We start from the raw sequence: 72089 nt of genomic DNA, 5'->3' as shown, positions 1-72089 counted from the left end.
GCTTCATTTATATCAAAAGATACTTTATATATTTTTTTCTAGCAGAAACGAGATAGATACAAGATTTCTTTTCATTTCAGGAACAAAAAGGACAGTTTCAAGTAAAATATATCTATCTCCATAAAACAACTTTAGGTCTCCCACGCTTTAGCTTAGACTACCTCTCATGTTCCAACTCTGAGAGTTATCTCGTCATCTATAAGCTGCTTCCAAGAACTAGTTTCTTCAAAAAAGGAATAACAATGGTTAGTGGCCACTGAATCTAGTATCTAGGTAGAGTTATCAATCTCCACTAAACATGTTTCAATAACTAGTAAATCATATTTACCTTGTTTTGCTTTTCTAGCCTTCTTCTTTGCAAGGTAATTTGGGCAACTATGTTTTTAGTGCCCATCTTCGTTACAATGGAAACATTTTCCTTTATTTACAACTTTTTTCTTTCTCTTATTTGTTGTAGGAGTCTTACCTTTCGCTTTACCCTTCTTTTTCATTTGAATACTTTTATTTTTAGAAGTGGAAGGTCTAGTCTTATTGAAGGAAAACCATCGAAGTTTTTGTAGTGGAAATGAGGATCGTTCCCATTTTACTTTTCACAGAATTCATAAATTTTACATATCAGAAAAATACGCATTAAGAAACATTAAATTATAGCATACTTTTGAGGGAGAATTAGGGAAGAAGGTGACATTTACCCTTGAAGACAATCAATTCTTCAAGTATTCCCTCGACCAAGATCTTTTTCTCTTAGATCTCCAATTTGAAATCCCAAATGGGCACCACCACAAAATGAAACCTCCTGTATTCTCCTTAAGGATTGAGAATAAGCAGGATGCGTGGGCTTTACTATAGATTTTGGAAGAGGGAAAGAAGATGAGAGGGAAAGGAGAATGAGTTTTCCCAGAGAGAACTCTTCTTTGTCAAACTTGGAGGAAGAAGATGATGAATGAATTGTTCAAAACTGAACTACCCCTGTACATAAATTTAATTTAATTAAATTAAAATTAATATATATAATAACTACCTTATTATATATATATATTATATGTTATATCAAATATAACACATAACCTATAGTTTTATATTATCAAATATAATATAACCTATAGTTTTATTTTCTCTCAACTATACATGAAATTTAATATAAATCATATTTATAGTAAAATTTAATTATATGAATCTCACCCATATAATTAATATTTGAATCATATTCAAATATTTAATTCCTCTCAACTATTTAGGGTATTTAACATAAATCATATTTATATTAAAATTATTTTATGAATCTCATTCATATAATTAGCATTTGAATCATATTCAAATTTCTCTCAAAATACTTTATATTATAATGTATCTAATACATTATATTAATTGTATCACATATAATTAATTTAAATAACTATATCATATATAATTAATTTCCCTCAATTAATTTGAACAATTCAAATCAATCCAAAATTAAATCTCAATTAAATCCCTGTTGAGCTACAGAGGGGACCTTATGGACCTATAAATTGAAGCTCCAATGGTACTTGGATAATTAATTAAACTCTTTAATTAAATTACCCAACATTCATTAACTGCAGGTCATTCCACTAAAGACCTGTTGGGGTTAATGCCCTAAATCTCTTAGGATCCTATAATTTTTAAATATTATTGAACAAACTTTTTATGTATTTAATAAAATATTTGATATTTTATTCAATGTCTATAAAATATGTAATATTTTAGTTGCATAAACCACAAACCAATAAACTGACATCCAAGGTTATCTTTTTAACTTAAACATGTATGTAGAGACATACAGGTGGATCATGTTTAAGTGATAACCTAAATGGTCTGTAGTAGATGGATAAGGCTGGGTACCTTATCTTGGTGTCACTACGTGTATTACCCGCTTTGTACTTGTTACAATTGTTGTAAAGTGCTACAGATGATCTGATCTTGATCATTCATGTATTAGACATATGAGCGGGGATATTCTATATAAAGAAGTATAAGACCGAACCACGAAATGTTTAGTCTCATTATATAACGTCATTCATAATAGAGACCTATATTTCACCAGGATGACCATAGGTAACATGACCTGAATCTTGAGTGAGTTGTGAACTCCTGCTCATGAGGGCAGTCCTTTGATTTGTATGGGTGAGATGGCTAGATCGCCAACTCAACAAGCATACCATTTTTGGAATTCGTCTGATTGGGGAGCTAGGAACATAGCTACACAAGATGGAATTCACTCCTTCCCCGAAGTAGGGGTAAGTAGATAAATTGCTGCTTTAAGGGCTGATTCTGGGTCTTGAACAATGTTGCATTATACCCTTTCCTGACCCGAGAGGGGTTTAGTCATAGTAGGACTATGATCTATCGTTCATTAGAGGGATCGGTGGTACTTGAGGAGTTAGATGTAACGAAAAAACGGTAATTGGCCTAGCTCTACTTATGAGCAATTTGTGAAGGGTCATCGTACTGTTTGATTATATCCAATGGACACATAAATATATCTATAGTGCAAAGAGTGCAGTTGTCGGTCTTTATTGGAGTGCCCGACAGTTAACGAATGGTGAATAATGTAATTAAAGAGTTTAATTAATTACTCATGTACCATTGGAGCTTCAAATTATGGGTCCATGAGGTCCCCTTGGTAGCTCAATAGGATTTAGTTAAGAATCAATTTTTGGATTAATTTGAATTGTTCAAATTAATAAAAGGATTTAATTATATATGATATAATTAAATTGTTTCAATTATATGTGATATAATTGTCATAATGTATTTGATACATTATAGCTTAATGAGAGGAAATAAATATTTAAATGAGATTAAAATATATTTTCTATTAATGAGATTCATAGTTGTTAAATTTAATATAAATATGATTTATATTAAATGTCATTTAAAAGAGTAAAGAAACTATAGTTTATATTGTATGTGATACAATATTAAAACTATAGGTTATATGTTATATTTGATATAACATATAATTCAATATAAGTATAATATGATAAGTTAGTTATCATATTTATTTATATTATATTATTATTATTTGAATAATATGGAATGAAGTTACAACTCCCTTTCCCATCTTTTCTCTCCACCCACATTAATGGGTGGTGGTTATCTTTTATGGCAAGAGAAATAAAAGAAAAATAGTTTTTCCTCTTCCTCTACGTTTTATGAGTGTGTTGAATGATTGATTGAGAAAAAGATAGAAGTGGTCTGTGAGCTTACCTTGTGTGAAAAAGTTCTCAATCTTCTTCCTCCTCCACATTAACCTTTCCTTCTCAACCAAAATAGTCAGAGTTCACCACTCTTGGGTTCTCACCTGAGAATACCAAGGTTTCATTGTGGTTGTGTCCGATTTTGTTCGAGTACTATTTTGAAATAGGTATTCAAGTTGTTCGTGATTATTCGAGGGAAATTTGTGAAGAAAATGTCTTCAAAGGTGAAGTTTTCTTGAAACCTGTTCTTAAATAGTATGTTGTAATTTAGTTTTAAATGCATATCTATTTGTATGTTTACTGTAAATTTGTATTCAATAATTAATGAAATTTGGTAGATCCGCTTCCGCTCATGGTTCTCCTCATACAAGTTCTTTCAATTGGTATCAGAGCCAAGTTGTAAGTTTCTGATTCCAAATTCCATTATTATATTGAATCATTTACAGTAATGGTGGATTTTATAATTTGCATGCTGTTTATGTGATGAATGGTTTTGGATGAATTGTTGATAGATGTTTCAAGATAGAACTATTTGGTTTAAGGCTTTCTTTAAATTTTACAAAGTGGGTTTGTAAGGGCCCATTGCATTTTTTGGCATTATTATTGCAATCGAGTATGTATTTTTGAAGTTTTGAGTCGCGCGTGACATTCCGGACGCTTTTCAAAGAAGGGTTGCAGTGTGTTGTTTCGGTGGAGAAGACGAAACAGAGGTTCCAAATCGTGTAGCTACAGCTAAATGATCGGGTAGTTTTGTTATGTGATCATGTAGAATTTGCTAAACGATCGCATAGCTAATGCTACACGATCGTGTGGCATTTGCTATAAGATCCCATAGGCACTCGCTTGCTGAATGATTGCACGGTATTACGATACTCGACGCATGGTTACGTGCTACACGATTGCGTAGACTATCATGCTCATCACATAGTCATTAGCTACGCGATCGCATAGTCAATCATACTCGACACATAGCTGCGCGACACATGGTGCGTTTGCTACACGATCAGCTGCAAGGTGTTCTTTGAAAGGCGGTTTGGTTCGAGTGGTTCAAGACCTGGTTCACCTGTTCCGAACTGATTGACTCAAATTTTGTAACAGTTAGCCTTTTATTTTTTTTTTTTTAGAGAAGTCCTATCTCAGTCCATCAATTTTTAGATTGAATATACATATGATGTATGTTTTACATCATATGTCATATTGTATGTCATATAGTTTTAAAACCTACCATAGGTTATGCATTTATTTTCATGCATCATTTTATATTATAAGTGTTATAATATATGAACATGCATGATTTAAATTACTTAAAGGATGCTCATGCATCATATAGTATAAATGTTATAGTATATATATGCGTGCATTATAGCATATCCATGCATCATTTATATTATAAGTGTTATAATATAAGGTTGTGTAATGACCTGACCCCCAAGGACTTAAGTTAGGCCGTTACTAAATACATGCATGCATGGAACTTAAAACGACACTCGGTTATGACAAAATAAATGCTAATTAAATAAGGTAAGTTCAAAAGATTTTCATTAAATTCAAATACTAAAACAATAGTAGGGTACCCATAAATCATAAAGGATAATAAACAAGTCTAAAAAACGATTCTTAAAAGTAAGTTTTAAACATCAAAACTAAAAGTTAAGAGAAACATGAAAAGAACTCTAAATTTCATGATGTGGAAGCGTAAAAACTAGTCCCAGTGGCTCGATCACAAATTCCGCTTGTCCATCACCGGTGCATCTCTACCCTTTACCTGAAACAACAACATGAGAAAGAATGAGTATAAAATACTCAGTAAGTAACCCCACTACTAGGGTCAGGCTGGGCATTTATGTCCTCTAGATACCCACCTCTGGTGAAACATATAAACTGCTCTAGTCCTCATGAGACACATATGCACATGAAACAAGAATGAGATTGAGTCATTTCCTACTATAGTTAAGTATGCCCACTACCTCTGGTGAATCCCGAAGGAGACACAAACTGGTGAGTTCGGAAGGAGACACAAACTGGTGAATCTCGAAGGAAACACAAACGGGTGAATTTCAAAGGAAACACAAACGGGTGAATCCCAAAGGAAACACAAACGGGTGAATCCCAAAGGAAACACAAACGGGTGAGTCCCGAAGGAAATACAAACTGGTGAGTCTCGAAGGAAACACAAACTGGTGAGTCCCGAAGGAAACACAAACTGGTGAATCCCGAAGGAAACACAAACTGGTGAATCCCGAAGGAAACACAAAATCTAATAGGCATCTAACTAATCAGCAAGGCCATTTGCACAGTCTCAACATCATAATCATCACTGTACGAATCTATGACATATATATAAACCTCAACGTCATGGCTCTACAACATACACATATACCTCACATCATGGTTCTACAACATACATGTATACCTCAACATCATCAGATCAATTACAACCATGGAAGCACATACCATCTCATACTAGCATTCAAGTGTCTATGTGCATAAATAAATAATTCGGATCTCGTAGCAGAACATACTTTAATCATGTTATACTATCAATCTTTCATGCTATCATTCTGCCATAACCTTCATTTAACATGCTAGCATACATCTAATGCCTTGCCCGTGGGCAGTTCCAATAGTAAGATTACTTACCTTGATATTAGATCGAACCAAAAAGCAATTGAATCTTTGTGAAATTCTTGAATCCTTAATCAAGCCTAAACATAAACCAAGCTTTAAAATTAATAGTTAAGGCCAAATTCCAAAAACCCAAATATTACAAAATATTTCCAGATAACCTTACCTAAGGTGTGGTCCAATTCGAATTCACCTTCCAAACCTCCAATTTTAAGCCCAAATAATTAGCAAACCAAACTCTTCTTCATCTTGAATGAAATTCTTGAATCAACCCCCTAATCATAATTTGAAATTAGGCTTACATGATTAAAGCTTGAATCAAATACATACTTCACTACCAATGTCTCAAATAAATTATCCATATGTAGCTTCGTCAAAAAAATCACTTCCAAATGACTTTACCAAAATTTCTCAACAACCAAAATTAATCCACAAGAGGGTAATCAAAGCATAAAACTTACCAAAACTCGCTAAAAAAAACTCCAACTTCACTGAACAACACCTCAATACCTTCACAAACTTGAATCCAAAGTTGAAACACAATGGGTATCAACCAATTGATGCCAAAAGTAAATGAGTATTCAAGAATCAACCGAAAACAAACCCAAACGGCAGAAATTTACCCAAATCGATAGATCCAGTGACGGCAAAAGCGAACGACGCTTGAGCAGTGGTGGACGGAGGTCATGAAGAAGAAACTGACGCGGCGGCTTTGGGCGGCGTCGGACGGGCTCACGAACGTGAGGAAGAAAAGGGGGTGGGTTTTGACTTTTTATTAAAATAATAATAATAATAAAACAAAAAAGAAAATAAATATAATTACATTTAATTCCTTTCCGTTTTATACTATTAAATTCCTTTCCGTTTCAAAAGAAAATTAATTCCTGCCATTAATTTTCCAATTTGAATAATTTCACGCCAACAATTAAATTCCCGCACTTACACTTGAAGTCCAAAATTCCAAAAATGCCCTCCAACTAATAACAATTACTGAAATTCCAAATAATAAAGTTACTGAAATTACATTATTACTAAAAAAATGTGCGGGGTGTTACATTCTTCCCTCCTCAAAGAACTTTCGTTCTCGAAAATTCATTCTTGAAAAAAAAAATCTGGGGGTGTTACCGGTTGAATGGTTGTATGGAATGTGTGCTATAGCATGATTCATTACTTAGTTATATAGAAGTTATATATAAGTAATGAATGAATATTGCATGAAGCATGACATTACTTTAAGTTAATTTATAAATGTTATAATTAACTAATATATGTCTATCATACAATGATTGGTTTTTAATTGTTTCATTTATTTATATTTGTTATAACTAAATGAAATTAGAATTAAAATCAATAATAAAGAGTTGCATGCAAACCTTAAGCTATAATCATTTTTTAAAAATTGTTTTAAAATATGATTGAGATAGACCTAAGATCACATTTCTAATGAGATTAGAAATCTAAGTTTGATATTTTAAATTGATTTAATAGGATTAAACTGATTCTTAATAAAAGATTAAATATGTAACAAATGTATCTATAAGGGACCTTTTGTCTAAGGCGGGTTCTGAAGGAACTCTTATTTTAGAGTACCTACGAGCGGAAGTGGATCTTTTTAATTCATTGTGACAGAATTACCGCATATACATTCAAACATGCTTTCATAATGCTAAAGGGATTAAGAAATCATATCAGATGAAGATTTCTTCTTCACAGCGAGTCTGAAGCCCAACCGTCTACTTTGAACAGTCACCACTCGAACGGAAGAAAACGGAGAAGACAACACCACTCAGAGCCCTCAGTATTCTTGAGTGAGAATCCAAAGTGTGGGCTTTGTTCGAATTTGGTAGAGGAAAGGATGAAGGGTGACTGTACACAACGATCAAGCAAGTAGGAGATGTGGTTGTCTATCGCCTAAATAATATGTTTGATCGTTTAGGTAAAGTATACGATCATGTAGTAAAAGTAAGTGATCGTCTAAACGATCGTCCAAACGATCGTGTAGGAAAAATGGTGAACGATCATCCAAACGATCGCGTAGGAAAAACTAAGTGATCGTCTATACGTTCGTTTAGTAAATATCAGGAGCTAAATGATCGCTTAGAAAAAAAGGTAAACGATCGTTTATATAATAGCGCGCGACGGTGTAATCGGTATGCGATCATTAGCAATATCGTATATGTAAGCGATCATGCAGTCACTATCGTATAGGCACTGATTTTCTAAACGATGACACTATCTTTTTCACAATATCCGCACACACCGAGATCAACACGTCGTTTTCTATTTATAATGCACTCATTCGTTATTTAGAACGAAGAGGCGACTTCCCATTTCCTTTATAACCGTCCAATGAATGTGATCTTATCACATTCATAACTTATAAATTAATATCAAATATTAATTATAATATTTTTCCTCTACTAGATATAAATCATATTTATATCCAATTTCCTCCAAATTAATATATCTCATACATAAAGTTCATTATATCATATTTAATTAACTCGTTCAATTATATCATATATAATCGAACCCCCTCTTGTCAATTTGAACATTTCAAATTGACCCAAAAACTGACTCTCAACTTGTATCCAAGCTACCAAGGGGACCTTATGAACCTATGGCTCTAAGCTCCAACGGTACACCATCCGATAACTGCTAGGCATTCCACTAAAGACCGACAGTTGAACTCTTCTTGCCATAGATATATTTCTATGTCCATTGGATATAACCAATCATCAATATGATGAACCTTCACATATGCTCGTAATTACAGTAGGCCAATTTACCATTTTGCTCCTGTAATTACATCTTCCTCCTTAAGTATCACTGATCACTCTAATGAACAATACAACACAGTCCTACTATATGTGAACACATCTCGGGCCATGAAAAGGTGTGTGGCGCCACATCGTTCAAGCCCTAGAATTAGCCCTTAAGGAAGCTATCTATCTACTTACCCCTACCTCGGGGAAGGAGTAAATTCCATCTTGTGTAGTTGAGTTCCCAGCTCCCAAATCAGACAAATCCCAAAAATGATAGGTTTGAGTCGGCGTTCTGGCCACTCGCACCCATGCAAATCAAAGGATCACCCTCAATGGCAGGAGTTCCCAACTCACTCAGGATTGAGGTCATGTTACCTATGGTCATCTAGTGAAGTGAAGTCTCAGTGATGAACGGTGTTATATAACGAGACGTTAACACTTCGTGGTCGGGTCTTATACAAACTCTTTGTATAGGACGCCCCTGCTCACATGTCCCCTACATGAATGATCAGGATCAAATCATCTGTGACAAGTCACAACACTTGTGACCATTCCACAAAGCGAGCTACATCCGTAGCGTTACAAGGATAAGGTTTCTCTCCTATATCCATATACTGCAGACCATTTTGGTTATCACTCAAGACATGATCCACTTGTATGTCCCCACATACATGCTTAAGTTACATATAGATAACCAGGGACATTAAGTTTATTGGTTTGTGGTAAAATCTAAATGTGCAAAGTCAAGTAGTGAAGCAAATACCATTTATATTATACATCACAAGTGTTCGTACAAAGTTGTTTACAAACTACTGGACACGAGACTTTAGGGCACAAACCCGAACAGGTTCTAGCTAGGCTAGTGTACTTAAGTCAATGAAAACATCGGACCCCTACCTAGGAACCTACTTTGAAATGTGAATTAGATAGATTTGTTACATGCATGCGAGTTTGATACAAGTCTATCAAAGAGTTTAATGAGACTTGAATCAAAGTTGTTTAATCATCAAAGACAATAGATGTTTTTTAGAAAATTAAACAAACACTTAGATAAAATCAGTAGCCGGATTTTCCTAAGTTAACTAACCCTAGGTAGAACACTCAGTGGAAGAAAAATGGGATACATGAAACTTTAATCTTGCCTCTACATGTTTCTCCCTAAAAGTTCACACTGTGGGTTCTACTCTCGGCCTCGAGGCATCATAGGTGTCCCCCTACGAGTGGCATTTAGGTAAGTCAATATCAAGGTGAATGGAGAGAGTGTTTATAGTAAGTAGGAGCAGGACGTGTGACAGCACATCCCTCAATCTCTCTCATTAGGTTGAATAAAGTTTCATGCATTGCCTCGAGGCATCGAGGGTATCCCCTTAAAGGATGATTGTATTGCATGACACTTTATTTGATCTCCAGAAATGGATAGGGTTACTTTAGCCTCTTATTCCAATCAGCTTTTCCCTACGGTTGGCTCATTGGGACAAAACTTTAGAACCTAAAATGAGGGATTACACTTACACAGAATTGTTAATGATGTTAACAAATTTTCGACCAAATAATGGTGACTATTAGTTACAGTGACAAGGAGTTGTTTCTATCTAATGGTTGAGAATGTCTCATTTCAATGAAGGGACACTTGATCACCCTACGATGACTCTTGTCCTGCCTCACTGAAGCATCATTGCAAAATAGATGTCAAATGGTACATTAGACTATTTTGCTAAAAATTGATTGGTTTTCTTAAAAGTGGTTTAATGCAAGTAGACTGCAAAAGTTTATTCTTTTTTAGCAAATTTATAATGGCTACCGCTACTCTTAGTTTACTAGCCGCCAATAAATTAATGGGAGAAAACTACGTTAGCTGGAAAAACACAATCAATATTATTTTAATCATCGATGGCCTTCGCTTTGTCCTGATGGAGGAGTGTCCTCCCATTCCACCTCCCAATGCTACTTGAAATGTTCGGGAAGCGTATGAGCACTGAACAAGGGCAAATGAAAAAGCCTGAGCATATATCTTGGCAAGCCTTAATGAAGTCTTGGCTGAGAAGCATGTGCCCATGTTCACAGCTCGTGAGATCATGGAGTCCCTGAGGGGAATGTTCATACAACCGTCTACACAGCTCAGGCATAACGCTCTGAAGTACATCTTCAATGCCCGTATGCAAGAGGGAGCATCTGTTCGAGAACACGTTCTCAACATTATGATCCACTTCAACGTGGCGGAGATGAACGGCTCAAGCACCGATAAGGCCAGCCAGGTTAGCATTATACTAGAATCTTCACTTGAAAGTTTCCTATACCTCCATAGTAATGTTGTTCTGAACAGGATTGACTAGAACCTGACTACCCTACTCAACGAGCTACAGACCTTCCAATCCTTGTTGAAAAGCAAGGAGAAGAAGGGTGAAGCAAATGTTGGTTCATCTTCGAAAAAGTTCCACAAAGTTCGACCTCTAGAACTAAGTCTGTACCTTCTTCCTCAAGCACCAAAAAGTGGAAGAATAATAAGGGTGAAAAAGGGAAGGTTACTAACCTAGTAGTTGTTGCACCAAGGGGTAGACAACCTGTCAGGGTTGACAAAGAAAAATATTTCCATTGCAACCAAGATAGACATTGAAGGAGGAACTGCCACAGATATTTGGCAGAAAAGAAGAAGACCAAACAAGGTAACCATGTTTGTTCTTCATTTTAGGGAATTAGTTCCTGACGCCTAGCGGCAACTAGATGCTGGTAAGATGACGATGCGAGTTGGAATTGGACACGTCGTCTCAGCTGTGGCAGTGGTAGGTCTCCGGTTGACTTTACAGAACATATTTCTTGTATTAAAAGATGTATAGTTCCTGATTTAAAAAGGAACTTAATTTATGTAAAGTGCTTGTTAGAACAATATTATCAAATTAACTTTTCTTTTAATAAAGTGTTTATTACAAAGAATGGTGTTATGTTTGTTCTGCAAAACTGGAAAATAATTTGTATGTGCTAAGGCTAATAACCTCCATAACATAGAAATGTTTAAAATTTCTGTAACTCACATTAAAAGACTTAGAATTTCTCCTAAGGAAAATGCCCAACTTTGGCACCTAAGATTAAGACACATTAATCTTAATATGATTGAAAGGTTAGTGAAGAATGGACTTCTAAGCGAGTTAGAAGAAAATTCTTTAATTGTGTGTGAGTCATGCCTTGAAGGCAAGATGACTAAAAGACCTTTTACTGAAAAATGTCATAGGGCCAAAGAACCTCTAGAGCTAGTACATTCAAACATTTGTGGTCCAATGAATGTAAAAGCTTGAGGGGTTATGAATATTTCATCACTTTTACTGATGATTATTCAAGATATGGGTATGTTTATTTAATGCAACATAAGTCTGGATCTTTTGAAAAGTTCAAAGAATTCAAGGCCGAAATTGAAAATGTATTAAATATAACGATTAAAACATTTCAATCTGATCAAGGTGGAGAGTTTATGGATTTAACATTCCAGAACTATATGATAGATCATGAAATTGTATCCCAACTCTCAGCACCTGGTACATCTCAGCAAAATGGTGTATCAGAAAGGATAAATCGAACCCTATTGGACATGGTTCGGTTTATTATGAGTTACGATTCCTTACCTGACTCGTTTTGGGGTTATGTGATGACAAGCAGAAATGCATGTCATCTTAGGTCTTTTTCTTAGAATTATGAAGGTCGTTAAGCAGAATATGCGACAATCATGCTAGGAATTCACGAGAAAGTGAGCTTGCATTGATTAGCATGTTGAATCTCAGTTAACCCGTTATTTTGCGTTATTATACATTCAATGTTCTATTTTTGTAGCTAAAACAGGAAATGGACGCAAATGCAGAAACCGGACCACCGCATAGACAACCGCATATGGAGAAACTCTCCATCGTATAGGCAAACGCATCGATCAACACATGGATGATGCGGTAATCAGCCGTATGCGTCCATCGCATGGGAGTTGCACTCACCTAGCGATTTCGGTCATCATGTAGAGTTGCGATATTAAGCGAATGCGGTCATTAAATGATTACAGTTATGCGACAATGCATATTAATGGGATCAACGCAAGGTTGGTGGAATAAATGCATCAACGTACTTATCTCGAGAAAAACCAAAAGATGATGTTGATATTTCACCTACCACGCCATTAGTGGCAGAGGTTCAGAGAGGACTAGCACGCCGAATGTCAGACTCAGAGCAGTCCATTAATGTTGTCGGTGATTCAAGCTCTATAAATAGAAGCCGATGAGCAGAAATTCAAATTGTCCGGGGATTTTCCCCGTGATCCAGACAAAATGCGTGAGAAGATGTTTGGGAGTTCTTCACCTCCTTCATCCATTTCAAGTGACGAACGGAGCCTTCAACCGGAGCTAGATCTCGAAAGTGTCAGCTCCTCCGCCCATCCATCGCACCACCGGTAGCCTTGACGCACATCCACTAGAAGCAAGTCTTTACTTTCAGCCGGTCATTTCATTTCCTTTTCTTTTCTCATATTGTATTGTATGACAATTTGTGATTAAGGAATGAATACAATTTGTTTTCAATGCATTTCTCTATCTTCTTCGACTCCATCTCTATCTTCTTTACTTAGCATCTTTATTTTCATTGCAACACTTAGTGGGATTGCTTGGGTATTACATACTTAGTCATGTGGATTAGGGATATGAAGCATGTAGCAACCCACCGAGAGGTGTGCATTGTGTGAGTGTGTGAGTAACCTTATTTGCTTAATGTGAATCTGTAGCAACGCCTGTCTATAGGCTAATGCATTGCTTGTCTATGAGTAAAGTCAGCAACAACCAACTGCTCGGGAGGGTAAGTGGTTAGTCCATTAAGCAATGTATGCATTGTTCACTAGGGATAGGAACAATTCTAGGTCAGCAAAGTTCATGCGGTAACCTTGTCCTATGAGCGCATCATTCATTATTTAGGCATATTTGGGAGAGTAGTCTAAAACCCAAATCTAAGACTAGGGAGAGTGGATTGGAATGGATAGGCAAGAATGGGGATCTTAGAGATAAGTTTTGTTTGCTTTCACACAGCGTATGCACCCTACAGATTGGATATTGCATGCGTCCAGGAAGTAGGATAAGGGGTTATGCGGCAGCCACGCTCATGTGGCAGGAGCTAGTGAGCTGGTTATAGAGGTCTAGGCAAGCATAGGTCTCTCGGCAATATCGCAGATACACCGCATACGTCTTAGAGTTATGTTCACGTGTGTATAGCATGATTGCATGGCCTACATTGGCTAAGGTTGCCCTTGCGGTCACTCTTAAGGGTTTCAATAAAATCATCTCCGCATTTTATCTATTTTCCCATACATTTATTTCATGTCAAGTGTTGTCATGTCTCTACCTCTCATGCATATTCTTATTGCATTATCTGTTAGATAGGAGTAGAAGTAAGGTTAACTTAGCAACCTCCCTTCCATTCTTTTATTTAAACCACCGCATTTACATTACCGCATACATATAGCTACAAGTCCTTTTGTTCGACCTCGGATTACCCGAGAAACTTGCGTTCACGTTATACTTGGCATGAGCACAAGAAAACTTGTGGCAAGACGCATGGTCATCACATACATTCGTTAACGCATTATCATTCCAATGTATGACCATCGACGCATGACTATCAACGCATATCTTAAAAACATGCATCGCATACTGCATCCAAGGGATTTTAGTTGTTGAATAATTTGACTTCTAATTTCCCATCATCATTATGCAGTGGAGACTGCAACATATATCCTGAATTGCGTTCCCTCTAAGAGTGTTGCCAGAACACCTTTGGAGTTATGGAATGGTCGTAAAGCTAGTTTATGTCATTTCAAAATCTGGGGTTGCCCAGCAATGTGCTTGAGGCTAATCCTAAGAAATTCGAACCACGTTCAAGGTTATGCCTATTTGTAGGCTACCCCAAGGGAATGAGAGATGGTTATTTCTTTGATCCTAAATAAAACAAAGTATTTGTATCAATAAATGCTACTTTTCTTGAGGAATACCACATAAGGGAGCACAGTCCCAAAAGTAAGATTGTGTTGAATGAGATTTTCAAAGAAACTACTGAATCTTCAACAAGAGTTATTGAAGAACCTATTACCTCAACAAAAGTTGTTGAAGTAGGTTCATCTAGTAGGTCAAATCTACCTCAAGTGTTGAGAGAACCTCGACGTAATGGGAGGGTTGTGAATCCACCTATTCGCTATATTGGTTTAACTGAAATCCTAGCTATGGTAGCTAATGGCGAAGTTGAGGAACCATTGTCTTACAAGAAGGCAATGAAAGATGTTGACAGAGATGAATGGATCAAAGCCATGGATCTCGAAATGGAGTCTATGTACTTCAATTTCGTATGGGATCTTGTAGATCAACCCGATGGGGTGAAACCTATAGGTTGTAAATGGATCTATAAGAGGAAACTTGGTACTGATGGGAAGGTGCAAACCTTCAAGGCTAAACTGGTGGCAAAGGGTTATACCTAGGTTGAGGGAGTCGACTATGATGAGACTTTCTCGCCTATTGCCATGTTTAAGTCTATCCGGATCTTCCTATCCATTGCCTCATATTATGACTATGAGATTTGGCAAATGGATGTCAAAACTACTTTACTGAATGGCAATCTTGAGAAGACCATTTATATGGTACAACCTGAGGGATTCATAAACCAAGGTCAAGAGGAAAAGGTTTGCAAGCTTAATCGATCCATTTATGGACTAAAACAAGCATCTCGATCTTGGAACCTAAGGCTCGATACTGCGATCAAATCTTATGGCTTTGATTGAAACATTAATGAGCCTTGTGTATACAACAAGATCATCAACAGTTCAGTAGGTTTTCTACTGTTGTATATAGATGATATCCTACTCATTGGGAATGATGTAGATTTACTAACTACAGTTAAGAATTGGCTAGTGACCCAATTCCAAATGAAATATTTGGGAGAGGCTCAATTTATTCTGGGTATTCGGATCTTTCGAGATCGAAAGAACAAAATGCTAGCACTGTCTCAGGCATCATATATTGATAAGATGCTTGTCAAATATTCGATGTAGAACTCCAAGAGGGGTTTATTGCCTTTCAGGCATGGAGTTACATTGTCTAAGGAACAGTGTTCTAAGACACCTCAAGAAGTTGAGAAGATGAGACGGATCCTTTATGCATCTGTTATAGGTAGTTTGATGAATGTGATGTTATGTACTAGACTTGACATTTGTTATACAGTGGGATAGTCAGTAGATATCAATCTAACCCAGGATTAGATCAATGGACAACCATTAAAAACATCTTCAAACGAAGAACGAGGGACTACATACTTGTGTATGGTTCTAAGGATTTGATCCTTACGGGACACATAGACTCTGATTTTCGAACTGGTAGGGATTATAGGAAATCCACATCAGGATCAGTGTTCACTCTTAACGGAGGGGCAGTAGTATGGAAAACACCAAGCGGGGGGTGCATTGTTAACTCCACCATGGAGGCTGAGTATGTAGCGGCTTGTGAAGCTGCTAAAGAAGCCATTTGGCTCAGAAAATTCTTGATTGATCTGGAAGTTGTTCCAGACATGTCAAAGCCCATCACACTTTATTGTGATAATAGTGGTGTTATGACTAATTCCTAAGAGTTTAGGAGTCATAAGTGCGACAAGCATATAGAGTAGAAGTATCATCTCATCCGAGATATTGTGCATCGAGGGGACGTAATTGTCACGCAGGTAGTTTCGGAGCATAACATTGCTGATCCGTTTACAAAGGCCCTCACGACTACAGTGTTTAAAGGTCACCTATAGAGTACGGGTCTATGGGACATGCCACGTCTAGACTAGGCCAAGTGGGAGATATTGTACTGGCGTGTTATGCCCTAGTTTATTATTCGTGTACTTTGTATTTTTATTATATTGTACGCCCCACTAACTTTAGGTCAAGTGGGAGATTGTTGGGGTTAATGCCCTAAATCTCATAGGGTTATATAGTTTATAAACATTATTGAACAAACTCTTTATATATTTAATAAAATATTTGATATTTTTTTCATTGTTTATAAAATATGTGATATTTTAGTTGCATTAACCATAAACCAATAAACTAACATCCAAGATTATCTTTGTAACTTAAACATGTATGTGGAGATATACAGGTAGATCATGTTTAAGTGATAACCTAAATGGTCTTTAGTAAATGGATAAGGCTGGGTACCTTATCTTGGTGACACTACATGTATGGCTCGCTTGGTAGGTGTTACAATTGTTGTAAAGTGCTACAAATGATCTGATTCTGATCATTCATATATTAGACATGCGAACAGGGATATTCTATACAAAGAAGTTTGTATAAGATCGGACCATGAAATTTTAGTCTCATTATATAACGCCGTTCATAATAGAGACTTACATTTCATTAGGATGATCATAGGTAACATGACCTGAATCCTAAGTGAGTTGTGAACTTCTGCTTATGAGGGTGGTCCTTTGATTGGTATGGGTGAGAGTGGCCAGATCACCGACTCAACAAGCCTACCATTTTGGAGATTCGTCTGATTGGAGAGTTGGGAACATAACTATACACAAGATGGAATTCACTCCTTCCCGAAGCAAGGGTAAGTAGATAAATTGCTCCCTTAAAGGTTGATTCCAGGTCTCGAACAATGTTGCGCTACACCCTCTCCTAGCCCGAGAGGGATTTAGTCATAGTAGGACTATGATCTATTGTTCATTAGAGGGATTAGGGGTACTTAAGAAGTTAGATGTAACTATAGGGGCAAAACGGTAATTTGGCCCAACTGTACTTACGAGCAATTTATGAAGGTTATCGTACTTTTGATTGGTTATATCCAATGGACACATAAATATATCTATAGTGCGAAAAGTGTAGTTGTCGGTCTTTAATGGAGTGTCCGACAGTTAAAGGATGGTGAATAATGTAATTAAAAAGTTTAATTAATTATTCATGTACTATAGGAGCTTCAAACTACAGGTCCATGAGATCCCCTTGGTAGCTCAATAGGATTTAGTTGAGAATCAATTTTTGGATTAATTTGAATTGTTCAAATTAATAGAGGGATTTAATTATATATGATATAATTAAATTGTTTCAATTATATGTGATATAATTGTCATAATGTATTTGATACATTATAGCTTAATGGTAGGAAATAAATACTTGAATGAGATTTAAATATATTTTCTATGAATGAGATTCATTGTTGTTAAATTTAATATAAATATGATTTATATTAAAATGTCATTTAAAAGAGAAAAGAAACTATAGTTTATATTGTATGTAATACAATATTAAAATTATAGGTTATATGTTATATTTGATACAACATATTATTTAATATAAATATAATATGATAAGTTAGTTATCATATTTATTTATATTATATTATTATTATTTGAATAATATGGAAGGGAGTTACAACTCCCTTTCCCATCTTTTCTCTCCACCCATATTAGTGGATGGTGGTTATCTTTTATGGCAAGAGGAATAAAAGAAAAATAGTTTTTCCTCTTCCTCTATGTTTTTCCAATATGTTGAACGATTGATTGAGAAAAAGATAGAAGTGCTTTGTGAGTTTGCCTTGTGTGAAAAAGTTCTCAATCTTCTTCCTCCTCCACATTAACCTTTCCCTCTCAACCATAGTCAGAGCCCACTACTCCTAGGTTCCCACCCTGAGAATACCAAGGTTTCATTGTGGTTGTATCTGATTTTGATTCCAGTTCTATCTTGAAGAAGGTCTTCAAGTTGTTCGTGGCTGTTCGAGGGAAATTCGTGAAGAAAAGGTCTTCAAAGGTGAAGTTTTCTTGAAACCTTTTATTGAATAACATGCTGTAATTTAGTTGTAAATACATATTTATTTGTATGTTTACTGAAAAGTTTGTATTCAATAACTAATGGAATTTGGTCGATCTGCTTCCGCTCAAGGTTCCCCTCATACGAGTTCCTTCAATTGGTATCAACGTCAGGTTGTAGGTTTCTGATTCCAAATTCCATTCTTGTATTGAATCATTTACAGTAATGGTGGGTTTATAATCTGCATTCTGTTTATGTGATGAAAGGTTGTGGATGAATTTTTTATGGATGTTTCGGAATAGAACTCTCTGGTTTAAGGCTTTTTTAAAATGTTACAAAGTTGGTTTGTAAGGGTCCCTCTGTTTTTTGGCATTATTATTGCAATCGAGTCTGTATTTTTGAAGTTTTAAGTCACGCATGACATTCCGGAGGCTTCAAAGATAGGTTGCAGTGCGTTGTTTCGATGGAGAAGACGAAACAAAGGTTCCAGATTGTGTAGCTATAGCTAAACGATCGGGTAGTTTTTGTTATGCGAGTGTAGCATTTTCTAAACATCACATAGTTAATGCTACGCGATCGTGTAGAGTTTGTTTATCGCATAGTTAATGCTACGCAATCATGACTTTAATCCATTCATCCCTGTCAACATCTTCCATTGCTTGTTTATAAGACAATGGATCCTCAACTCCATCATCAGCTATGATGCCTTGGGCTTCTATTAAACCTATGTAACGTACAGGTGGGTTCATAACCCTTCCACTATATCGAGGAAAGTTCAACTCTTGAGATGGATGTGTATGACTAAACGAACATACATCAACAACTTTTGTGGATGTATTAGCCTCTTCGACAACCCTTGTTGAAGTCTCAGTATATTCATTAGAAATTTCACTTAAAACAGTATTTCTTCTTGGTTTATGATCTCTCATGTGGTCTTCTTCCAAAAGGGTATCGTTTGTCGACACAAACACTTTATTCTCACTTGGATCATAGAAGTATTCACCTCTCGTTTCCTTGGGGTAACCTACAAATAGGCATACTTTTGAACAAGGTTCCAACTTTTTGGGGTCTGCCATTAGCACATGGGTTGAACATCCCTAAATTCTAAAGTGGCATAAACTACCTTTATGACCTCTCCATAATTCAAAAGGTGTTTTAGAAACACTCTTTGAGAGAACGTTGTTCAAAATATAAATTGAAGTCTCTATTGCATATCCCTAAAACGAGTCGGAAAGTTGAGCATAACTCATCTAGACCGAACCATGTCCAACAGAATTTTGTTTTTCCTTTCCGATACACCATTCTGTTGAGGTATACCAGAGGTTGAGATTTTGGACGTAATTCCATGTTCTATCATATAGTTTTGGAATCTTAAATCTATATACTCTCCACCATGATCAGATCATAGTGTTTTTATCTTTTTATCTAACAAGTTTTCAACCTCAGTCTTGTACTCCTTGAACTTTCAAGTGCCTCAAACTTATGTTGCATTAGGTATAGATACCCATATCTAGAATCATCATCTATGAAAGAGAAGAAATATTCATGCCCTTCTCGTGCTCTTACATTAATTGGACCACAGAGGTGGTGATTTGAATGTATAAGCTTCAAGGTCTCTTTGACTCTATAACCTTTTCCAATAAAAGGTCATTTTGTCATTTTGCCTTCAAGGTATGACTCACATACATGTAAAGAGTTTTATTCTAAGCTATTTAGAAGTCCACTTTTTACCAATCTATCAATTCTATTGAGATTGATGTGACCTAACATTAGATTCCAAATATGAGCATTTTCTTTGAAAAACTCTCGGTCTTTTAATATTTGTTGTCTTTTTATTTTCAGACAAAGATAAGGAATACTTTTGTTCAATCAGACAAGAAACTGAAATTAAGTTCCTCTTGATTTGAGGTATTACATATACGTCACCCAATAACATATATCGTTTATTGTTAAAAAAAAATAACTTAAACCTGCCACAGCAATAGCTGAAACGGCCTCACTAGTACTGACTTTAAGAGTTATCTCTCCAACTACCAATTGTCTTCAGGAATTAAATCCTAGATAAGAAAAACATATGTGATTAGTAGCTCTTGAACCAATTGTCCAGGCAGAATCATCATTCTCTACTAAGCACGTCTCCAAGACAAATAAATCAGATTTATTTTCTTCAGAATTTTTCCTTTTCTGGAGAGTAATGGTATTAGTTCCACAATTCATATCATAAACGCCAAGTTTCATCTTAGAGAATGATCCTTGTTGATTAACTTCATTAGATTTAGCAACAATTGCTTTATATATTTGTCCTTGACATTCAATATGGACTAGACTTTATCTAAGGAGATGGCATTACTGGTTTCATTGTCATCAACCCCATTTTTCTTGAATTATGAGAATTTTCGCTCAAACAATTCTTGCATTGATTGCATGATTTGATGTGCAGTGGCTATACTCTAAAATCTTTTGGCTAATGCATCAGGTATGCTTGCCAAAATGTGAACCCTGGCCTTAGAATTAGCCTTTGTCCACATTTCGTATGCATCACGTGTTGGGATTTATATTCTAAAACTCGTGGTTTGTAAACAATAAATTTATTATGAAAATTCAATAAGTTGTTATTGAATATATGAATTGCTTATTTCATTTTAGAAATAAATCCAATAAACTAAAAGATCCACAACTATTATATGAGTACTTGAACTTTATGTAGAGACATAAAAGTGGATCAGGTTCGAATAAATAGTCAAAATGATCTATAGTATATGAATAAGGTTGGGGTAACACTATTGAATGCGACCCACTCTGTAGTTGTTATAAAGAGTTGTAAAGTACTACAAACGAGGTGATCCTAATTCGTACATGTGATGACATGAGGAGTGGAGGCATCCTGTGCAATGAGTTTGCACAAGATCGAACCACGAAATAAGTCACTCTTATTTTATAATGTTGTTTACTGTTTAAAACTGACTATTTCAAAACGATGACCTAGGTAACTTGACCTTAATCCTGAGCTAACTATAAACTCCTGTTTATTTGGGATTATCTTTAAATTTACATAGATGAAGGTCGGCTCAACAGCGCCGACTCAATAAGTGTCCCATTTCAGGGGTAAGACCGGGTAGATAGCTGGAGACATAAGGTGCAAGATGGAATTCATTTCTACCCGCTTTCAGGGATAGTAGAGAGGTTGTTCCCTTAAGTGCTGACTTCAGGTCTTGAACAAGGGACCCCACTCTCTCATTAGTCCGAGAAGAACTCGGTTTGATGATCGAATTACAAACTAATTGTTTATTAGAGGGTCAATGGGACTTAAGGAACAAGAATTAATCTCGGGGGTAAAACAACTTTTTGACCCAGTCGTTATTACGAACAACTTGTGAAGGGTTAACTTACTAATCATGGTTATATCGAGTGTGTACAATATATTTACAGTGAGGGAAGTGCAACTATGAGCTTTAGTAGAGTACCTAGTAGTTAACAAATGAGGGTTAATTTAGTGTAAAGAGTTTAGCCAATTAATCTCGGATCCTTGGAGCCCATGATTTGTAGGTCCACCAAGTCCTCCTACTAGCTCACAAACGGATTAGCCTTAGAGTAGTGTGATAAGTTGATTTGAAACGTTCAAATTAGAATTAAGGGAATTAGTAATTATATGTGATATAATTACACGTTTAATTTTGGAATTAAATGGAATTGGAGAATCGATTAATATTTAAATATGATTTAAATATTAAATTCATGAATAAAGATTCATGGTAATGGAATTGGTGACAAATTAATTTAATATTTGATATTAAATTAATAAGATTAATTAAATTATTTAATCAATTTATTGATTTTATTATGAAATTAATTTTGTAAAATTAATAAAATTTCATTTTTTAATTGACATGGTTTTTTTATTTTGGAAATCAAAATAAAAGAAGAAATTAGGAAAATTAGAAAAGTGAGATTTTCCTATTTTCTTCCTAGCAGCTCACAAACAATTCCATTCCTCTTTAGCTCAATAATTCAAGCATGAGTTGTGATTCATGCAAGGTTGTTAGTTACATGAAAGTCATGCAATATAAGGCTAGAATTTTGAGTGGAAAAAAGAGCGTGCAGTCATTGCTGAAGGCTGAGATTTCGTGTCTAAAGAAGTGTTCTTCACACTGTGTAAAACCAGTAACCTTATCTCCAATTCCCTTCGATTCAAGCTTGTTTTGAGTCCCACAACTCAATCTAAGGCTCCAAGAGAATAGTAGGGAAGACCTCGTGGTGGTTCACATCCAAAGAAAAAGGAGATTGCAACTGAATATCGTGAATCAAAGGTACTTCAAAGGTTAGTGTTGAAACTCTGTTTTTAATATATGAGCATGCTTAGTTTGAAGCCAAAATTAATGAATCGAATGCTTAATGATCATGTTTTGCTTCCACTGCTTGCTTCCTAAATCCAACATCACAAATATTTTGTGTTGCATCAGGGGTTGGAACTCGAGGATAATCCTCAGTCATGACAATGTTGAGGTCCTTAACCACAAAAAGAGTTTTAACTGAATCTTTCCACGCCGTATAATTAAAAACGATCAAATTAAAGGCAACTAACAGAAAATTACAATTTGACATTTTTGCTGAAAAAGAAATAAATTGATCTACATTAGATTTTAGCATAACTCTAAAATATCCAATCAAATTTAGCAAAAACTAAATGAACCCTATTTAACATTTAATTTTGCAATTATGCTTAAGTGATTTAGGACAAAAGTAACCGAAGGATAGTCAGTTGTCCATTTACTGAATTGAGACACTCTCAACTAATTATTACACCAGAATAACTCATATTCCCATAATAATCAGTCATCATTTATTTGGTCAAGAAATTATTGACGAGCTTAATAATTTATCGTAAGTGTGACTATTCATTTTTTACCATAGATTTCCGCCCTAATGAGCCAACCGAAGGGAACTGATTGGGGCAAAAACTAAAGCGTTCCTATCCATTTCTAGAGTTTGCCTTGATATTGACCTACTACACAAACCATCCGAAGGGAGACGCTCCTAGGGCGTCTCGAGGCCGTGCAAGAAGATCTCACGTTGCAAACCAATGAAGGAGACCATAGGACATGTTGACACATATCCCTCTCTCAGTTACTATAAATACTTTCTCCATTCACTTTGATACTGACCCATGCAAATACCATCCAAAGGAGAACGCTTCCAGGGCACCTCAAGGCCAAGCATGAGTCTTACGGTGTGAATATTAAATGAGAATGTGAGTGGAAAATTGACATATCATATACATCTTTTTCCTCCCACTGAGTATTTTAATAACCTAGGGTTTATTTTACTTAGAAAAAATACTGCTAATTATTTTTACTAATTGATTGTTTTAGTTTGCCCAAAAGTAACACTTACTTTGGATAGTTAAACAATTTTGATTAATGTTCATTAAACACTTTAACAAACCTTAATCAACAATTGCATGCTTAATTCACCTTTCCAGGTAAGGATGTTACGTTTCCGTCAATTTAAATACCCCAGCCTGACAGAACTAACCTTAGACAAAAGGTCTCTTATAGATATGTTTGCTACAAATTTAATCTTTTATCAAAACCAATTTAATCCTATTAAACTGAATAAAAAGATTAAACTAATTTCTAACCTCATTAGAAATCTGTGATCTTAAGTCTATGTGAATCATATTTTAAAACTATTCTAGAAAATGATTTTACCTAAGTTTGCATGCAATTTTGAATTATTGATGTTGTATTTCATTAATTATAACGATTATAAGATAAATTAAAACCATACGTTAATGACATATTTTATAAGATTATAACAATTATAAAATTATCTAAAGTAATGTCATGCATCATACAATTCCCATTTCATTACTATATATGCATAACACTTATATATTAAGGTAATGAAATAAATAACATACATTGCATCCATACATCCAAACTATATATTATAACTATTATAATATAATTGATGCATGACTATGTTATTAATGCATGCAGACATATAGTATAACACTTATATTATATGATCCATGAGCATGCTATAAAATTAAATAATGCAACTATATATTATAATATTTATAATATAAATGATGCATGAATAATACATAACCTATGGTGGGATTTTACTATATGACATACATCATGACATATATATCATAATTAAATTACACATCATATGCATAATTTAAATAGCAATTATGGACCGAGATTGGACTTCTAAATTATTATTTAAATTAATATAACATTTTATATTAATCTAATTAATAAAAAACTAACAATTACATTAGAAAAGGTCCAACCGGTTCTAAACAAGTGAACCGGGTCTTGAAACAGCACGAACCGGACCTCTAACAACCAAATCGCTCGAACCAAGCGAACCTAACCCAAATCAACTCCAAAAACGAACCGAACCATGTGTGAACTGACGCTAAAACGTGCTTCTTCTCCATCTCAGAGCGTCGCAACGCTATGGAGAAGAACTGTGTTTGCCACAGTGTAGCGTCACGATGCTACTGTACAGTCGCCTACTGTACAGATTCGATCTTCTTCAAATTTTGTCCAATTTGAGCCCCGCGCCAGGAACAACACAATCGACTCAAGACTTAAGAAATATAAACTCGATAGCATTTAACACCCAAAATATTGGGCCCTTACAAATCAAATTTGTAAAAACAAAGGTGTAAAAACTGAAATCCAGCCCTGAAAACATCCAAAATGGCAAACCATTCATACCACAAACATTCATCACATGAATACAAAGTGATACCCACATGATTTTGTAGTTAAGTTTTGGAATTTAAAAAAATGGGAATAGAAACGACCGCACTCTAATACCAATTGAAGGGAAACCAGTGAAGGTTTCGTAGCGGAAGTGGGGATTGTTCTCATTTTTTAGTTTCACATAATTGATAAAATTACATAATCTAAACAGAGATTTATGCATTAATAAACAAAAATTTATAGCATGCTTTTATATAGGAGAATCAGGGAAGAAGATGACACTTACCCTTGAAGCCAATCAATTTTTCACGTATTCCCTCGACCCGGACCTTCTTCTCTTAGATCTCCAATTTGAAATCCCAAATGGACACCACCACAAAATAGAATCTCCTGTATTTACCTTAGGGATTGAGAATAAGCAGGAGGCATGGGCTCTACTATAGATTTTGGAAGAGGGAAAGGAGATGAGAGGAGAAGGAGGATGAGTTTTCCCAGAGAGAACTCTTCTCTATCAAGCTTGGAGGAAGAAGATGAATAATGAATCTTTCAAAATTGAACTACCCTTGCATGTTTTTTGGTTGAAAGAATTAGGAGGTGGGAGTTGTAACTCCCTCTCTTAAATTAAATTAAATATAAATTTAATTTAATTAAAATTAATATATATAATAACTACCTTATATATGTGTGTGTGTGTGTTATATCAAATATAACACATAACCTATAATTTTATATTGTATCAAATACAATATAACCTATAGTTTTATTTTCTCTCAACTATGCTTAACATTTAATATAAATTACATTTATACTAAAATTTAATATATGAATCTCATCCATATAATTAATATTCAAATCATATTCAAATATTTAATTCCTCTCAACTATTTATAGTATTAACATAAATCATATTTATATTAAATTTAATTATATGAATCTCATTCATATAATTAGTATTTGAATCATATTCAAATTCCTCTCAAAATACTTTGTATTATAATGTATCCAATATATAATAATAATTATACCACATATAATAATTTAAATAATTATATCATATATAATTAATTTCCCTCAATTAATTTGAACAATTCAAATTAATCCACAATTAATTCTCAATTAAATCCCCATTAAACTACAGAGGGGGCCTTATGAACCTGTAGATTGAAGCTCCAATGGTACTTGGATAATTAATTAAACTTTTTATTTAAATTACCCAACATCCATTAATTGCCGGTCATTCCACTAAAGACCGACAACTGCACTCTTCGCACTACAAATATATTTTTATGTCCATTGGATATAACCAGTCAATAGTGTGATGACCCTTCAAAAATTGCTCGTAAGTATAGCTGGGCCGAGATTACCATTTTGCCCCTGTAGTTACATCTAATTCCTTAAGTACCACTGATTTCTCTAATGAACATTAAGTCATAGTTCAACTATGACCAAGTCTCTCTCGGACCAAGAGAGGGTGTGGCCACATTGTTTAAGTCTCGAAATCATTCCTTAAGAGAGCAATTTATCTACTTACCCCGACATCAGGGAATGAGTGAATTCCATCTTGTGTAGCTGTGTTCTCAGCTCCTCAATCGGACAAATCCAAAATAGTAGGCATATTGAGTTGGCAATCTAGCCACTCTCACTCATACAAATCAAAGGACCGCCTTTATGAATAGGAGTTCACAACTCACTCAGGATTCAGGTCATGTCACCTATGGTCATCTTGGTGAAATGTAAGTCTTTATCCCTTAAGTTCCGCTGATCCTCTAATGAACAATTGGTCTGTGATCTAACCACCAAACTGAGTCTCTCTCAGGCTAGCGAGAGGGTGTGCTCCCTTGTTCAAGATCCGGAGTCAGCATTTAAGGGAACAATCTTCTACTATCCCTAGAAGTAGGTAAAAGTGAATTCTCTCTTGCACCCTATGTTCCCAACTATCTATCCGGTTTTACCCCTGAAATGGGGGACTTATTGAACGCCAAACTTAGGTCACTCTCACCCATGCAGATCTAAGAATAATCCTTGTAGACAAGAGTTCATAATTAGCTCAGGATTTAGATCGAGTTACCTAGGTCATCATATTGAAATAGTCAGTCTTAACAATAAACGACGTTATAAAGTAAAAGTGACTATTTCGAGATCCAATTTTTGCAAACTCATTGCATAGGACACCCTCACTTACATGTCTCCACATGAACGGTTCAATATCACATCGTTTGTATCAAAATACAAAGTGAGTCGTATCCAATAGTGTTTCCAAGATAAGGTACCTAGTTTTATCCCTATACTATAGACCATTTTTTGGCTATTTGCTCGAACTTGATATATTTTTATGTCTCTACATAAAGTTCAAATATTCATGATATAGCCCAGGGTTCTTAGTTTATTGGATTCAATATTACAAATCACTAAATCAATAACAACTTTATTGAATATAGAAAATGTTATATTATTACAAACCACAAGTTTTAGGACATAAAATCCAACAAATTGATGTTAATTGTCGTTTTTTTCCGACTTTTTTCCGTTTTGTCGCATAGTTATAGACGGAAATTAGATTTCGTTGCTAATAACGCGACGATTCTAAAATAGTCGCTAATAATTCATCGCTAAAGACCTGATCTTTTATAATGACATTAAAAAATTGATTATATAAATAAATAGATTGTTATAAATTTAAAAATACAAATACTAGTTCTCCAAATACTAAATCATTATTTTTGCGAAAGTTTAATGAATAAAAATATTTTAAACCATCAATTAACCATTTGATTTCAATGTCATCACAGGAAGAGTTGCAAAATTCAACACTTTGACTCCGCACCTGCTCTCACTTAGCTAGAATATTATCTGTCGTGTCAACACTAACTCGTGTTTATAGAACATCTAAGTCACCAATTTGTTAATTTTTTTAAAAAAAAATAATTTAACTGAATTGACCAAAATCGACGTTTTTAATTACAAAAATTAAAATATAACAACGTAGGTAAACAAATAAATTTTACTAGAAATTAAAGTCACTTACTAAGGTGTTGTGAGGTAAGTAGTTCAAAAGCTCATATTTTTTGGGTGTAACGCATTGCTAATTTGGAGGCCGATTGCACGTCTACAATAGGATGCTAATAATAAGTTACCGTGCAATAATTGTGGGAAGATTAAGGCCCATCCTTAAGACTGATATATTGTTGGCGAATTATTCATGATATTTTTTTGACTAAGATTAATCTTGCTTTGAAAGGTACAATCTTCCAATGTTTTGTAGGAATAATGTGGAAACAACCTCACATCTTCTATGGAAGTGCCTATTAAGTAAGGATATATGGCCTACGTTTCTTTCAACTAATGTTAATATTTTTTGTGATGGTAGGTCTTATTGGAGCTATTATGATTATTAGTCTCCTAGATCTTTTGACTAAGTTTCTACAATGAAATTGGACAAGGTTGTGATCATTGCTTGACACATTTGTAAGGCTAGAAATAGATTGGTGTTTCAAATGCAGCCGACAGATGCAAAGACTATTAGTGATTCAATAGGAAAACACATTCTTGAGTTTCGACAAGAGAGGATGGGGTTACAATGGTAAAAGGTATCGTGTGGAGGCCCTCCCTTCATGTCAGCCTCTGATCAGGGTGGTATCCTCTCTTGTGGTATTCTTCTAGAAGTTGAATACTGATGTTGCTTTGGATTTTATCTCTAAGTTGGACGGTCTAGGATGAGTGTTTGGAGACCATCTGAGGTCGTCTACGTCTTGCTAGGTTGAAATTCATCCCTTAATGCAATAAGGTGATGACTATTTGTTTTGGGCTAGAGAATATTGTTTTTGTTTCATCTTTCGACTCCTTTGATTGAATCTAATAGTTTAGAAGTTGTTAATCTATTGAATGATACAACAATTGATATTTTTGAAGTCTCGTGTTTTGTTCATCGAGCTAAGCACGAGTGTTCTTGGGTTTAGTTAGATTGAAAGACTTTTTTAGACCCAACCCAATTGTTCGATTGTAAATTTCTTCAACCCAAATAACCCTTATTAAAAAATGAACTCAATCCAATCTAACTATGAAATATTTTGGTTGGGTTGGTTCGGGTTACTCAGGTAATTCATTTAAAATTTTATTCTAAGCAGAAGTAAACTGTAAATAAGTAAAAATCTGATTTAATTATTTTCATATACTGTGTTAGATTAACAATTCAGTTTCAATTTATATAGTGAAATCTTCTTTTCAAAGTGTTAAGAAACTATTTTTAAAAGTTATTGGAGAAAGTCTTATTAAAAAAATAATGAAAATTAAATTAAATTAAAATCAATATATGTATAAATAATTGTATTATGAGTAGCAAAAATATATATATGTTTCAAAGTTAATAATAAATTCAGATTGATTTGGATTATATTAAGTGAACTCATAGATCAATTCAAACCTTAAAATTTTCATTTATTTGAATCAAACTCAACTTAAATGAGTTGATAATTCAGCTCAAATCGTATAGATTAAATTGATTGATTGATTTTTTCAAATCATCAAATTTTTTAAACACTCGTAGACTTAACGTATTAGGTCGTGAGATGTAGTAAAAATGCGTTATTTACGTGTCGTTCTCCACAAATACATGTATATGGATTCTCTTTTTGTTTTTACGTGGATAGAAAGAAGAACGTAAGATTGCGAAATGTGGGGACACGTGGGCCTAAAAGTAGTAATTACGTGTCGGCAGCCAAGAGATTATGAATCCAAAGAACCACCCACCCACCCCTAGGAGGAACCTTCCTTGGCTTGCTCGTTACATAAATCTATCCCTTCAACTTTTATATTATTATTATTATTGTAAAAAAGAAATTGGTTTGATTACAGATTTGATTTTTTTTCCCTCTAAACGTGGTTAATTAAATACGTGGGGTGAGAGAATCAAACTTTTAACTTGATATTGATAGTATAAATAATCAATTGGATTATATTTATTTTGATTACAAATCTAATTTTTAGGGTTTAGGTATTCTATCTACATTATTAGTGTAAATAATTGAGAATGCTTTTATCCATTTAAATAATTTAAAGTTTGTGCTAGTTTATATAAGATTTGTACAATCTACCTTGAGATTAGATATTCGATTTCTTCACTCTATATTTTGGTAAAAAAAAAAAAAACTAAATAAAATCTTGTTTTACAAATCCAGATTACATCAATGTAATTTGGTAAATCTCGTAAATTATCTTTAATTAAATTATAAATTTAGTTCTTGAATCTAGATGTTTCATTATAAATTTAATGAAAGTTTTAAAGAGTTAAATATGCATATTTAATCCTTATGGTTTGAAAATTTTAGAATTTGGTCTATGTAGTTTATAATTAAAATTTAGACCCTATGGTTTGATAAAACCTACTAAATAGTCTTTACATTGATTATTTATGGCGATTTTATCAAATCATAAAATCTATTTATGAGAATTCATCAAACTTTTGAGATTAAATTCTAACCTTTAAAACTATTACGACTAATTTTGTAGTCAGCCTTTAAAGTTTTATTATACATAAAATTCAATCAATTAAAGAATCAAACTTGTTAGGAACCTAGATCACATGCTTATCAATCTGTAATGAAAATTAGTGTAATCATAATGAGATTCTGTTGATAGATCAATCGTAATGAATCACAATTGCAAACATAGTTGGATTGTTGTTGATCGTGTTTACTGATAATCATGAATATGTCACATTTACTATTATTGTTATCGTTATCGTTTAGGGTCAAACAGTAATGGTAATAATAAATCTAATAATAGATGTGACAAATTCATAATTCTCGTGTTGTAACAATGACAATAATCGTAATGATAACAAAAACGATATATGTGAATTTCCAAATGCAATTGGATTGAACATCCTTTGCTCGTCAATTAGTTTGCGTTTTTTTATTTCATATTTTGAAGTAGGCACTAGAAGTCTTTACCGATACAAAACACAAGTAAACAATACCAAACGCAATAAAATGAGACCCATTTTTTAGATTGCCATCAATTTTATTATGTTTACCCAAAGATAAACATGGACCTATATAATTCATTTGTTAAAAGCTGTTTTAGTGCATGTTTGATAGTGATTTTAAAATAATTAAAATCATCTTTGTCAAATTTAAAATCACTCTAGAACACACATTTAATCAATTAAAATCAATTCAATGTTTTATTTTATACCTTTAACCGCATTTTTTCTGTTGGAAAAAACATCTGACTTCTACCACAGGAATAAACAAACAAATTAAAGAGAAATAATTAAAAGAAAACAATAAAATCTGAGTACATAATAATTTACGTAGAAAACTCCATACTTAGAGAAAACAACAAAACAGGAAAAAAAATGTCTACTATGAGAAAATTGGTACAATTACACAAAATAATTCTCTCTCCAACCTCAATCACAATAGCATGCTCTCAAAAATTTTGACTATCCACACATTTTTCCCCACTCTCAAACTAGAAAGTAAAAATGAAAATTAATTAGAGTTGACACACTAAGCTTAAAGTTTTTATAACTGGGACCATCTAAAACCAAAGACATAAGGTTCTTTTATAGTGGTAAAAACCCATCACTTTCTTCAAAATTTATAGAATAAATTGCAATTCTATTATTTTACAAAAAAAAAAAAAAAAAAACCCTACATTTTCATACTACTAAATTTGATTTTGAATCATTCAAAGCACATTTGTACTCCTGTGATTGATGTTCTATGTTTGGAGATATTCATTTACCCCAATCGCACAGAGACTTGCCTCGAACGGGACAGAAAATCTCCGATTAAACAGAGAATGGGGAAGGCGGGAAGACTCTTCTCCTCAGTAGTTAAACGGGGATGGGACCTTACATAATTCCCTAGCTCCATCTCCGGCCCTATCCCGCACCATCCTACTTCAATATATATGTACTCTTTTTTTTAAAAGAAAAATCTTATACATACATGACACACAGAAGTTTATTGTGTGTACTTACACATACATACACACACATATATTATATACACATACCTTTCTATAAATAAAATTTCTATATATACGATAAGCTTATATATATATATTTGCAAAGTTTTATTTGTATATATTTATTTTTTAAAATTTAGAGAAATTATGAAAAATTGAACTTTTTAGGGTATATTTGGCCCAAGAAGTAGTTATTTGTGAACTCCACGCTTTGTTTGACTCGAGGAGTAGGTTGGTCACACTACTAAATACGTTCTTACACTATGAGTTCAAGAGTTCATAACTCCCTAGATTTCATAATTTCTTACTCCTCACCTCAAATAAGGAGTAGAGTTCAATACTCTTACTTTCCAATCCCAACTTCTCAAATCCATGGACCAAACACACTTTTATTTACATATTTTACCCATAAATATTAAATATTATTATTTTTAATAAGATATTTCCTAACGAAATAACCTAAAAATTTGGAATCTTTATTTAGTTGAGAATTGAGAATGAATTAAAATAAATGGTTAAAAAAGAAAAAAATTAAACAATTAAACAAAAGGAAGAAATTTTCCACAAAGAATCCGATCCTCGTAGGAAATCACATCTTAGGCCCACGGATAATTTCTCTTTACAATAAAAAGTTTAAAAAGTACGAAACGGATTTTTTTTTTGTTACGAAGTATAAATATTTTTTGAAAAATTTCTATTTATAATAATTTCTCATAAAAAAATATAAAGGAAAAGACGCGGTAAGGAGACTAGAATTTAGAAAGTGGAATGCAACTTTACTAACTACTATTAAAGATAAAACATAATCTTTCGAAAGAAAAAAATAATAATAATAATAGAGGAAAAGGATAAAAAAGAAGATTGGATGCCATTCCTTCTTTTATTCTTTTTTATTTTCTCTCTCCCATTAAAAAAATAAATTCAGATTCCTTCAATCAAATGTTTAAAAAAGGGATACAAAAGGAATGACATTCAAAAGAACTCGATCAAAGTGATTATAAAATTCTCAATAATAATAAAAGTGGAAATTAGGAATCTCCATAGATGAATGTTAGTCGACTGCATCTTCGACCCACGATTTATTTATTTTTTTTCTAATTCTTCAATCCAAATTATAAGAGAGATAATATATATATATTCTCTTTTCTTTGCGATGAATTTGTTGTTGATAAATTGCAGTTAAAGAGTTCAATTAAGTTTTTGAAAATAATTTAAATTATTCAAGGATTTAATTTTTATTTTAAATATTCACTAGGGTAATTATTATTTTTTTAATATAATAAATATGAGATATAAATTTTAAAATTTTCAATCCGAAGAGAAATCATATATGTCAATTACTCTTGAATTATATTTCTATTTATATGCCTTAAATTGAATTTAATAAACATCTTTGCTAAACTTTTTTTTTGGTATAATTTTTTATCAAAACTCAGTGAGTTGAGATTTACCCAACTCAATTAGTCTATGAATTTTTCCAAATTACCTAACTTTCAAAATGCCACGATTTAGTCTTTAATCGATAAATTTTAAAATTTGTTAATAGAGTGGGCATCTTAAACTCTTTTATTCTGCAAATCTATAATTATTTTATCTACTTGACTTAATTAGTTGTTCCATTATATCATGTCACGTCAAATCATTATTTGTTGAAACCTTTTATATATCAACAATTAGATGTAACCATTAAAAGTTAAAATAGTTTTTAGCACAAAACAAAGTCCTTAATTGCCTGAAAACTATTTATATATTAAAAATTATGTTAGTTTTCTTGCAATTTATTTACTAAAGTTTTTAACTTTCATATGAAACGTTTGAATTTATAGTTCAGTGCCACGAACAAAACAAATTGTGTCTATAGAGATTTTTTTAAATCAAATGATTATTAGATAAAATCTAAATACAGTTTAAACGATGACATAAGATATATTATTTTCATTTTCTTTTCTCTTAATAAATGGTAAGTTTAATTATACTTGTACCTTTACCTATATATATATAGATAATTATTTTAAATGACAAAACTATTTTTAATATATACAATTATAATAAAACATTACATTTATTAGTGATAATAGACATATATCAATATTAGTTATAGATGTCCATCAATGTTGATGATATTTTACATATTGTCATTGTCTATTCGTGATAGACACTGATAAGACATATATCAACATCAGTGACAAATGTCTATCAATATCTAATTATTGATGCACAATGACATTCATGAGCTGAGTTGGGGGAATTTTTGGACCAATCCAAAAATTCGGATTGGTTGAGTTGGCTACCCCAATAACCCGAAGAGGGTCTCCAACCCAACCCTTAAAATTTGGGTTGGGTTGGATTGGGTTATCGAATTATTTTTATTTTATCTTTTTATTATATTTTTTTATCAATTTAAAATACTTAAATTTGTGTATATCACATATCAATAACTAAAATTTCATAAAATTCAGATGTTAAATATCAAATTCAATATATCTATTACAAACATCATAAAAATATATATGAGATATAATATTTACAAATTATAATACATATATATCTTAATAATATTAGAAATTCGGGTTGAGTTGGTTCAACCCGAATTTTAAAAATTGTAACCCGAACCCAATTCAATCCAAAAAAATCATAAAAAATTTAACACAATCTAACTTGAAATTAAAACTAACCCGATCCAACATTTACAATTTGAGTTGAATAATCCGAATTGTTCGACTTGTCGAGACATTTCAACACCTCTACTATATATATATTATTGCACATCATTATCAATAACCACATCTCTTCGTTTTCTTCCCAATTTGAGATTCGAATATATATTCAAAGCAATATTCCGTTGCTTTCACCAATCATATTTAAAGATTCTTACAACCTTCCTTTTTATCTTCCCACAAATACCCATTTATTCTCAAGCTTTTCAACGTTATATATATTTATTAAAAGATATTTTGTATCCATGTTTGGATCTAATTTTTATTACTGAAATTTTAGTTGGATTGCATTTTAGTTCATGATCTTTAAGGGGAAAAAACTGACAATTCTGTATTTTTTTTTTACAAAAAAATATTGTCTACAATTAAATTACACGTTTGTATTTAATATATACTTCATTTAAATATCGTCGATTAAATCTAATTATTTTCATTGTCTAAGTTCTTATGCACCAAAGTTTGTCCGATCTAATAAGTTTTTGACATATTTTAGATTTTTTTTTCAATATCAACAATTATGTTAAAACATGAAATTGATTTTTATATCTAATGTCTATGTAGTTTTGTAAAATACGTAGAGTAGTACATAATTGTTGTCGAGGAACAACATCATGCAACCCCAATCTCAACTGTTAGATGAACCCCTTTTCCTTTCAATTGGTGGAAGCTGATTATCGATGCAACATGGAATTCTACCCATTAGTCCAGAGACATTGGATGGGTGCTTCGAGATCTTTCGATCAAGCTTAAATTCATTCAAAGAGGAAGTGAAGTCAACATTCTTTAGGCTATGATGATTTGCAAGGGTATGGATTGTATTTGTAATATATTGGGTGGAGTCTTAATGTCGATAAGTGGCCCATCTCTTTAATATTGTATAATGATTCTAACAAAATCGACATAAAATTTCCCTCCAAATAAGAATAAAGTTTCATGACGAACTTTTTTGCACGTAAAGCGTTGTTCGAGCAAATTTCGTCTCTCTTGTTTTCTTCTTACTCATAGTGGTTTACCTTAATTACTTGTTTCGAAGGGAGTTGTTTTGTAGTTAGTTGTTATTGTTGTTTTTTTTTTTTTAACTAAAAAAACAAACGTATCTCAACTAACATAAAGTTTGTTCTATTAACCTGGAGTCAAAAGTTTGATTATCCAATTCTACTCATTATCAATAAAAAAATGAAATAAATTAATGACGTATTGTATTTGAAAAAAAATAAAATTTTAAAATATACTAATTGACGCTGTTATCACAAACAAAATAGAAAATTTAGATGACCTAATTTTTAGAATGCTAAAAGTTCATCCACTAACCTTATAGTCTAAACTTTACCACTACTTATTTAACAAATGGTTGACATAGTCTTAAAATAAGTATATTAAGTTGCTAATGGAGACATGGACCAACATTAAAGAAGGTGTAAATTAATGGCAAAATCCAAATTATTATTTTATAAAATTTAAGTTGAATTAAAATAGATTATATTACAAAATTGATCTCTCACTTGAAAAAAAGTTAAATTTAGTCTCTATAATTTTAAAAGTTAGAATTCATCACTATAGTCTACAAAATATAACTAAAAGTTTGGATATTTTTTAAAGTTCACAAATCTAATTACACACAAATATAAAATTTAAAGCCTAAATATGTAATTTCACATTTTATTTTATAGAAATATAAGTTAGGTATGAGAAATATTCCAATTAAATATACTTTCATCAAGTTGCCAACTGAAGTATCCATCACCGTTAGAAAAAGGAATTTTGGGCGTTTAAGAATTCCAAATGGTGAAAAAAGCTAAATAGAATTTCCAAAAAATAAATAAATATCAAGTCAAAATTTAGAAATAATAAGCCACGAGGAGAAAGATTAACAATTAACTAATAAATTAATATTAAGAGGGACCAATCACTAGCTGGCAAATGGCGCTAACAACAAATCATTGCGGTCCAAATCAGAGTGCAGGTTAAAAACCAGTGGGCCTGCGCGTAGACAATAGAAACCCAATGTGTATAAATTGCTATCGGTGTGGGTCATGATGGGAAATTAGGTATCTTTACCTTGGTTGGCACGCAGCAAAGATCTCGTGTTTTTTTGGGAATCTGTCTGGTTTCTTCGTGGCGTTGAGAAGATTTGAAGGAAGAAGAAGAAGAAGAGCGTCGAGGGAAGCTCTGGATCCCAATCCTTCCCGTTCTTGGCGACGGAGGTTATGCTTCTTCATTTATCGGTAACGATTTGGTCCGATTTTCTTTATGTTCTTGTGAAACTATATCTAGGGTCATCTTTCCCAATAGTTCTTCGATGTATGATGTGATTTGATCGATGGATTAATTGATCGGATCCAGTGTTGGGGGGTATAGGGTTTATTTGTCTCCTGATTTATATGTGGCGTATGTGTTTGTGGTTGATTCGATGGCGGAGATATTGTGCGGTTTGCGGTTTCGTTTGGCCATTCATAGAAGAAATTATCGTTGGGTTGGAGTTTGTGGCGGGGTGATGTTTGTTTCGCTTACCTATTCGTGAATTTGAAGATTTGTCGATGGTCGCTTGGTGAATTGGTGAATTAGGGTTTGTTCTAATTCGAGGTCGGAAATCCTGTGAGATTTGTTTGCTCATTGATTGTGAAGGAACTTGTTGGTTAGGAGTTTTAGCACGTTTGCTTCGCGTCGACTAGTTGGTTGTAGTGGATTAGGGTTTTATCTGGATGAGCTCGAGATGCCTGTCTTCTTGTATTGGTTATTGATGAGGGTTTTCTTTGATACGTAATTAACCTGACCTTGCTGGGGTTGTTAGCAATTGCATAATTGTTCTTCTCCAATAAGTTTTGTCTCTTGGTTTGTTTGATCTATAATTTGTATATTGTGATCAAATTTGGGAACCTGGTACTTTCTGGATGTTCTTTAGGATCTCATAAATTGCAGCCATGTGTGAATTATGTCATTTATAACACACCACCTATTGTCTGCTCATTAGATTATTCTTGATATCGTCCATGGATATTATTCTAATGCTTTGGTGGTATTGTAAATTATCAGGTCTTTGAGGGCTTGGATATAAAGGGATTTTTATATTTTCTCGAGATATGGAGCTTGCTTCTATTTGGACAAATTCCTTCCAGCATCGAGTTTGTTCTTTCCAGGAAGTGCTTGATTGGCGTTTCCTTGTCCTTGGAGATTTTCTTTTGGTTTCCTTTGTCAATTGCACTTAGTGGTCAAGTTCTTCTAAATGATCAGCACAAGAGGCGTAATGAAATTACTTTATAAGATAGGTGTTGGATCGTTAGTGCAACTGTTCAAGTATGAACCATATTTCATGATTAATTTTGGTGGAAATTATTATTCAGTTTCATTTTAATGATAATGCTCTCTTTTTGCATTTATTATTCTGGATGCAGAGCGTTGTTGATGCAGCATCAGGATGATTTACTAGGGGAAACTTCTTCAGGGGTATGATGGAAGTTGCACTTTCTTTTTTGTCCCTTTTATTTTTCTTGTATTTAATTCTAACCTCAGTCCCCTTTTCTACAGAGCTGAGTTCTGTTAATGAAACATCAAAGCTTGTTTTCACAACTAACTAAAGTCAAGACTATCGCGTTGACCTCTGCTGGTCAAGCTTTTATTATTCTTTCTTTCTCTTTGTTCCTGACTGGTGATGTGTAGAGCGTCATGACCTTTCTTACTGGAGGATATATCTTCAATATCAGTGTTGAATTATGAGATAGCTACAAGTTAAGATTGTAGTCATCTGGTATTTCCAACTGCTTAGTTGGTTTGGACAGTTGTTCTCAAGGTTCAACATGTTCAGTGGTGTTTGTCATATATCATCGTGTTGTTTCTCTCTTGAAGTTGAAGCTGCGGATTTTGTAATGAATAAAGCTGCACAGCCTGCTCATCAGAAATTTTCTGGTTTTGTGCTTTCGCACTTCACCATGAAAAATTAGTGCTGGTTTTTGCTAGATCAGTGCAAGACAATTGTTTACTTCTTAGTCTCTATATAAATATAGATGCAAGTTATCATTTTGAAGTTTCTCTACTTCTTTTGAATAAGGGAGGTTGTCTTTGTGCTTCTACGAGGAAAATGGAGAGGTTGGTTGTTTCCCATAGCTTTATTATTTTTTTCTGCTCATTTTGCTGTGCAATTTACTAGATTGTGTATGTATTACTTTTTCTTATCAATTTTATTTCTATTTTTTAGGTACATGTTAATCAAGGAAGTTGGTGATGGAACTTTTGGAAGTGTCTGGCGAGCAATCAATAAACAGACTGGGGAAGTTGTAAGCCTGCTGATTTCTGTATTTGTATCTTGAGAAAAACTGTCCGAGAAATGATTGATTTCACTTTTTCAATCTTCTTTAAATCAACAGGTTGCAATTAAGAAAATGAAGAAAAAATATTACACATGGGAGGAGTGTGTCAATCTGAGAGAAGTGAAGGTGATGCAATTTTCTTTTCTTATTCTGATTGCCTTATTTTCTTTCCTTATTCTTAAGTTATTTCTTTTTTTGTTATCCAAATATGACAGTCATTGCGGAAGATGAATCATCCAAATATTGTGAAGCTCAAGGAAGTTATCAGGGAAAACAATATCTTGTACTTTGTATTTGAATACATGGTTAGTGACGTCATTTTGAAATTCATTACATATTTATCTACAAATTGATTTCTACTTGCCTTGATAAAAATTTGTTGTTCAGGAATGCAATCTTTATCAACTTATGAAGGATAAGGAAAAGCTCTTCTCAGAAGCTGAAGTGCGGAATTGGTGCTTTCAAGTTTTTCAAGGTCTTGCCTACATGCATCAGCGGGGATATTTTCACCGTGACCTCAAACCAGGTACCTCAATTGTTCTTGTGTCTAGTAGAAAGCACTGAATTGGGGACTCACATAAATTACCTGCTATTAGCATTTTTATGGCCTCCTAGAGCATGTCAAAGTTTTTGTCATGTGAGATGTATTTTCCCATGATAGACAGAGAGAATTAGAAGCTTTCTACATAGCTGGAAGGAATTTTTGAATAAGGTTTTATAGGTTGTATGTAAGATAGAAATGGTATTGTCAGGTGATCACTTTGGTGCGTGTCTGGTGCAGCCTTTCCTTTATTTATTTATTTATTTTTTGCATTCGTAGTTTCTTATTCGTTGTTTCATATTAGCACATGATTGTTGTAATTTTTTCTGTTTTGTGGCTGCAGTACATATTTCATAATGGCTTTTGTAGAAGTAGACCTGCACTCCCTTTTAAATTTTTTTAACAAACTTCTTTTTCCTCCAGAAAATTTATTAGTTGCTAAAGACTTGATAAAACTTGCTGATTTTGGGCTTGCTCGTGAAACTAGTGCAATGCCACCTTATACTGAGTATGTTTCAACACGGTGGTAAGTGATTCATCTCTTCCCTATTATAAATGCTGTTGCATTTTCTTGCCTTTGCCACTGATCGCAGTGATGCCGTATTGTAAATGTTAATCTTGTGTCTCAGGTATAGAGCTCCGGAGGTGCTGCTTCAGTCCTATCTCTATGGTCCTAAAGTTGGTGAGGAACAGATTGAACTTCAACTCCATGAAAGCTTAATCCAATAGATGCTTACTGCTTTCCTACTTTTTGCAGATATGTGGGCAATGGGTGCTATAATGGCAGAGTTGTTTACTCTTCGTCCACTTTTTCCTGGAGCAAGGTGCCTAATGCACATCCACTTATTACTTGTCAATGATTTATGCATAAAAATTATTAGTGTCAATCCAAATACTGATGTCTTGATTTTTGTAAGGACTTGATGGGTGCTTGGTTTCTCTTATGTCTTTAAAATCTGCCCATTCACTTGTTTCTTTCTTGTCAGTGTTTATTGGATTAAAACACTTAGTGGGGATCTACTTATTTTCTTCATCTTTTAATGAACTTTTTAGCTTTCCGTCACCTATTGTCACCTATTACCCTGCTCCTTATTTTAAATCTAGTCTCTATTATGTAGTCTTTATTGAGTATATATGTGGGAAATTCATATTGCCCTTATCTGTGTGATTTTATATTCGAATCATACCTTTATTGGCTTTGTTGTAACATAATTGAACAGAAGTGAAAATTAGGCCTGACTAGTGATTTGACATGTCAATTGAACTCTGTCAGCTAATTTAAGGAGTTTTCTATCTTTGTCTCATGCAGTGAAACAGACCAAATCTACAAAATTTGCAATATACTTGGCACTCCAACTATGGATACATGGTCTGGTGGGCTTTGTCTTGCAAGGAACATCAACTATCAATTCCCGCAGGTCAATCTCATTTGTCCTCTTTTGGTTGGTGTAAACGACCATGTAAAATACCTGTGTTTGATGCATTTGCTTGTTTCACACTTGCAGTTTAATGGAGTTCATCTCTCTGTTGTTATTCCCTCAGCCAGCGATGATGCAGTCAATCTTATTGCAGTAAGTACAAATAAATGGCCGTTGAATCTATCTGCTCTTGATCTGTTAAATGCTCTAACACCATGAAGCTTCTTGTTTTCACTTTGATTAAATGGACCTTTTCTTTCATTTTTAATGTCTACAGTCACTTTGTTCATGGGATCCGTCCAAGAGACCAACTGCTATGGAAGCCCTCCAACATCCCTTCTTCCAAGTAGTCCCTTTAGTTTTCATCTAATAGATCAACAAATTTAATATAATTTCATTTTAGATTTTTCTTATATTTATCTAATTTGTGGCAGAGTTGCTACTACGTTCCACCGTCTCTTCGTGCTAGAGCACCATTTGCTCGGACCCCTCCTTCTGGTACGTGTTTATTTCAGCTCCCGGTTTTTGAATGTAGTAAGCTGAAAACTTTACTTGGTTGGACAACTTCTGATTTGGTCCCTCCTACTACAGCTGGAACAAAGGATTTGCTGGAGCAGCAGACTGCTAAAAAATATCCTGTGGCTTTATCTGATTCCAGAATTGCTGGTAGTTTCTCCAACCCGAAGTTGCCTGCGTTGTTGAGCACAGGTGGTATATTAGGGGCATGTTTGTTGGTGTATTTTGAAATGGTTATTAAGATTACCTACGTTGAATTTAAAATCACTCCAAAACATATATTTACTCTTTCGAAATCATTTTGATGGTAATTCAATCAGAGCTTGTTTTTTGAATCATCAAAACCTTCTTGCAGGTGTGCAGAGGAAGTTGGATTTGATGAACCAGGTGAGTGATATTACCCGCCCCCTTTCCCCGGCCACCTGAAATAACATGAACACAAACCAATAATGTTTTCACCCTTTTGTCTATTTGTAGGATGCAAATAAAAACGATAAAACTATGAAGAGCACAGTTAGACAACAAAAATACCGACCGCCTGTGAGGAATAGCCCTACCAGTAAGTTCCTTGGTAACTTCAATGATTGACTAAGATGTGTGGTTAATAATGTTGTGGATCCTTATTATTTGCATGTTGGCAGATTCTATCTACAAGGGAAATAATGTGCGTGGAGTTTCAGATACAGGCGAAAAGTTGGCAAATATGACAATTGCCCCTCGCAAGCCATCTATTGGGCAGCTTCCTCGTCCGATGAAAGCGGGTGTTCGTTGGAGCGGTTCCTCTAGCGATCTGTTAATAAGGCCTGCTCAAGAGTTTCAACCTGGCAGCAATTACCCCAGGAAGGTTGCTGGATGATAGCCCTTCCTCTCGTTATCCATCCTTATGGTTACTTTTATGTTTGTCTTTGACGAATCGTATGCAATTGCCCTTCCCTCCGGGAATTTATGTAATAAATGATGCCTCTGTCGACTTGTTTGTTTTTCTTCTTTTTGTTTTGCCATACTCTATGTTTGCCTGATGAAATAAAAGATTGTCAGTCTTTTCCTTCTTTATTATGTTCCTCTTTCTAAGTTGATGAAATAAAGAAGAAAAGCCCGAAAATTTGTACAGATGAGCAGAACTTATTAGTTAGACCGTGTGAAAGAATGATGACAAGTTGTGTTCGATGATCCGGTGAAAGAAGTGAGAGAATACCAGAGACTGGAGAGAGAGAGACTGATGAGAAGTTGTGTTCGATGATAGAGAGAGGGAGAGAGAGAGTGAGTTTGAAAATAAGGAATTACCCTTGAACACTCTCAACTCAACCTCGAGTTTGAAATGACAACTGGAAAAGGAAATATGAACTCCATAATATTCAGTTCAAACGATCACCCAAAACCTTCTGGGTTACACTTGCAACAAACCAAACTAAAAAAATGTCTTTTGTATAATTGAGACAAACGAGAGTTTGAAATCACCGGATTATTCGACTTTAGCCTACTTTAGAAATAGGGGATTTTTAAGAATAGAAAATAAAAGAGTCTGTTTACAATTTTAATTTTTTTTTTTTTATAGAGGATGATAGAAGTTTGTGTATAAGAGTTGATAGAAGTCTTATTTATTGTTTTTTAAAATTCTCCAAAAAGAAATATCGTGGATTTCAAAATTGACCACTGCCCTCGCCAAAGGGGTTTTATTCCTTCAGAATAAAAGAAATGAAAAGACAAAAAGAGGTTCCATTCTCTGGTTTACCGCGGGAAATCATTCAAGTAAACAAACCTTCAATCAATCTAAGGTCATGGCCATCTTATCAACTAGCGTGATGACCTCTGAAAAGAAATGAAACCCAAGAATTCTTAATTATTGATAATTAATGATGTTCACATTTGTTGTTTTCCTAACCTAAGTAAGATTGGGATGAGCTCATTTTTTATGTTAGGCTGTTAATTCAAGGAAAAAGAATATAGAACTCGATTGGGTATTGAATGTCGAAAATCTTAAATATCAATTATGAAAAGTTTCATTTAACTTTTAACGTCTTGTTAAATGGTAGATGAAGAATGACATGACAACTTACGCTAAAAGAATAGAAAGTTAAGTCCTTTAACAAAAAATGAAAGTTAAATTATATATGTTTATGACTCAATCTCAACTATATTCGATCGTTGCATACCAACTTGGAAAGCATCATTAACATTATTTATAAAGAAATAGATTTTTTTATTCCTTTTTCAATCCTAACAAGATGGATTGCAGACTTAAAATCTCTTATCTATTAGTTGATGAGTAATACTTGAATGCATTCTAAGATACACTCATCTTTATGTATCTATGTCCTATCACACAAAAAAGAATTAAAATATTTCATAAAAGAGTTAAAAGAATTTGCCATGTGAAATTATGGTTAGATGCACAAAGATAGATGCATCTAAGTATTTTTCATAGTTGATGAGAGTTGTTCTATTTTAATACTAACAAGTTGAGATGTAGATTCGAGTTCCTTACCTTTTAATAGACGATGTTTTTAGGAATGGGAGCTGTGCTTAGGCTTAAAATCACTTGAAAAGGGCTCAAATTGCTAAAATGCTTATATCTTAGTAGAGTTTCATGTCATTGATTAAAATTTCAAATGCTACAAGCAAGAGATGATACATTAAGCATGAGATAGAAAGCTCATAAACTCCTTTTTGGATATAAGGAAGACAGCAACAAGACTTATAAAAAAATGATAAAAATAGATTGTATAATGAATATTTAGAAGAAAAGGGGAAGAAAATAGGACATGGCTTGGAAGGAAATAAAAGAATGACTTGCAGAATTCTGATAGGAAAAATCAGAAAATTTGGTTTTTGTATCTGTGGCTGGTGGTGAGTAAGTTTTCCTTAGCAAAAAAAACTCTATATCCAGCTGATGGCTTTTTGTGAATATTACATTCTAAAGACAAAATTTTTGGAACTCCTTTTTGGGACACGAAGGTGCTCCTGAAACTCTTTTACTTTTAAACCTGTTGCTGCCATCAATAATTTATAGGTATTGAGCTTGGATCCTCTCTCTGTTCTGTTCCCACCATTGCTTTGCGTTCATTTCCCCGAATCTTTCGCGGCTGTTCACATCAAGTTGGAGAATGTCAATCCATCTTTCAGTATCTATAAATATTGTAAGGATGAATATAAATGCAGATGTTAATTACCTGAATCTAACACGACGAAGCTCTCTAGTACCATCAACAAGCTGCCTGATAGTTATATAGACCCCCGGTTCATCTTCCTCGACCCATTCTGCCTCAATGTCGCTTGCATTACTAATGGAAATCGAAGGTTCGTCTCTTGAAGAGGTAGTTGTGCGTGATGCTTCCATAGAAGACATGTCACCTTTGGCACTGCCTGCTGGGTAGGCACTTGAGCCTGCATAGGGGTGGCTGCTTCCATGATCAAAATGCTGGTCAGATGGGAATCCTTTACTTCCAGACGGTTTATAGTTTCTCGGCGTCCAATCTTTGTTCGCAGAAGTCATCGGACTATCCCTTCCTATCTTTGAGTAAGAAGAATCCCTCTGCAGATTGTAACCATTTACTGAATATCAGAAAATTTTCTCTAAAGATGATTGCAAATGTGTACTGAATATATCGAACTATCTTCCATGTATTTTTTTTCTTTTTGGCGACCAATTTCAGTTGGTCATGGGACCTATCTAACTATACAACATTTGAGTGCCAAAGAAACTCGTAAAATATTAAATTTTAGATAAATGGCTTATTTTCCATATTTTGATGCTGAAGTAAGTTCTTAGAAACATCATTTACGAATCCAGATACCGAAGTGTAGGGATTAGCATAACACAGATTATTTTATTGCTATCAGCATTGGTGACATCAGTTGCTCCTTTTATAGTAATCCATATTTGCAAAAAGCATCGTTCCAAATTTTTTGCAGAATCAACTGACTGATAATTTGGAATTCCCATGGTTCTCTATCTAAGCTGAGAATTCGGATCTATTGCCAAGATTAAGCTCCAATTTCCTATTCTGCTACCATACAGCTCATAAAAAACACATAATTAAACGAGGCACGAAAGAATGAGCATTTCATTGATCATTATTTCGTCTTTCCTTCAATATAGATGATGGAAAATATCAAGCATGGAAAAAAATCTACTAAATTCTAATCTTTGAAAACATTTACTCTTGCATCATATTTTTAATGGAAGAAATAGAAATCAAGAGGCAAAGGTTTTAGAGGACATACCCCGTCCTCAGTTCTTGGTGGCGTATGAAGAGCTTGTTGATTGAATCTCTGGACGTTATAAAGCTCCGTTATTCTGTCATAGTTCTCCCCCCACCATCGCTGCGCTTGCCATTTGTTGAACATTTCTCGACTTCAAAAGAGAAAAAAAAACAATCATGTTAACTTTGCTAGCAACGGTAAATACTATTAAGTCTCTTTTTTTTAAAAAAAGAAAATATTAATGAGGTCTAATTACATATATAGTCTTGAGGTTTGTATTTCTACAATTATAAATTTAGTCTTTTCAATTTTTTTTTAATATTTGAAATTCACACATTTATTAGATACATAATTAAAAGTTTGGGACTCTATTAAACACAAAATTAATTTTTAAAAATTTTAAATTTGTTAAAAATTTATTAAACACAAAATTAAAATCCAAGAACCAAATTGATGGGAGTAGAGTCATAATTTAATATTTTAATTATAGACACAGGAACCGACAGGGTTAAGCATTTACTACTCAACTTACTTGAAACGAATTCGTTTTAAATCATTGCCTCCATTGGGTAGGGACACAAAAGTAATGTGAACACCAGGCTCCACCTGTGCCATCCACTCTTTCGGCTCATCCTCATCCTCAAGCACAACATCACATGCTGATATGGTGGAATCGCCTCCAGGAGTCTGATCTCCTCTGTAAGCCTCTTTAAATCTAGACTCAGATCTATGTGGGTGCCGATTAACAGGAGGAAAGTCCCAAGCAGGGGTTGAACTTGCACTTGCCCCTCCTATGTAAGGGTATGGGACCCCTTCTGAAGCTGTGTCGAAATCTGGGTAAGGTCTCTGTCCTTTCTTATAGCTACTGGAGCCTGTGCAGGGTTTGCACTGCCTATAAGCACCAGAAAATTTCAACGCCATGTCCTTAATCTGTCAAATTTCGCAATCCATAATCAGAACAAGGACAGTTTAAAACGAGAGAAAATCAAATTGAAGGATTTAAGACGGCTTAAGAAAGTTCTATAAACGTTGAAATTGAGCTAAAAATTCGAACAATGCAGGTCTTTGAGTCACCCAACACAGAATGTGCTTTTATCCCGAGCAAACTCAAACATATGTAAGTGTTATAGTTGGAACTTTAAACCTACATAATTGTAGAAAATTACTCTTCTATAAGTTTGAGAGTTCTATTTTTATCATTTAAAATTTAAATTTTACCACTAATAAATTTGACAGCTCTACTTTTGGAACTGAAAGTTCAAGGGTGAAATTACAACTACTACCCTACTTCAAAAGTAGGTTTTGCAATTTCTCCTTTTATTTTCCCTTTTTCCTTTTAACATGAATAATACGCTCAATATTGTATTCAATACATGTCACTGTATTAATAATGGTGTGATGTACACAGTCCAGCCATTGTGAATCAATAAATACGCATGAAATTGAACAATTTTTCCTTGGTGAGAGACACATCCACTTTTGAATTACGTGGAGCATGCTGAATGGTGTTTTGGGAAAGTGGAATATACAACTTGGAAGAGTTACTTTAGAAGATTTTTTTTTTTTCTGTATTTAAGAATAGAAATAACATCATAAGAATTATTAAAATATTCCTAAACAATCAATTAAAAAAAAGTGGCTAACTTCTTATTGCCAATCAAGTGGTAGCTCATCCTGCAAAGAAAGGGTTTGGTTAAGAAACAATACTTTTGAAAAACAGTGCGTCGACAAAAATTCAATGGTGGGTCACATTCAGGCGTTCATTGGGCTGTCCTTTCTTAAAATGCGTCTTGTCTATTCCAAAGTGAATATGTCAATGACCCCACCGCTACTTGACGCAAAATGTGCTGCCACTATTTCTTGGCAAACTCACATTTCCAAGACATACTGGACCAGACATCTCTACTCAATCCCAAAATGTGTGATACCAAATATATTATTACGCAGTTCGAACTATATAAATCTTTGGTAATAATTTCATTAGGATGTTCATAATTAATTCCCGTGACTAACTAACCATAGCAACAGTAAGGTTGCACCATTCCAACATTTCACCTTTCAAAAATGAAATTTATCTAGCGACGTTAGTTTAAAGTTATACTAAAAAGAGCAACCCCCACTGTTCTTCACTCGAATATAATTATAAAGTAGTAAGTGGATCAGAAAGGCTACCCTGGAAATCAGATTGCCACTTAATAATATAACTCCCCGAGAGAAAAGCAAGCAAAACAATTCGTACTGGATGGAAGGCTCGAGGTAGGGAATGGGGATCTTCTCTCCATAGGGGCCATAGTACTAATTTGATCATTTGGGCATAGAAACAATTAAGAAACAAAAAAAAAAAAAAAAAAAAAAAAAAACCAAGAAACAAGAATCTTTTATTCTATCGGTAATCTGGGGGGCCAAGAAGAGCTGCAGGTCAGCAAAGTCAGATTACTGATACGACGTGTCTCTAGGAAAGCCACGTGGACAAGAAAGTTGTGTGTAATTGAGACAAAATATTGGCAAGCTGTTAAAAAAAAAAAACACTGGCCTGTGGCTTCTAAATGACAAAACAGAAACAAAAACGTAATAAGCAGGAAGTGCTTAAGGACAAAAGTTTAGAGCGCATCACAAACAAAGCACAAACACGACACAAGCACTTTCTTACCTAAATTTGATCTTAAAAAAGATTTAAAAAGAAACAATAAACATTAGGCACGTTCATATTGGTGAAAAGATGGCATAGATTATAGATGGTCCCCCATTTATCGCAAGGCTAATGGGTATTATGAATTTGTCTGTTTTCACAAGATGGTAAAGAAACTGAGAAAGCAAAGATGTAGCTGGAGCAAGACAGAGAAAAAAAGACAGAAGGGTATAGGATTAAGAACCTGCGTTGTCAGGCTTTTGACGGCTTCCTTTGTACTAGGCGTGCCACTCCCACGCGCAGCCCCATCCTCACCTCCGTCGTCTGTCTGTTTCGTACATGCTATGCATGTAAACATTTTGCTTCAACTTTGCCTTTTTTTACTCTGCACATAACAAACAAGTAGGTTCCAGCTAGAGGTTTAGTGTCTACCAAATCCATGAAAGAAAAAAAAAAGAAATCCCAAAAATTAATTACAAAATCCATCTATTTCCGCTTTGTTTTCCTCTCTCTCTTTCTCTCTTTCTTTCTCTTCTATATTGATTGAGGAGAAGAAAACAAACAAGCCTTCCCTTTACCCAACTCTTTTTATCAGAGATAAACATGTAATACTCAAATAATAAAGAGCAACAGTTTCCATTTTCTAATTCCACCATCATTTAAAAGAACTTTCATGAGGAAATCAACTGAACAGAGCAGTGATTTCTCTGTTTTTTCAATAGAAGTTAAAGAAAGAAAGAAATAAAGGGTGTGAATCATATTGTGGTGTGTAGTAGGTACGCGGCTAAATGTGACAAAAGGGAATTGGGGGAATCTGAAATAAATAGAAAATTCGTTTATCGATCTGCGGGAAACAAATGGGTCCTGGAGAAAGGAAAAGGGGGAGTGAAAAAGGAAAAGGGCTGCTCGGGATCAGAGACGACTAAGAAAAGATCAGAATAGGAACAAGAAGGGGAGAGAGTTGATAATTGAAAGGAAAGTAAATGAGGGCACAGCCTATTTGAAAGTAGTCGACTGAGAGAGACCGAGTGTGGTACATGCTTTGCTTTACTCTTACAAAGACGAATAAAGAATCAAATATTTGTTAATGCCAAAGTTTCTGACAACTTATTGGCTCTTTTTTTTTTTCCCTATGGGCAAATCGCATCACTCTTCCATCTCCAAGAAATCAAAAAAAAAAAAGAAAAAAAAAAAGCTACTAAGAGAGAGAGAAATATGCATTAATTAAAACCAGCAGAGATTCAGAAACAAAGAAAGAAAGCACAATTAATCGTTTCAGATTGAAAGCTGTGTGTGAGACGACAGAGAGACAATGAATATGGAGAAGATAACAATAAGACATAGAAGAAGAAGAAGAAACATAAGCAGAAGAATGATGTTGATATTTTATTTTTTCCTTTTGGTTCATCTATTTAATTATATCTTTATTATTCGAAAACGACTCATCGAAGCAAAAGCCAACTGTGATTTACGTACTTTGTCCATCTTAGGCCCCCTCTATCACTATCCTCACCTCTTCCACGCCCTAATTTAATTCTCTTTTGCAGACTTTCCGCTGTTCCTCTTTATTTCTCTCCTCCAGAAACCTAATCTTATTTCTTCATTTCCAGCAAGAAAAACGAAACTAGATTGAAAATCTAAGTGCTAAGCCTGTAGGAATCACGGATTCAATCAAATGATTCAAATGTTAAAACACTTCTGAGTAATCAAATGACATCGAATGAATGAATCTCTATTCAAAGAGAACATTACAGAGGATGGATTGAGAAACGATTTCAAATTCTCTGGATCCTTAAAAGCAGAACTCGAATGGAAAAAGAAAATTACCAGAAAAGAAAGAAGAAGATTCCCTGAGAAAGCAATGCTCTGTTTGCTTACTTAAAAGACGATCAAATTGAAGTAGACGGTAAAGTAAAAGCAGTAAGAATCTCACCTCGAAGCTTATATCCACCGAAAATGGAACTGAGATCCGCTGCACACTGTTTGGCTGCCAAGAAAATTCTTCACCAGCCACCACTACAACAACAGCGAATTCTCAACTTCTTTGTCCTCAATCTTTTTTTTTTTTTTCCGTTTCAAGCAATCTCCGCTTTAATCACAGGAATGGATACCAACAGCAACAGCAATCAAAATCCCTAAAATATCGCCGAACTGAGCATCTTCTCGCTTAATTTCTGCGGTTATACACTGACATATAAAACATTCTCTCACTCCACTATCCCTCACTTATTCTCTGCCAAAACCTCCAAACAAACAGCAGAATCAAAATGCAATTAAGAACCTAAATTGAACACTCGCCGGAAAAATCGCCGGCGTTCACCGGCGGCGAACAGCAAGGTCCAAATCCAAAAAATTCCCAAAAAAAAAAAAAAAAAAGAGCAAAATATTGTTCAGAAAGGGAAAGTTTGGGATGTTATAGTTCCGGGTTTTACGTTAGAGGGCGCCCAAATATCGGCAAAAATAAAATTTACAAAGAAATTGAATTTGAGAGGCAGGTATTTATATAGAGAAATCCAAGTTAACGCCGTCTGATTTGGCCGTTAAGTAACGAAAAATGTCTTTCGTGTGTAAGGAGAGAGAGGAGAGATTGTTAACAGTGGATTGACGTTTGGTCATTAACACGGAGGACAGCCTGGGCCCACATGTTTCGGTGACGTATTAGTGAGGATGAGGATCTCAAACGTGCATTCGAAGTTGGGTACGTGGCGGATTTTGATTGGATATCAGTTAAATGAGAATAAAATCAACGTTGGATATTCGTATAATGTAAAAAACTAAATACAATATCTATATATATTTTTTAATTTTGATCAAATCACTGCACGTATAAAAGGATTTCAATTCTTATTCCAATCGCCTCCGATTTCTTTTTCCTTTTAAGAGGAAAATTCATTTTAAATGGTTTGAGCTTTGGGATATTTTAAAATGAGTTAAATTACAAGTTTAATCCGTTATATTTATTTGATCTCTTGATTTTTATAATATGTAGAACAAATTTATAAACTTTGCATTTGTATCTGGTTGGCTATAGTGGAGAAACTGTTTTTCCTTTTTTAATTCATTTAAATTGTGCTTCTAGAAATTTTTTTTATTATTATATCGAGACATAACCAAAACTCCCAGGTACTGGAAGATATGCTAGGTAACTAGAATGGTAAAATTTGTGGTCGTTGGTGACCAGACGACATGTAGTGCTATCCACACCTTCCAAGTCAATCCCTTCCTCTAACCATCAAATTATGAAGTTCCAAACACACCCATAGGTCAAAATGGTATGAGAAAAGTAATGCACGTTAAAAAAAGTTATAGAACTTGTTTAATATACTCATTCAAATTTCCTAATTTATGGATCAATCAAAAATTGATTTTTTTTTTTTTTTTTTTTTTTTATCGAAGGTCTGCTCATTCTAATACTTTATTTTTTTTTATGTTAAAATGATGGCTTATTCTAACACATTTTAAAGTTTAAAGATTAATTAAGCATAACCTTCAATATTCATGTTAAATATATAATATAACCTAAAATTTAGTTCTTAACTTGTATATTAAAATGTCAAAGCATGCATAATTGATATATATAATATATGTCAGTGATCATGAGATTTGTGGTTTGAGTCACTTCACCTTTATCATACTAAAAGAACTTATAAATTAAAATAATTTTATAGAAGTTCAAATCATCATAAAATAAAAGTAATGATAAGAATATATAATTATGTGAAGAATACAAGAATATCAAACCGACTAATAAAAAATTTAGAGTTATTACTTTAATTAAAGTTGAAGGGTAGATTCCTTACTTATGTAATTATCGAACTATATTAGTTTATTTAATGAGACACTATTTTTAGTTTGAAAATTGAAACTACATTATATAGAGACATGATATTTCCTACTAACTTCCATTAGTAATATCAACATGAGTACACTGACATAAAGCTTGTACTATTAATATCGAGATTAAATGTTCGATTTTCTATCCTAACATAATGTCAAAAAGAAAAAAAAATCTAGTAACATTTTTTATTTGATGAATTGAATATGTTCCAAATTTTCAAGATATCATTAACCTCTTCTATGATTGCATGTTTGACATCCTAAACCTCACGTATTAAAGTTTTAGATGGATAATATTAATAAAATTCTCAATCTAGCTATTATTTTGCCTATGATTTATTTGTTCTTTTTGGTATTATGTGTAATTACCTTTTTGCTTTGTGACATTATATTGTAATTACCTATAAGTATGCTCTATGCTATATGCCAAAGTGATATTGTGCACAAGTTCAACTAGCGTGTTATGTGTACTTTCACGATCAATTTAGATTGATTAGAGAAAAAATGTTTTTCAAAAAAATAATTTTTATTTAAATTATTTTGATTAAAAAAAGTTTAAAATATATATTAGAAGTATTTCAAAAGTTATTTTGAATGGTTGTCAAATATTTTTTATTTTTTATTTTTCAAAATGATTTATTTTCAAAATTAAATACTTGAAAAGGAAATCTAAACCCCCCTCAATCAAAAGTCTAATTAGATTTAAATCTCTCCCACCGAGTTGAACTCAACTAAAAGGAAGAAAAGGAAAATAAATTATATTTCATTATTAAAATTTGGAAATTCAAATAAATATTTTACTGAAAAACTCATAATTAGTTAATTTACATTATTTAAGCAAAATTGTAAATAAATAACAAATAAAACATGACTTACAAATAACCTGGCTTCTATCACATCTCTTTGAGGAAAAAAAAACACACACACACAATAAGGATGGAAAAAAAAAAAAAAAAACTTTGAGTGATGACAATAATGTTTCCAATTATATGTTGCTCCTTTTAAGAATAAATATTTGTTTATATATAAAATTCCCTCTGTTTATTTTATTCTATTTTTTTTAGTTCCTAGGTCTATTTGTTTTGATACTATATTTCTTAGCTTCCATCAAATTTTTTCTCTCTCCTTTGACTTTTGGATTAGTTTTTCAATACAAGGTTCCTTGCTTTCAAAGTATAATATATATGCATATAATTCTCAAATAACATGAGCATAAATATGAATTTTTTATATTCTCTTGATAATCCTCACACATATCATTAAGCCTCCTTCATATTTACAGCATCTGTTGTAATTAAAAAATTTTTTATGAAAATTATCAGAGTTTGATTTTTTTCCGAAATACCATGTTTGACTCTAACTTAATAGAAAAAAGAGGAAAATACACATAAAAAGTGACTCATCTTGCAAGAGAAGTAATCAATATACAATATTATAATTTAAGATAGATCAGTTCGACATACCACTTCGGTCTAAACACTACCTTAAATATCAAGTGCATTGGATACAACTACCATACTCGTAAAAATATCTCTGTTACATGTATTTTTTTTATTAAATATCCAATCATCTCGACATGGAGCTGACATGAATATGTAGTTAGATTGTCACATCAATCATATATATTTTTTTATTTCATGGTTAATACAAACTACTGTAATTAAACATATAATTCTTAATGTTTATAGAATGATTTTATTTAAATAAGGGAAGGGGAGATTTAAACATACAACTTAAAAAAGAAGTTCACATTATATTTTGGCATATTAATGATTTACAAAAAGAGAGAGAAAAACAAAGACAAGGAGACAAAAATATTTAGATTTTATTTAGTTATAAATGATTTGGAATGATAAAAGAAAATTGATTGAGGATTCCATTTTGAATTTTAGTTAGCATTCCACCCAACAAACAAACAATGAGGGCATGTTGTCTCCATATAAAGAGAAAATAAATATTTTCTAAACTATTTAATTTTACATGGTTTAATGGTTGGATAATGACATTTCCTATGTGATATATAGTAAACTTCAATAATTTTCTATAAACAATAGGAAAAGTATAATTTATCTGTTAGAGTCATAAATTTAGTCTTACAAGTTTTATAGTGTGTCTATTCAGTTTCTTTTTAAGGAAAAAAGAAAAAGAAGAAGAAAAACAATTACTTCTTCTTAAACTTTTGTTTTGATTTTTTGTTGTTGAAATTTAAACTTACAAACATTATTTTCATTTATAATGTTTATAATTATCATAAATGTTTTAAAAAAGAAAGTTAAGTTTAAATTTGAAAAAAAAACCATGCTTTTGTTTTATAAATTTGAATAAAAGTTCAAAAGTTTTTTTAAAAATTGAGAATATAATGAAGAAATTACGAGAGAAAACTAATATACATGTCAAAGAAAGAAACTAAAAAATCAAAATATTATCAAATATGACCTAAATTATTTATTTTATTCTTAAAAAGGGTGATCATTATCATTGATAGTATGACTTTAATTATTTTTTTAGCCCAATGTAGAATTGAAAATCTGAAACATCGACATTTGAAGATAGTAGTCGTTGTCTTTATGACTAAATTATGCTTGGCAAAGATTGATCACCACGACTTAATTTTGTGACACAAAATAATAGGCAAAAATATACAATAGAGAAGCATACAAACTAGACATATTTCGTTTAAAATGCAATATATCAATATAATCCATCAAACTTATCCGAATACTAATAAACTTATTCTTTCATATTTCATCATGTCGAATCACCATTGATTAATCTTATCAACGTGACATGACACATTTAACCAACAAGACATAACAAAACTAAAATTGAAATTTTAAGAATATAATTAATTATTATTATTATTATTAAATAGAAATTATTTATAAAAAAAAGTTTGGAGACTAAATAAGTAATTTAAAAAAATTAATTGTAATTGGCAGTCACGCAAGGAAACAAATGTACTGGTGGGGATGACTGTGAGGTCTAATCCAATCAGATTGCACGGGTGAGGAACTGAGATGCCCTGCAGGTGATGATATTACCAAAAATAATAATAAAATTAAAACTTAAAAAAGAATCAAAATTGGAATTGTTGGAAGAAAATCTTTGAAAGCTTCTGTCAAAGCTAATCGCAAAAAGATTCTAAGAACCAAAAGCCCTTTACCTCTGAGGTGTATTTGTCTCATTGTACTATATCAACTACATTAACCATGTTTTTTCCCCTTTTTTTTGGCCAATCTCTTGGTGAACATCCAAAGATCCCCTTTTTTATTTTAATTTTGTTTTTTTTAAAAAGGGAGTAATTTGAATATTTGTCTTTAATTTGAATCTCTTTATTTATTTTTTATTTACCTTTTAATTTTAGTTACATTCTATAAATCTTGACATGTCACATCATTTTTTTCGATATTCGAGAGTCATACATACAATGTACACATTAAATTCACGTGATGGATATTTGGAGGAGAACGAATTTACCAAAATCGAAAAAGGAACTTCGTTAGTCAACCAATAAATTATCGGAAAATATCACGATTTTCTATGAGTTGGTTGTGTATGTATAACCTATAGTAGTGTGCTACTCTTTTGTAATGTAATATTCATATAAGAATGAACCATTGTCAGAAGAGAAATTATTGGGAATATAGCTAAAATATAGTTAGACTTGTATATCTCCCATTGTTACAAATACTAAAAAGAAAAAAAAAAACCCATTAAACCCAATAATTTCAAGGTATATATATGGGTCATACAAATTCTCTTTATTATTTTAGGATCCGTTTGGTAATTATTTTGTTTTTTATTTTTATTTTTAAAAATTAAGCAGATGGACACTACTTCTACCTTTAATTTTCTTCATCTATTATCTACTTTTCACCAATAGTTTAAAAATCAAGCCAAATTTTGAGAACTAAAAAAAGTACGCTTTCAAAAAGTTATTTTTGTTTTTTGAATTTGACTAATAATTCAACTATTATACTTAAAAGATGTAAATAATTGTAAGAAATGTGGATAAAATAGACTTAATTTTCAAAAAACACAAATAAAAAACCAAATAATTATCAAATGGTGCCTTAATTAAACAAATGGAAGTGCAGAGAATCAACTTTATGACATATGAAAAGTGTCAGGTCCATTGAATTATATGTTTGGATATTAAAATATTGAAATAGAAAATATAGTAAACTTTAATAAAAGGAAAAGGTTATGACCAATACAAGCATAATTTAACTAGTTGATATCGATTAAAAGGTCAAAAGTTCAAATATCAACTTAAAAAAAAAATAAAAATAAGTGAGAGATGATTTGGATTTGGATGATAACAAAAGAACAAAGAGACTAAATGTTCCCTTAAAATGGGGTCTGAGGAGGCTGCGGAAAATGGTACGTTAGGCAGCAATGGGGCACGTGAGTACCGGCTATGACCGGTGACAACTCCTTCGAGACTCTGTTTTTCTTCGACATATAACACTTTGGTCCACACACATGTTACTGGCTGTTGTCGGTTGTCAGTCAGCATTCGAGATTTGGCTTATTGTTTGTGGTTTGTTAGCCTGGCAAATATGGCCGATCTTAGAAAATAAAAACAATTTTATTTTAATTTCTATTTTAATTTTTCAAATTTCTTGATTGTTAGTTATTAATACCTATTTTGTTTTTTATTTTATGTTTTTAAATTTATGCTTGTCTTTTATAAATTTTTTTCATAAGTTTTGTTTATTAAAAGTATTAATACATTTAAATTCTAAGCAATTTGTTCTTTTTCAAAATCATGTTCCTTTTTAATTATTATTATTATTATTTTACAATTTTGACTTGATTTTTAAAAATAATTTTTAAAAAATAATTAATAAAGCAATAAAACTTTAAATATTTTTCGTATTTATAAATTTAATCTTAAAAAATAAAAAAGAATATGGCCCAAACGAGGCCTAAATTTTAAGTTTATTTTATTGTGGTTCTAGAAAGTTTCAAAATGTTTATATTAAGTTCATGAATTTTAAAAAATATAGTTTTGTTTCATTAGTTATCACCATTATTTTACTATCGACAGACCACACATGAGTTTGAATATGTGTATCGTATTGTATCATAGAAATGTACTAGCCACATGAATAATAGTTGAAAACAAAAAAAGTTGTCTTTTCTAAAGTTTTGAAACTATGATATATATATATATATATATTTTTTTTAAAAAAAAAAAACTCGAGAATTGTTTAAAATAGACATTTTGTAAAATTAAAAGACAAAAATGAAGTGAACTTTGAAAATTCACATATGATAATGAGATTAGTTATAATCGATTAGCCAACTTGGATATTCAAACACGTTAAAACATGTATCAAAAAACTCTCTCTAAACTATTATATATGAAGATAACAATTTAATTCTCAAAGTTTAGTTTGTAACAATTGATTCATGAACTTTTAAATGTGTACCATTTTAATTCATGAACTTCATGTTATAATTTAGTTTGTAATGCCAAAATGAGCACAATTCAATTGACGTGGTGCTTGTACCATCAACTTTGAAATTAGAAATTCGATTCCCCCCAACCTCATGATCCATGGGTTAATTATAGTATATAATGACGGTAATCTTTATTTTCTGAAAACAACACACTCATGATCACTATTTAGTTTACATCTATGTATATAAATCCATTAAATTTTTAACTATATATTTCACAATAAGGGCTAAATTGTTAACAATTTAAAAATATATAGATTAAATGGTTACAAACTAGAAGTACATAGACTAAATCATTTCAAACTATATTTTATAAGCTAAATTGTAACTTCCATGAATGTTTGAAACTTCATAGATTATAATTAGGTGTTTGGCCAAGGAATCGAAGTTGGGGTCAATAGAGTTGTTAACACTACTAATTCGTTGACTCAGAGAGTTCGTGCATCCCACGACTTAATTAAAAACATCAATATGATATTGATTTATTAACTCTTTATACTGTGAGTCTCACAATTAAATAAACTCCACATATTTAACAATTCAAATACTTTGTCTCAAATACTCCAAAGTGTTTTTAACCATTAAAAAACACAACCAAAATAGATATAAACCTTTTCTCTTTTACTTTTTTTTTATTTATTTATTTTTATTTTATATATATATATTTTAAGACACATTGCTGCCTTCATTTGGCTTTATTCCATCCCTTAAAACCTCTCTTTAAGCAAAGAATGCTTGGAATAGAGGGACAACAAAACCATACTCATCCCACACAATACTCCTTTCTTTCTTTCTCTTTCCTCATCTGCAGGTAATGTTACGTAAGGTTAAAATATTATTTTGGTCCATATATTTTAAAATTTATTTGATTTTAGTCATTTTATTTTTGAATGTCTAATTTAAATATTTACATTTTCAATAAATCTTAAATTTAATCCGTTGCTTGTTTTTTATGTTTTTAAAAAACTTTTTGTATTTTATCAGTATTTCCACTATAAATAATATAAACATATTTTTGTATTATATTTTCCTATCATTTAGGCACAAAAAATAGTTTTGAGAGATCAAACTTAAGATTCCTTAAAAATACAAGGACTAAAATTAGACAAAAATTAAACAAATCTCATGTACATAAACCAAAATAGTATTTTAAACTTTATATTTTCTTAATTCTTTTTCCCTTTTTTCTTATAAAAATGGTAGTGCCACGTGGCAGCAAATGGAGAAGGGAGGCACCAACTTTTGGTAAAGTGAAGGGTGACACAAGATCTTCTTAGGCAAGAAAAGCATAGTCAAGGTCCAAAACGTCGTTCCTCCCTCGATCCCATCACTCGTGAATTCTAAAAGCCTTGCAAACATTCAAATTTTACTTCCAAACTTTCTTTTTTCCCCCTTTCTTTCCTTTTTTTTTATTTCTTTCTTAATTCTTAGTGTTTTCTTTTTTTAAATTCTTAAACTTTCCATCTTCTCCCTTTTTCCCTCTAAAAATTCTCCCCCAAAATTTCATTATCTTCATTTTTTTCACTTTTTAAGTTCATAATTGCAATCTTTCATTTCAATAACGATAACGTATATTTATTTTAGTATAAATTAACTGATAATGACTTACTTTGACAACAACATTTCGAATACTTAAAAACATATATTTTTTTTAAATACTTAAAAATGTCTTGTAGTGTATATTAGTAACTGTCCTCTAAGGTTATAGTCTCAATCCTCACCTTTATATATATATATATATATATATATATATTTACTTTAGCATGTATAACTCAACAAGTGAAGAAATTAGTTGTTTCTCCTAATGATCATGGATTTTTGTGTTGTAGTACTAAAAAGACATAAAAATTGTTATTTAAATTGAATATTGAGTATTTTCTATTCACGGCCATTTAAATACAACTATAAATTGACTGTATATTTTATTTTAATCTTTTTAGTATAATATAAATAGGGAGATTCAAATCACAGACTTTTTGGTCGTTAATGCATTTATATATCAGTTGAGCTATGTTCTCTTTGACAACCTGTATTTTAAGTCAAACATTATACCTAAGAATATATATAAAAATAATTCTTGAAATGATGATGATGAATTGATTTGAATGAATTAAAGGAGCTCGATTTTTCATTAGACGAGATAGGTGGGGAGAAAATGATTGAGATTTTTGTAGTCAATTTTAATGGATTCAAATTCAATGATTAAGAGAAAGATTATATATGTGGGAATGTTAGGGGGAAAAGAAAGAAAGTGAAATGAGAAGGACAAGGAAGCAAAGATGAAAAGAAAAGAAAAGAAAAGGAAAGGAAAGGAAATAAGAGAGAGAGAGAGAGAGATTAGACTACTTTTTAACGTTATGGATGTTGGGGGAAGTTTTCATCAAGTTTGAAAAGTGATTATAAAGATATTAAGTGATCCCATTCTAAAGCAATCTCTCTCTCTCTCTAAATCTAAATCCATACTTCATCTTACTCTTTCCCTATTTCCAATGTTTTGATTTGATTGCTTTTTATTTTTTATTACTATTATTATTCTTCTTTTAACCCCCTCTTTCTTTTTTTGCTTCTCGTGTCAACCATTTTCAAAATTTAAATCCAACTCTATAAAATATTATTTTGACCTTTGAATCTTTCGCGTTTATTGTTTGTTTGGAACGAGTTTGATGCATGTATATTTATCTATATTACGAGAAAAGTTGTGCTTTTTACTAAATGTCGTGAATTGTTAACTTCAACGTAGCTCAACTGGTTAATAGTTTTTAATATAAATCAAAATCATAATAAAGTATTGTTTTAACCTTTGAATCTACCTAGTTTATTGTTTGTTTGAGACATTTTTTATGTATGCATGTTACATATTATTTTTATTTATATTATGAGAAAAGTTATACTTTTTATTCAAGTACGTGAATGGTTAATTTGAACATGAACATAACTCAATTAGTTAATATTTTTTTAATTTAAATCAAACCCTTAATCAAATATTAATTCGATCTTTGAATCTTCCTAGTTTCTTGCTTCTTTTTTCCGACACGTGTTTGATGCATGTACATTGAATCTTTTTTTTTTATTTATATTATGAAAAAAATTATACTTTTTGGTTAAGTGCGTGAATAGCTAACTTTAGCAAAGTATACTTTTTAACTTAAGAAGGTGAATCGTAAAGAGCAGTGCTCAAATAATTGAATCATATACTACTAATTAGGATGCCGTAAGTTTAAATCTTTCAATTTTACATGTTAATGAAAAATTAAAAAAAAATGTGTGTGAGTTAATTTTAATCTTAAACTAGTAATTTTATAAACAAAAAATACCAAATTTGAATATTTATTCTTTTTTCTCGAAGAGTTATGACCAACTATATATAGGTAATATTGACTAAAAAGATACTTTTAGAGGTATAATTGATTCTTATAATTATATTGGGTGATTTCGAGACTTAGTTAGTTGGGAATTATGTGAATAATATATCGCATTAAATATATTAAGAAAAAAATCATGAATATATAAGTAATGATTATTATATCATGATCACTAATTAGGTCTTAGCTAAAAGTAAAACGAAAAAGATTTATACTTAAAAAAAACTAAATGATATCGTACAATTATACAAATATGTAGAGTTCTAATTCACATGCTCTTATAAATGTTATGATTTCATTTATGATAATAATAGTGTCTTTTGAAATGCAATAAATCAATTTATCTTCAATCATTCTAAGGATAAAATTATTATTATTGTATATTCTTTTCATGGTACAAAGAGGCATGAGTCAAAATGGTAGATCTTTTAAGATATGATTTTAGTTTATTTTATTTTGTTTTAATTTGGTTTACTTGGTTTTGGTATTATTTTTAAATATCATTTAAAAATTGGTCAAACCTAAAAAATTATTTTTGTCATTGCTACTATAGTAACACATTCTCAATAAATAAATAAATAAATAAATATATATATATATATATATATATATATATTAAAATAAAATAATATTGAGTGAAAATGTAAATAGGTTAGAATCAATTTTTTTTTAGTTCAACATTGGATGGAAAATTTTTTAATAGGACATATAATTTTTGTCATTTCATCATCTATGCTCGTTTTTATGGGTCAAAATGAAACTTTAAGAAAAAGAGTTAGATATTTATTGGATTTGATAGTTACAAGCACACTTCTTGTATTTTATAGATGTATATTTAAAGATTGTCAACTTTTATTTAAAAAGATTATTTAGATATGATTTGAGTTTATATATATATATAAATATAAATTATTCCCACCAATACCAAAATCTTTTTCATTATTAGTGATTTGACTTGCATTGATGTCTTTTTATTTATTTATTTGTTTATTTTGACAAGAGTTTGCATCTTTGCATTGATGTTTTTAGTGACATTCATAATCCAATGATTTCGAATTACGATTTCATTTATATGGATATTTTTTAGTTTATTCATTTCTCTCATGAGAATAAATAATTTATTGGTTTTTTTTTTGGATTAGAGTCACTATTATACATTTTATTTCTTCATTTAGTTTTTTATCAGTCATAGCTAATGAAGAAAAGTTCAAGATAATGATTTCAACTGTGTATAAATATAGAAAAGGAATTTATAAATTATCAATTAAAAATATATTTTTAAAGAGTCAACTATTATCTAAATATATACCAGAGTTTTTTTTTTCAAATATTTTTTTGTAATATGGTGTGACGAGTTTTTTTTTTTTTTTTGAGAAAATATAATACGATGAATTATCTTTAATTTAACTAAAATTATTATATTTATGGTGATTAATTTAACAAGTTAAAGCTCTATGTAAGGTGATAAGAGTTGAGGTAATTTTTCATTTTTTTAGTTGAACCCATTATCATGTTTTGGGTAGAAAATTCAAACTTTTAACATCTTGAATAAAAACTTATTATCTCAATCAATTGAACTATATTTAAGTTAACGAGTTGGAGTATCGTTTGAGAGCGTCGTTTGAATTCAAATATATACGCATAACTTTTATAGCTTTTGTTTTTATGTTATAACTTTTGTTTTTGTATTATAACTTTTGTTTTTGTCTTATTGAGTTTTTTTTCCCATTTTTTTTTGGTCTTATGACAATTGGTTTAATTTAATTTGTCTATATATTCTATTCATTCTTCAACCATATTTCATGATTATTCTTATTATTATTGTTGAGGATGTATTATTTCAAATCTTTTAAAAATAGTGTTATTCCAAGGGAGAAAAAAAATATAAATCATAAAAGTATATATATATTCATTATTTAAAATTTAAAAATAAAAGAAAATAAATGTTATTTTCCCGTTATATAAAAAGAAGAGAACAGCACGACTACTGAACTGAGCTGTGCGAATATGCAAAGCTTTAAAGTTTTAAACACTCGTCCGTACACTTTAAAAACAAATAAAGAAAGAAATAAACTGACCCCCCAAAAAAAACCATACCCGTGGCCCATTAAGAAAAAGCCGAATGAATATACAAAATTGGGATAATCATTATTATCAAAATAAAAATACTAAAATTTAGAAAAAATATCAATATAAATTTAAATCCTAAACTAAATAATTGTATTAATTTAAATCATGAACTTTAATAATTGTATCCATTTAATCTCCAAACTAATAATTGTAACAATTTAAACTCTAAATTTTCATAAGTGTATAATTTAAACCATAAACTTTCATAAATCTATCAATTTAAACTCTAAACTTTCATAAGTATATTTCAATAAAACATAATGGATAGTAGTACAATTATGAAAGTTCAGAATTTAAATTGATACAATTATTAGTCGGGGTTAAAACTGATACAACTTTTAAAGTTTAGGGTTTAAATTAATATAACCCTTAAAGTTCACGAGTATAAGATATTTGCCCCAAAATTTAAAAATAAAAAATAAAAAATATCATGATATTGGGTTTTCAGAAAATAAATTTGGACAATTTTAAGAAATTTCTATAAAATATTTCAATTTGATTTAGAGCTTGCTTGGAATGACTAGAGAAAATGTATTTTTTTTTAAATTTTTTTTTATTTAACTTCTTTTGCTAAGAGTATTTAAAATGTTATTTTGAATGGTTATTCAATACTTAAAATATTTCAAAATAATTTATTTTCAAAATTAAATATTTGAAAAGTTAAATAAGCACGGTGGAATTTCCTAAATTAACATTAACATTAACATCATTTCTTCCCACCAAAAACTTACCATATATTTCCCTTATTTTTATTAGTCAACCGAGAAAAATAATTTCTACATATTGATGAATAAGAATTTGACTAACTTTTGGGTGAGTTAAATGTTGTTGATGGCTTAATATTTTTCAATTTGGAGTCGCTTTATGTGAAAGTAAAAATAGCTGTGTAAAAATATATAAACATTGTCAAAGTCAACGGAAGACATGTACTCCTTCCTTTGAAATGGAAGATGTGAATCTTCACCTCCAAATTTGTGGTACTAAAAATAAAAACTCTCTATTGAATGGTGTGTGGGATAAAAAATTGTCCATAACTTAATTACATAACATCAACCTGTTGTCCCATAAATAGAAGCGGGTCAATCTAAGTGTATTTCTATTGGTTTAGATATAGATTATCAATCAAAAGGTTAAGACTCAAACCTCCCATATTCACATCTTTTTAAATTTAAAAAAAAAACACAATAATTTGTGAATTCATTCCAAACTATGAGGACTAAAAACCATATAGAACAAATAAAACAACATATGTTGTCAACTTGAATGTAATTCAATTGATTAAAGAATATGTTATCGATTAAAACGTTAAAGGTTTGAATCCTCCACCTCATGTGTTGTTGAACTTTAAAAAAATGGAAATATGAATTTATATCTAAAAACTTTGGAGGTTGTATCAATTAAAGCCTTAAACTAATAATTATATGGACGGGTTAAAAAATGGGCAAAATAACTGCTTAATATTAGACCCATATCCCAAACCATTTAATTTTGCAAAAATAGCAAAAAAAAAAAAAAAAAAGTCCATACCACGTTTAAAATGTAAAATGTAAAAAATGTATGGATACACCTGATACATGTGATATACCTGGTATACTTGATACCCCTTGATATATTACTGATGTACACTTAATACCCTTTAATACACTTGAATAAAATGATAGATTTAGAATTAAAAAAAAAAACGTGAACTTCTTTTTCTTCGAATGCAACAGACCTCTCTTCTCCCCTCCCCTAACATCTCTCTTCAAACAACCAATACTTCTCCACACCATTTGATGTCGATCATCGCTCCACCTCCCCACCGCTTACATCCATTGACCGTTTAATGTTTGATCATCGATCGCCAGTCGTCGTCGTTATTTTCCTCTTTCTCTCTCTATCTTTCTTTCCCCCAACATTTCTCTTCCACCAACTCCACACCATTTGTCGTCGATCACCACTCCATTTTCCTGTTGTTTACCTCCATCTACCACCACACATCCAGTCACTGGTCACCACTTTTCTCTCTCTATCTTTCTTTCTCTCTCTATCAATTAATTATTTAGGGAAAATGTGTAATAAAAATAATTAAAAATTCAGATTTGATGTTTTTTCATATTTGCAAAATATCAAATATAGGTGATACACCTACAACATAACATATTCAAATTTCTACCGATTGCAATTTCTCTAATTATATCAATTTAAACTCTAAACTTGTATAAGTGAATCACTTTAGATCATCTATCATTAATTTGTAAATATTTTCCCGTGATACTATTTAAAATTAGCTAAAAACCTCATAAATAAAATTATTCTTCTCTAAAAATCTCAATAAAGTAGCAAACAAATTTACTATATAATTCTTTTTAAATAAGTAGAGAAAAATAGAAGGAGACGAGCAGATGGAAAAAAATTGCTACTATCTATTTGATTCTCGCATATTTTTTCATTTATATCAATCCTTACATTTAAAGATCTCATATATACATGTGAAAGTTATTTACTAACGATTTTAAAATGAAATTCTAATAAATTGTCCAAGTTGGATTACTTATGAAACCTTAAGGGGGTGATTGGACTCCTCAACTTGAAGTTGTTGGAGTGCACTATTATAGCATAATGTTTAAGACTCCAAATATAATTGTGATATTATTTGAATTATCTCTTTGTTATATTATTGAATATTTCCTACCAATTCTCTCTCTTTTACTTTATTACTATTTTTACTATTTTTTAAATACAGACTATAATAATCAATTAAGTATTCCAAACTCTCACCTCAGATTAAGTTGAATATAATTCTCAAAATTTAGGATTATGAATTGATGTTTGTGAATAATTTTTTTAGAGCATAGGTTGTCATCATTAAGGGTAAAATGGTAATTTAAGCTAAGAATTAAAAAAAAAGAAGGATAAAGAGAAAGAGAGTCAATGAAATAGGAATGGAAATGTATGATTTGTACAATCATTTCAAGTCAGAATTGCACAGTAAACAAGGCAAAGAGAAGAACATTACAATTGGAAGAAGGAAGGGGAAGTGTCTTGTCCTCTGTTTTCCTTAGCCCTCTTCTGACAAATCCCATTTTAGGCCCACTTTCTATCATTCCATCCCATCAGCCCAACTAAATCCTATTTTCTTTTAGTTTCAACCAAGTACCTCCGATTACAAGATTTTTTTTTTTTTTTTTTTTTTTTTTTTTTTTTAAAATTAATTTTCGACGTGATTTTAGAAAATACATATATTTTTAACAAAGTGATTTAGTTCTATGATTTTGATAAAATTAAAATCGTGTTTGAATTAATAATATATTGAGATTGATTTTAAGTTTACCGAATTATTAAAAAGAGTATTGCATTTTAGAAAAAATATTAAAAGAGTAAAAAAGACAAATTATGAAAGAGAGAAAAGCTATAGAGACTGATAAAAATTTAAAAGAGATGAAAAAAAAGTTAAAGATAATGAATAAAAATTCAAAGGAGAGAGAAAAAGACGACAAGGATGGAGAATGGTAAATATTTTATAGCAAGAGGGAAAAAAAGTTAGAACGAGAGATAAATGATGAATATTTAGAGAAATTTTAGAAAAGACAAATGATTTCTCTAAAAAAGTTGGAGTAAAATAGGATAAAATAGAAAAATAGTCATTTTCAAAACGAATCTTTTCGTTGAAATCCTCCCAATTCCATTATATTCAAGAGAGAGATGATTGGTAAAATCACATTCCAATGGTTCACGAGGATAACTTTATGAATTATTACCAAATATTTCTATTTAAAAATAAATGTGATTTTTTTTTATGACAAGAATACCGATGCTCTCAAATACGCCTTTATTTCATGTATTTCAAAAGTTTTTTTTTTTAATTATTTTTTTTTACCATTCCTACAAATCAAATACTTCTACGGGTCTAACTTAAAAGTTTTTTTTTTCGAACAAGTCTGTAAAAATTTTAGTTTATTAATAAGTCACTATGATAAACTTCATTTTTATAATGCTCACATGTTACACATCGACTTTACCTTCTAAAGACAATATAATGGGTTGATTACCGATAGACTCGTGTGTGTCTAGTTGAGTAGGCATCAAATTATGGGTTTCTTTTAATTTAGTTCTTTATATTTTAAAACTTTCGATTTGATCAGTTGGTGTGTTGATGTCAAATTTTGGTCATGAAGATTAGGTTAATCTTGATTGAGGCTTCATTGATATATTTGTATTTTATGGGGAAGAGAGCTCGTCTGCAATAGAGTAAAAAACTGCACACAGATGTAGTGTAGGTCACACACGCTCCGATATTTAAGTCAAAAAGAGTTTGAAGGTGATAGGATACACAAACATGCAACGAAAGCAAGCAGAATCAATAATCACTCTAATTACATTTAATTTGAGTTCTAAAGCATGCATATTCAAGTGGGTTCCAAGTTACATACCTTTTGTGATGAAATCTTCAAATCCATGCTGCTCTTCAATCTGATTCAGCTCCAAATGAACCACCAAGAGGTCTTTTCTACTATTCTCAAACTTGAATTTGAGTGGTGGAACTCATATTTGAGTGAATTTGGTAAGTGTTTTGTGGGTTTGAAGAGAGAAGAAGATGAAGTGCAAAAAATTGATTTTTCTGTATTCAATTCTTAGTCAATCTCCCTCAACTCAACAAATTAGAGGTATTTTGTACTTCAGCAACATGCAAGCATTAACGGAAAATTCATGGCCAGCAGTTGCTTTTTCCAATTTAGTGGATTTTTGTGATTATGCATGAATTACACATCATGTTTAAGAAGAAAAATGGGAAAACCCCACTTCTTCCAAATTTTCAATTTTTTTTCTAATTAATTCATAATTAATTAAACCTAAATTAAAAAATCTAATTACTTAAATTGAATTTAAAATTGGAAATTAATTTGATTTTTAATTAATTAAACAAATTTAATTTAATATCAAATATTAAATTAATCACACATCTAATTCTAAACATGTATCCTATTCATGTAATTAATATTTAAATATTATATGCTCTCCAATTTTATTTAATTTCAACAAATTAAACGTTAAATATTTCAAATATAATTATGCAAACCCTAATTTGATTTTGAACTAATTCAAGCTCAAAAACCCTAATTTCAATTTGAACATTTTCAAATTGAAATTCAATTTGAACAATTCAAATTGATATCATTCTAAATTCAGTCAATTTAATAATTCAAGGTGTTCATGTTTTATGAGCCAGTAGAGGGACCTTATGGACCTACAGATCATGAATTCCAATGTTTAAGATTAATTGACTAATCTTTTTAGATCGAATTAATCAGTATTCATTAACTATCGAGTCACACCACTATAGCTTGATAGTTGCACTCTCCTCACTGTAGATATATTTGTCTCCATATGATTTAACCATAACTAGTAAGTTGACCCTTCACAGGTTGTTCGTAATACCGACTAGGTCAATGTGCTATTTTACATTCGATATTATGTCTTGTTCCTTAAGTTCCAACTAATCCTCTAATGAACAATTGGTTTCTGATCCAATCACTAAATCGGATCTCTCTCAAGCCAGTGAGAGGATGAGGCCCCTTGTTCAAGACTTGGTTCAATACTTAAGAGAACAACCTTTCTCCTATCCCTAAATCGGGTAGACGTGAATTCCGTCTTACACCTTATGTCCCCAACTATCTACCCGTCTTACCCCTGAAATGGGAGGCTTATGGAGTCGGTGCATTGAGCCAACCCTCACCTATGCAAATCTAAGGATAACCCCGAATAAACAGGAGTTCATAGTTAGCTCAGGACTAAGATTGAATTACCTAGGTCATCTAAGCGAAATAGTCAGTCTTAAACAGTAAACAACGTTAAAAGGTAAGAGTGACTTATTCTTGGTTTGATCTTATGCAAACTCATTGCATAGGACGCCCCCACTCCTCATGTAAATACATGAACGAATCTGTATCACTTCATATATAGTATCTTTACAACAACTTGTAACAACTACAGAGTAGGCCGCATCGAATAGTGTTACCAGAATAAGGTACCCAACCTTAATCATATACTATAGACCATTTTGGCTATTTACTTGAACTTGATCCATCTCTATGTCTCTACATAAAGTTCAAGTATTCATATAATAGCCATGCATCTTAGTTTACTGGATTTAAACTCTATGAATGCAATTGATAAATTCAATACCTTTATTAAAGAAATGTTGAATAACATCTTTTATTGACAATAGAATATGTTTAATTTTACAAACTGCTAGTTTTAGGACCTAAAACCCAACAATACTCCAACTTGACTAAAACTCCAGTGGATTAATACAACGTTGAGTTACACTGTGAGAATAAAAAGTATAAATACAATAAACTAGGACATTAAATACCCATATATTCTCCCATTTGCCCTATTGATAAATATCTCGTAGACCTAGTCCTACTAGGTGAACCTCAAATACTTTAGCCGAGAGGGCCTTCGTAAATGGATCAGTTAAGTTGTCTTGTGAGGCTATCTGCGTGACGATCATGTCTTCTCTGTGTACAATCTCCCTGATGAGATGGTACTTCCACTCGATGTGTTTTCCTCGTTTATGGCTTCAAGGTTCCTTTAAATTTGCAATTGCTCCACTGTTGTCACAATAGAGGGTGACAGACAGGTGCATATTAGGAACTACTTCCAGATCAGTCAGGAACTTTCTGAGCCATACTGCTTCCTTTACTGCTTCACTTATAGCTACATACTCAGCTTCCATTGTGGAATCAACAATGTAACTTTGCTTGATGCTTCTCCACACAACTGCTCCTCCATTCAGAGTGAATATTGACCCCGAAGTTGATTTCCTTGAATCTTGATGCGTTGTTTTATGAGGTGAAATTATGAAATGAATTGCAGTGATGGAAATACGTTGTGCAACACGTTTTCTTAGCAGAATCTAAGTATAAATCCTACTGAGTTTTCTGGTAAGTCCAGGGTCGAACTCAGGGACTAAGGAAAACGGTATGCGGTGATAATTTTTAAGAAGACCTTGCGGTAACCAATAAATCAAGAGTTGTTTTTGGGTTGTTGTATGTGGTAATAAAAGTATGCGGCAGAGTTAAGAAAAGAGCTAATAGTACGAAAGATGCGATGAGTATGCAGAGAACAGGTTGAGAAGGGGTTCAGCTAACACTTTCTAGGATTGCGTTCATGTTATGCGATCATGCAACACACATACAATAGCAAATCATCTCTCAACGCAAATTCTACGACTTCTAATTTTAGAACGCATGCGATATATGCGATAAGTCTATAGGGCCTACACATAAACCTCTATTCTTGTCTATGCGATGACAAATGACACACACACAAATAAAGCGACCACATAATATCATAACCTATCTCTAGGGTGCATGCGATGCATGTTGGCAAACAAAGTTTATCTCTAAGTCCATATCTCTTACTTATGCGGATCTAATCTTGCCCTCTCGAGTCTAGATTCTAACCTAGCTCTCTTAAGTCTTAGGTTCTTTCTTTAGACTCTCTCTCGAGTAGCTCTAAAGGGGTGTTGAGCGCAACATAAGATAAGACAATCGCATGCAATGAAGATCCTAGGTCATGTTAGCTTAATTCTTCTCAACCCGTTCGATAAATTTAGCTACTCATGCGTGCTTCTAAAAGAGTGAACAGAGTAGATAAGCAAGTTCCATTTTATAGATATAGATTTGAAATACAAAATAACAATGTGGAATAAGAATAAAGAGCCTGGTAGCAATCTCTTGCTTCCCAAGGCTTTTATACTTTTTTCTCTACTCTGCTGAAAAGATAGTCTCGCTCTCGCGAGAGTCGGCCCTCTCTTTGCGTTTTCACGCCTCTGGGTTCTCTCTCGAGCTCACCAAAACGATCTTCCAACGTCTCTTCCCTTCTCTTACTCCGCCTTAAAAGAAAAACTACTTCTATCTAAGGGAAAATTATCTAGCTGTCCGAACTTCTTCACTGAAGGTTGCCCTCGGTATTTATAGAGCTTTGGGGTGAAAGGCTGCTTCTCTCTTATGATTGCATTGATGAGATGACATTAATTCTCTGTCTGATGTGTCGAATATTTGTCACCGAAAAGTTGAGTGTACTTGCTACAGTAGTTCGTTAGCGGCTTGTCAACTTTGGAATCGACCATCATCAGCGTTCTGTCCCATCGTGATTTATTATGCTTTCAACCTATATACACCCACCAAGTTGCGGCGGCTTTATACGGCAATCCTTCTTGAGTAGATATTTGCGAGTACAAATCACCGCAAAGCCTTGCGGTAATGCTGCGCTCGACCGTTACTTTCTTATGATCGCATTTTACGTTTTGCATCAGTGCATCTTCTGCACAAAAACACAAAAGTTAACTGTTTTCATGCGATGAACGCATATGACCGCAATATTACGAACTTAATGCTTTTTGGATGTAATCTTATATATTTTATCAACGCAAACCTTCATTTTTAATAACTTAGTACTGTAATAACGTGCATTTCTGCCCATTATCAAATCTATATCGGTTTGGAAGTCAGAATCAGTGTATCCAGTAAGGATCAAATCTTTAGCACCATACATGAGCATATAAATTCTTGTTCTCCGAAGATACTTAAGAATGTTCTTAATGATAGCCCAATGATTATATCTAGGATTGGATTGAAATCTGCTGACTATTCCAACTGCATAGCATATATCAGGACGTGTACACAACATGGCATACATCAAGCTCCCTACTACTGATGCATATGGAATTCGTTTCATATCCTCAACCTCTTGAGGTGTCTTAGGACTTTGTTTCTTTGATAGGTGAACTCCATATCTGAAAGGCAACGTTCATTTCTTGGAATTTTGCATTTTATATCTGGATAACATCTTGTCTATATAAGATGCTTGAGA

General features: G+C 32.3%; 2 protein-coding genes and 1 pseudogene across 3 annotated transcripts; 1 reads left to right on the top strand and 2 right to left on the bottom strand.

Moving 5' to 3' along the window:
* The first annotated feature begins 36667 nt into the window (after window positions 1–36667).
* LOC120091067 (Protein kinase superfamily protein) lies at window positions 36668–42650 on the top strand. 2 transcript variants are annotated; one of them, XM_039048877.2, is made up of 19 exons: window positions 36668–37043; window positions 37852–38112; window positions 38211–38262; window positions 38344–38901; window positions 39011–39089; window positions 39180–39248; window positions 39338–39427; window positions 39510–39648; window positions 40087–40189; window positions 40293–40345; window positions 40421–40487; window positions 40973–41081; window positions 41169–41234; window positions 41359–41427; window positions 41516–41579; window positions 41673–41789; window positions 41953–41984; window positions 42075–42156; window positions 42239–42650. In XM_039048877.2, exons 4-19 carry the CDS (start codon window positions 38894–38896, stop codon window positions 42451–42453), a joined length of 1362 nt encoding a protein of 453 aa, XP_038904805.1. In that variant the 5' UTR covers window positions 36668–37043; window positions 37852–38112; window positions 38211–38262; window positions 38344–38893; the 3' UTR covers window positions 42454–42650. The 2 variants fall into 2 exon arrangements, with proteins under 2 accessions (XP_038904805.1, XP_038904806.1); XM_039048878.2 differs by having other exon boundaries at window positions 36856–37022.
* Window positions 42651–44152: 1502 nt separating this feature from the next.
* Window positions 44153–50900, bottom strand: BRX (DZC (Disease resistance/zinc finger/chromosome condensation-like region) domain containing protein). The gene is made up of 6 exons (XM_039047205.2): window positions 50363–50900; window positions 48674–48814; window positions 46333–46730; window positions 45822–45951; window positions 44768–45129; window positions 44153–44680 (listed from the first exon to the last, which is right to left on the bottom strand). The coding sequence occupies exons 2-6, from the start codon at window positions 48785–48787 to the stop codon at window positions 44602–44604; spliced, it is 1083 nt and encodes a 360-aa protein (XP_038903133.1). The 5' UTR covers window positions 48788–48814; window positions 50363–50900; the 3' UTR covers window positions 44153–44601.
* An 18703-nt stretch (window positions 50901–69603) lies between these two features.
* LOC150032360 (secreted RxLR effector protein 161 pseudogene) lies at window positions 69604–72026 on the bottom strand (annotated as a pseudogene).
* Window positions 72027–72089: the final 63 nt, after the last annotated feature.

Source organism: Benincasa hispida, chromosome 11 (assembly GCF_027475165.1).
Source record: "Benincasa hispida cultivar pf3 chromosome 11, pf3_genome.v1.1, whole genome shotgun sequence".
In the NCBI taxonomy this organism is placed as follows: Eukaryota; Viridiplantae; Streptophyta; class Magnoliopsida; order Cucurbitales; family Cucurbitaceae; genus Benincasa; species Benincasa hispida.
Note: the sequence above shows the minus strand (reverse complement) of the source record. Positions and strands in the feature narration are given on the sequence as shown.

What these genes read in the sequence shown, in the direction of transcription:
- LOC120091067 (XM_039048877.2), top strand. An exon ending in TCACCGTGACCTCAAACCAG is followed by an intron (nt 39,649 to 40,086) that starts GTACCTCAATTG and finishes TTTTTCCTCCAG; the next exon opens with AAAATTTATTAGTTGCTAAA. An exon ending in AGTTGGATTTGATGAACCAG is followed by an intron (nt 41,985 to 42,074) that starts GTGAGTGATATT and finishes GTCTATTTGTAG; the next exon opens with GATGCAAATAAAAACGATAA.
- BRX (XM_039047205.2), bottom strand. Translation starts at nt 48,787, where the DNA reads ATGTTTACATGCATAGCATGTACGAAACAGACAGACGACGGAGGTGAG. An exon ending in TCAAAAGCCTGACAACGCAG is followed by an intron (nt 46,731 to 48,673) that starts GTTCTTAATCCT and finishes GAAATTTGACAG; the next exon opens with ATTAAGGACATGGCGTTGAA. An exon ending in TTAAAACGAATTCGTTTCAA is followed by an intron (nt 45,952 to 46,332) that starts GTAAGTTGAGTA and finishes TCTCTTTTGAAG; the next exon opens with TCGAGAAATGTTCAACAAAT.